The 67,902-nt window shown below is 46.4% G+C and overlaps 9 protein-coding genes and 1 pseudogene across 15 annotated transcripts; 3 read left to right on the top strand and 7 right to left on the bottom strand.

Moving 5' to 3' along the window:
* Positions 1–3,624: 3,624 nt before the first annotated feature.
* On the bottom strand, positions 3,625–9,338 carry LOC120666976 (disease resistance protein RGA5-like). 4 transcript variants are annotated; one of them, XM_039946991.1, is made up of 6 exons: positions 9,057–9,327; positions 8,822–8,937; positions 7,695–8,661; positions 4,444–6,067; positions 4,078–4,350; positions 3,625–3,875 (listed from the first exon to the last, which is right to left on the bottom strand). In XM_039946991.1, exons 3-5 carry the CDS (start codon positions 8,513–8,515, stop codon positions 4,090–4,092), a joined length of 2,706 nt encoding a protein of 901 aa, XP_039802925.1. In that variant the 5' UTR covers positions 8,516–8,661; positions 8,822–8,937; positions 9,057–9,327; the 3' UTR covers positions 3,625–3,875; positions 4,078–4,089. The 4 variants fall into 4 exon arrangements, with proteins under 4 accessions (XP_039802925.1, XP_039802918.1, XP_039802910.1 ...); XM_039946984.1 differs by having other exon boundaries at positions 4,078–6,067; positions 7,695–8,691; positions 9,057–9,338; XM_039946976.1 differs by having other exon boundaries at positions 4,078–6,067.
* Positions 9,339–12,296: 2,958 nt separating this feature from the next.
* On the bottom strand, positions 12,297–23,659 carry LOC120695100. Its single transcript, XM_039978414.1, has 4 exons — positions 23,561–23,659; positions 13,836–14,138; positions 13,525–13,658; positions 12,297–13,392 (listed from the first exon to the last, which is right to left on the bottom strand). The coding sequence occupies exons 1-4, from the start codon at positions 23,657–23,659 to the stop codon at positions 12,525–12,527; spliced, it is 1,404 nt and encodes a 467-aa protein (XP_039834348.1). The 3' UTR covers positions 12,297–12,524.
* A 2,712-nt stretch (positions 23,660–26,371) lies between these two features.
* LOC120666967 (probable receptor-like protein kinase At2g42960) lies at positions 26,372–31,213 on the top strand. Of its 2 annotated transcripts, none has more exons than XM_039946962.1 (8): positions 26,372–26,536; positions 26,765–27,449; positions 27,571–27,675; positions 29,526–29,648; positions 29,739–29,909; positions 30,102–30,231; positions 30,407–30,616; positions 30,696–31,213. In XM_039946962.1, the coding sequence occupies exons 2-8, from the start codon at positions 26,782–26,784 to the stop codon at positions 30,816–30,818; spliced, it is 1,530 nt and encodes a 509-aa protein (XP_039802896.1). In that variant the 5' UTR covers positions 26,372–26,536; positions 26,765–26,781; the 3' UTR covers positions 30,819–31,213. The 2 variants fall into 2 exon arrangements, with proteins under 2 accessions (XP_039802896.1, XP_039802901.1); XM_039946967.1 differs by having other exon boundaries at positions 26,374–26,536; positions 26,758–27,449.
* Positions 31,214–37,965: 6,752 nt separating this feature from the next.
* Positions 37,966–38,837, top strand: LOC120666958. The gene has a single exon (XM_039946953.1). It carries the CDS (start codon positions 38,129–38,131, stop codon positions 38,552–38,554), a length of 426 nt encoding a protein of 141 aa, XP_039802887.1. The 5' UTR covers positions 37,966–38,128; the 3' UTR covers positions 38,555–38,837.
* Positions 38,838–41,027: 2,190 nt separating this feature from the next.
* On the bottom strand, positions 41,028–41,791 carry LOC120695099 (protein LURP-one-related 15-like). Its single transcript, XM_039978413.1, has 3 exons — positions 41,574–41,791; positions 41,280–41,511; positions 41,028–41,168 (listed from the first exon to the last, which is right to left on the bottom strand). Exons 1-3 carry the CDS (start codon positions 41,789–41,791, stop codon positions 41,028–41,030), a joined length of 591 nt encoding a protein of 196 aa, XP_039834347.1.
* Positions 41,792–42,223: 432 nt separating this feature from the next.
* On the top strand, positions 42,224–43,849 carry LOC120666940. 3 transcript variants are annotated; one of them, XM_039946943.1, is made up of 3 exons: positions 42,224–42,943; positions 43,196–43,209; positions 43,529–43,849. In XM_039946943.1, exons 1-3 carry the CDS (start codon positions 42,672–42,674, stop codon positions 43,573–43,575), a joined length of 333 nt encoding a protein of 110 aa, XP_039802877.1. In that variant the 5' UTR covers positions 42,224–42,671; the 3' UTR covers positions 43,576–43,849. The 3 variants fall into 3 exon arrangements, 2 of the variants coding, with proteins under 2 accessions (XP_039802877.1, XP_039802871.1); XR_005671963.1 differs by lacking the exon at positions 43,196–43,209; XM_039946937.1 differs by having other exon boundaries at positions 42,225–42,943; positions 43,196–43,849.
* Positions 43,850–44,621: 772 nt separating this feature from the next.
* LOC120666933 (protein LURP-one-related 10-like) lies at positions 44,622–47,006 on the bottom strand. The gene is made up of 3 exons (XM_039946929.1): positions 46,396–47,006; positions 45,045–45,275; positions 44,622–44,952 (listed from the first exon to the last, which is right to left on the bottom strand). The coding sequence occupies exons 1-3, from the start codon at positions 46,666–46,668 to the stop codon at positions 44,812–44,814; spliced, it is 645 nt and encodes a 214-aa protein (XP_039802863.1). The 5' UTR covers positions 46,669–47,006; the 3' UTR covers positions 44,622–44,811.
* Positions 47,007–47,180: 174 nt separating this feature from the next.
* On the bottom strand, positions 47,181–49,356 carry LOC120666925 (protein LURP-one-related 10-like). The gene is made up of 3 exons (XM_039946918.1): positions 48,190–49,356; positions 47,699–47,935; positions 47,181–47,574 (listed from the first exon to the last, which is right to left on the bottom strand). The coding sequence occupies exons 1-3, from the start codon at positions 48,451–48,453 to the stop codon at positions 47,431–47,433; spliced, it is 645 nt and encodes a 214-aa protein (XP_039802852.1). The 5' UTR covers positions 48,454–49,356; the 3' UTR covers positions 47,181–47,430.
* Positions 49,357–60,688: 11,332 nt separating this feature from the next.
* Positions 60,689–62,751, bottom strand: LOC120666916 (protein LURP-one-related 15-like). The gene is made up of 3 exons (XM_039946910.1): positions 62,348–62,751; positions 61,171–61,398; positions 60,689–61,065 (listed from the first exon to the last, which is right to left on the bottom strand). Exons 1-3 carry the CDS (start codon positions 62,621–62,623, stop codon positions 60,925–60,927), a joined length of 645 nt encoding a protein of 214 aa, XP_039802844.1. The 5' UTR covers positions 62,624–62,751; the 3' UTR covers positions 60,689–60,924.
* A 271-nt stretch (positions 62,752–63,022) lies between these two features.
* Positions 63,023–64,554, bottom strand: LOC120695916 (annotated as a pseudogene).
* Between the last annotated feature and the right edge of the window lie 3,348 nt (positions 64,555–67,902).

Below are 67,902 nucleotides of genomic sequence, written 5' to 3'. Positions count from 1 at the left end.
GCCTAGTGTGTACTTATAGAAGATTAGATGGGGATAATAATGTTAATAATTATCTATGCTATTTGATTCCTCACATGACTAACTCCCTGATTTTTCCCATGCATCTATTTAGATTGAGCTAATAATAGTCACATTTATTTGTAGGTTTCGGTGTTTTACCCTTTATCCCAGTGATTATTACTTGTATGGAACTATTTATATGCCCATATAATCATAATTCTTTATTGACCACCATCAAATTAGTTTGTATAAATAAAGTTGGTCAAGAATATACAATATTTATGATGATAATTCTTGTTTGGAGAAAGCATTGGTTCTTTAACGGATATTTCTCTCACATTAATTCGTCTGCGTATTCATTGGCCCACACTTACAATCATAAGGTGCCAATGGTCTTGCAATAGATTGCAATATGTGAAACTATGCGCATCATCATTATTTTTTCGTCCCTATCTTGACGTTTGGTTGCTCAAGAAGAAATGGATTGATTGAGTTCGGCAATGATTTTGAGTAGAATCCAGTGTGCTTCATGCAGCTGCATGTACTGCAGGACGTTCTTGAGACTCAAAAAGTTGTGATTCGGAATCTCGGACAAAGACTATGGTCGCGTCGTAGTGCAGGGCGTTCCAAAGATTTTTCAAAGCAATTATCTCTTTCAATAGTACCAATACAATACAACTATGGTCGTGTTGTCACGCTTATGCTGCTGCCATTTTTTTTTTTTTTGCATCTTTAAGAAAGGTTAATGCGAGACATAGATGGTAACATGAGTTTTTATGTCATGCGGACCTTGTATTTAACTTTAATTGGATACAGACACTTTTTGGTAGTTTAAAATATTGCATCTCATTAAATTGGACATGGACTCTTTTGTCCAATTTAGATCGTTAGATCTTCATTAAATCGAATGGTGTAAATCCTATACACAAATACTATTTAGATCTTCGTTAATTTGGAGTATTTATTAACTTTATTTGCCATGAAACTCAAACTTGGATTTTTATTATTGCATTTGATACTATTTATTTAGCTATTTTTCTTCTTAATATGATTCATAATCACTACACACATCAACAATAATTTTTTATTCTAGTTCTTGCATTTATCTATTTATTAATCATATTTGATGCCAATTTTTTATACTTTTAATTTTTAATTTAGCTATTTGGCTAATAATAATTTTTTTGTCGTGTGCCAATGCTAATTTTTTTAATTTTATAATTCCGAATTTGCCTATTTAGTAATTGTATTCAACATGGACTCTTTGGTTAACTCCTAATTTTCTTATTTTTTTTAATTCCAAATTAAGCTATATTTACTAATCGTATTTGGTATGTACTCTTTGTCATGTCTTTTTTTTTAATTTTTTAAATTCGAAATTAGCTATTTATTAATCGTATTTGACATCTCATCGCGTTTCTGTACTCCATCATCATCACGAAATCGTCCGTACATCCATCTTCGACATCCCTTCACGTCGGGGCAGTGCCACGACACCGGGGGCACATCGCGTCGGAGGCTCCCTCTGCCAGCCTGTTGCCTGCGACCACCGTGCTGCTAGCTACCAGTAGTTGCTAGGAATTCAAGTCAACATTATCTCTTTGCAAAGAGGTATTAACAGTCCAGATTAATTCTAAAATATATGTTTTTCCATCAAGCTCACGTATTACCCATGCCCCCCTCTTCTTCAATCGTACAGAACGCATAATCCGTTTGCAAAACTTTTAACAGGTACTAACAATATGACATACTAAAAAAATAGTCAACTGACAACAGTTGGACAGTCATAGAATAACGTAGGAATTTCTAGACCCTCTCGACGAACGTGGTGGCTTGTTTTAACACTCCCTTAATAATATAATAGAATTTATACTTTTAATTTTAAATTTAGCTATTCAGCTAATATTAATTTTTATCTAGTGGTAATGCTATTTTTTTTAATTTGATAATTCAGAATTTTCCTATTTAGTAATTGTATTCAACATGGACTCTTTGATTAAGCCCTAATTTCCTTATTTTTTTAATTCCGAATTAAACTATTTACTAATAGTATTCAGCATGTACTCTTTGCCATGTCTTAATTTTCCTTAATTTTTTAAATCCGAAATTAGCTATTTATTAATTGTATTTGATATGAACTCTTGAGTTAGTTTGAACCGTTAGATCTTCATAAAATCCAACGGTGCAAATTCTTCTCTTTTTTAGATTAATGTGGGAATTTGTAGACCCTCTCGGTGAACGTGGTGGCTTCTTTTAACACTCCTTTAATAATATAATAGATACCGTAATAAGTTGGACCTAAGAGCAAATGGGTTACTAATGAATTGAAGAAAGGGGAACCAAACGCCGAATACATTTTCAGATTTTCCTACTTAACTGCTACATTCCCATAATATTCGAGGGTATTATATTTTCATAGCATAAGGATACTACTTTACATTTTAGCAAGTCAGGGAGTCTTCGAAAGCGGTGGCGATGCGGGCCGGGACGCCGGGCTGGACAGGCGAACTAGCAAGAGTGGGCCGTGTGTTCACGGAGGAAAGCCAGTGACCACAAAGCAAGGGGCACTGCGGATGGCGACTGTGTAGCCGACGACTCGCAGCGGCGCCGCCGCGGAGGTGACTGGCGGCAGAGCCAAGAGCACGAAGACCCTTCACAGCCCGTCATGAGCACTTCGACTTCGCAAGGTGCACAGCAGCTAGGGGTGCCGTGAGTGTCTCCGCTGGAGACTGGACTGGCCCTAGGGGCCTTCCTATATATATCTTGTGCAAGTTAGATAAGTCATCTATTTTTAAAGATTATTTGATCCAATTATTCTATATAAATTTATGCAAACATATTCAATATTTTGATATGCTTAATTCAGCATTTTATAAACTAGTTCAACATTTGACGATCAAAATGTTAAAATGAAATATTGAAATTAGAAACACGAAATTTTGAAATGTTGAATTCGAATTGTTGAACGGTGAGCAGGCAAGCTTCTTCTCCGGCAACGGCGCAGCGTGCAGCCACCGCTGGCGGAGAGCCGGAGATATCGCTTGCATATGCAGCTCTGCGCATCTACTAAGCCCGCGCTGGCAGTCGCAACCACGCGAGGCAGAAGCTAGCTGCGGGCAATGGCAAGGCTCAAAAGCAAGCTGCTGGCGCACGGACGATGGCGCAGCATGCGGCCACAACGGCGCGGCACAGGGTGGGCGGACGCGCGTAGGGGCTTGTAGCCGTGGGCGGCCGGCGGTGCGCCGCGGCAGGCGGCGGCGGGGAGAGAACAAAGGTAGGATTTGAGATGGATTTAAGGGTTATGGTTGTATACATGAATTTTAAACACTAAAAGATGGAGAAGAAAAAAATCTTGCAGAAGATGGATAGAATTGGCGGGCCCTAGGTGTAGGCGTAGCCCGGCATAGCAGGAAAGGCCCACCCCTCCCAGCCCAAGTCGTGGAATCTAGGAAATGCAAACTAGGATAAATTTTGTTCCTTGCATTATCCAAGCTATCTCAAAACGCGTTGGCCACGGGTATTGGATCACTTTGCCAAAAAAAAAAACGTGTATTGGATCACAATCGGTAGTCATGTATCGAACATTATTAATTCCTTACAAAAAAATGATTGACTCAGACTCCATCCTCCAAATTTGATAACTTAAGATACAGTATGTGGATGAAATGTTCAAAATAGGTCACACCCATAATCCATGCTCAATTACAAAAAAAAACGTACATGATGTAATTATTGGAAACATGTAATGAATAGTCATAAAAGTATTTGTGTTTGACATGAATGTGACAGTAGATTTAATGGAAAATGTAACACACTTAGCCTCTAACCCCGTAACAAGTACATTACGAACAACAAATCTCATAAGCTGTTCCATCCTACAAATAAAGAAACAAGAATTAGAATGAAACCTTAATAATGTAGTAATAGTTTCAAACTTCCACTATGTTAAACAATGGTAACACAAAGAAAAAGATCTGCAGTTGGCTCGACAGTATGCTTTCTTAGCGCAAAATTGAAGTGGCAAAGAACAGTTTTAATCAAAAACAAAATACCGCACAGAGATGATTCAGCTCTTACCTTTAATTCTTACTAATAGGAAAAATGGAGCGAAGGATGGTTGGGATGATTGTTAATTGTCTTCCTAATAGCATCTTGGGCTTCAGTGTGCTCCGCCCAATTTAATGCAAGGATGTTTAACACAATAACGACATGTCGGAGAGAAGGGAGGTTCTCGAATCCATAATCAAAGTTATTAGTCCGAAAATGCTCATTGGTCCTTCTAGCGTCAAAGCGAAGGCAGAGTCTTCCAAGCTTTGGCATAGCCCCAGGTTCAAACTTAAGGAACATCAACTGGCACAAAATCCGAAGATCCGTTAGACACGGGAATGCAGATGGACTGCTGTGAATAACGAGCTTTTCTTGCCGTGGTGATAAACCTAGTACCTGTATCCTAAGAAAGCGAAGGGATGGCAGCTCAGCAAGCTTATCAAGGTGCTCAGGCTGTACATGCACATTGAGTAGCCTGATGGACAAGACTGTGAGATAGGAGAACGACGGATCAATCCACCTTGGGAATTCATCAAAGTAGCCACTACACATGTAGGTCCGCAGACCAGTAGGAACATGTGCCATAAAATTCTGGAAATACAAATAACGTAGTGGAACTCTCAGCACCAATACTTGTAACGAACTGGAGCACATTTGAAGGCACGTGCCAATCAATTCCTTCCAATTGCCAGTACTGCTCTCGGGTTCTTCCTTGATGGCAATCTCAAGGGCCTTTAGCCCTCCTAGTTTACCAATCTCTGTCACGGCGTGCAAGGTAGGGCATATGCCTACAAGCTCTCGTAGAGATTTCATATTCTCCAGACTCACACCATCTGGCAGCTCCACTCTTTCGGCATGAAGCCGGACCAGTTTTCCTAGTTTACCAAAAGACAGCGGTAACATTATCACTGACTCATCATCGGCGCCTCTGATGTCTAATGTTTCTAGAGACTCCAGCTTGCCAATACTCTCGGGGAGCTCTGTGACTTTCAAACCCTGTAGCCGTAGAAACTTCAGGAGGTACAATTTGCAGATATCCTTAAGATGATTGTTATCAAGTCCAGAACAATTCTCTAGCTGCAGTACACGTAGAACGCAAAATTCTGACAGGGACGGCATCATCAAATCTGCATGGCCGAAGACATAAAGTGACCTCACTTTGGATAGCAGTTTTCTTTCATTTATTGAGGCATCGGTGTTACTACTATTGTGGAGGGACAGCCGCCGGATGATCTCCCTCTGATGCAATGAAGATGCACCTGCTTGGTCACCATCTGACAACGAAGCGGTAACAAAGCCTTCTTCAGCTGACAACTTGATAATAAGCTCAAGCACCATGTCATGTAATTGGCAAGCATACACCTCCATCTCTCCAAGCACATAAAACGGATCCTTGCGGTTGACGGGCTGTATCAAGCTTCTATTAATAAGCTCATTGAAGTAACCATCCCCTGTCTCCTGCAAGCTTGACCCTGAAGGTGTAATAAAACCCTCTGCTATCCAGCTCCATACCAAAACATCCTTTCTAATCATCTGGTCCTCGGGATATTTGCTCAGAGACAACAAGCAAGTTTTCAAATGGAAAGGCAGATCATTGTAACTGAATCTTAATATCGTGTTCATCGTTTCCATAGGGTGGCTATTTTCAGATCCAGAACGGATAGAACTATTCACCTTCTCCCATTCAACTGAACACCTTGGTTTATTAGCTAGTAAGCTTGCTGTAGTAATAATGGCTAATGGTACGCCACCACATTTCTTCAAGATTTTTCCAGTAACTTTGCTCAAATCAGGAGGACAATCATCCGCAGATTCAAATATCCGTTTGTAGAATAACTCTCTCGAGTTATCAGTAGAAAGAGGCTTTAGTTCATAAATACCACCACCAACATATTCTGCGACAGCCTTATTGCGAGTGGTTATGATTATCTTGCTTCCATGATTACCATCCTGCAAAGCAAGTTTGATTGTATCCCATGGCAATTCTTTCCATAAATCATCAATAACGCACAAGCACCTGCTAAAGTAATAGCATGCACATGCATGTTAGTGAACCAAGATGTAATTATGTGAAAGCCTAAACTAAAAAATTGACAAAATAAATCTTACACGTAAAGTACTGAAAAACTTGCGATGGAATAAATAGCAGGGGGCCGCAAGATGCATGAATAAATCCTAGACTCAGAAGGGTGGAAGATTTAATATTTAGTGCAAAATATGAATGAGAGAAAGTACATGTTTATTTGGTAATCAAGCGAAGGGAGTGAATATACACCTAGCCCAAAACACACAAACCCCTTCTCTCATAAGAGAATTAACATTTTTCTTTACTTTCGGAGACGATGGTTTGAGTCCTAGCACCTAAATTGAAGGAAATTATATTTAATTTTAAAAATGTAATGTAAATTTGCTACAAAACATGCAAAATGAGATCGTTTTCGAAGACACCGCTAGCTCTGTACTATATACTAGGAGATACTCTAGTTCCGAGGCGCACAACCAACGGGTCCACTTCCACGGGGGCGCACTAGCATGCATCTCCATTCCACGCAAGTCCCATCGATTCCAGTACCAAGCTGGGCCGGAATGGCAGAGCTCATCCTTGGCACCGTCACCATGTGTGCTGTGCAGGACGAGTAAGCATCGGCTGTCGGCGTGGGGAAAGCCGTGGTGTGACGAACGGCCATTGTAGTTGGATGCGAGTAGTGCGGCGACCTGCCCTAGTTAGAGCTCAACCACGGTGTCAACCGCACTGTGCCTGTTGGTGGCATGGGGCGCAGGGGCGAGCTTCCTCTGTTAGAACAACTTCAAATAGTTTTGGTTTACTTTTCTTATAAAGAAATATAAGCACTTACTCCATCCATTTCAAATTATAAATTATTTCAATGTTTCTAAATACATAATCATTACTATGTATGTTGGGGTTGGACCCCCGAACAGACGAGAGATGAGATAGAACGTGAGGGAGAGCAATTCAAACAAGCATGAGAGCAAATTGCCAAAAGTCCTCTCCCCCAAGCCCTGGGGCTCAATTTATAGGGAGAAGGAGAAGGTTGTTCATATTTATTCCATTGGTGGGGCCGAATATTAAACAAGGTCCTCATAATTTACAAAGGAGTCCCTAAAACTTACAAATAGGTCCCCAGACCCCTATTTTGGGCCTCTTTTGTACACAAAGGGGGTCCTTAGCCTTTGGAAACCTAAGGCGTGTTGGCTCAAATGGATCTAGTTTCATTCAACAAGGCCTAATGGGCAGTCTTGATACATATATACACTCCAAGACGGCATATTCTAGACAATATGCTACTAGACTCTTAAGACACAATAATAGACTGTTAACACCTTAGGACACCGATACAAGCATATTCTAGTGAATATGTTATAACATAACACCCAGACTTCTTCTATCAAGGCGCACCCCCAACAATGTATCTAAATAAACAAATTGTATATCTAAATACATAGCAAAATCTATGTATCTATAAATGCAAAAATGACATGTAGTTTGGAACGAAGGAAATATTACCGTAGGCTAGAGAAAACTACATCAAAGTTGAAAAAACTGTTAGTGCATAATTTGTCATTTAATCAAAAGGAAAAAAGAGTTACTTGTGACAATCAAAAGTCAGTATAACATAGAATTGTACCTTCTATTCTTGAGGAATTCTATAATTTTGTCAATGAGCAACTTTATTTCCCATGATTCATCTATGTGGCCATACTTATTCTCATCAAGTTGGACAAGAATATTCTTAAAAATCTTCTTTATATCAGGACTAAAGGATATGGAGACAAAAAAGTGACAATCAAATTGTTCCTTAAGGTCCTGCAACAATGAATTGGCAAGAGTTGTCTTTCCCAAGCCTCCAAATCCAACGATAGAAATTATATTTGATTGCTTTCTCGATAAGCCCTCCTGTTCCAACAGTCGCTTAGCCAGCTCATTCTTTGGACCGTCAATGCCAACCAGCTGTGCTGCCCTTGTGTACATACCTTCTAGGCGAGGATCAATTGTCTCCACAATTGGCCTATTAGATACCTCATCAATCTTGTACCTTTTACGACGCTCATTGACCATCTTGACCTGATCCATGATGTCCTTGGTAACATTGTGGATCTGATGGTTGGTCGCAGCCATCTGGAACAAATTGATGGTCCTATCAATGAATCCCTTGATGCTGAACGGCATGGTAGGTTCATGCCTGATTCCCTGCAACATGATGGTGTCGACAGCATCTTCAATGTCATAGGATAGTTCCCTCACATCACGGGCCCAGATCCTGACCAGCTCGTCAAGCTGGTCCACTGGCACCTCAGCCACCTTGCGGAGGGCAGCGGTCATGCTTCTCAGCTCCTTCTCAAGTTCCTGAATCTCTCCCTTGACACCCTTCTGCAACTTGTATTCGCCCACCACCAGCTCACCAAGCTTAGGGAGCAGGGTGTTCATCGCCCCAGTGGCGATGTCCATCTTGGCTGATCTTCTTTTGGAGGCAGCACTTGCTTGTGTGTCTTTTGCAGCAGGGAGGTATCGGTTCTGCTTAAGCAGACACCCAAGAATGGTCGACCATCTAATCAAGTATCCACTCGACAATACCCGACGCAGTCACAAGAGACCTGAATGAACCCTCGCCAAAAAAAAAGGACCTGAATGAAGGAAACAGAACCCACACACAAGACCTGAATGAAGTAGATGCTGAACAGGGGGAAGGGCAAGCGCTCTGAAATCTGAATTTCTCGTCGAGCATGTCACACTGAAGCTGGTACCGAGACTTACCTCACCCAATCGATTCAAGGAAGCCACGCCGTCGCCGTCGCCGTCGAGTTCAACGCTACTGTCGAAGACCTTCAACTTCGCATTGGGACGCCAGACACGGACGAAGGCACACGTGTCTGGAACGAAGGCACGTTCAGTAACAAAACAATTGTAAGGCACGGATCTCCACTTTTGAAGTAGTATGTGGAAAAAGAAAGCTCAGATCCAAAGGGAAAGCTGGTGGATTCGCGCATACCTGTCGGCACCTTCTACTTTGAACTTTGAAGCCTAGCTGCCGTCCTGTGGAGCCATCTCGCCGGTGGATCGCTGGCCGTGTTGCGAGCAGATGCCGGTGGCGTAGGATCTGAATTATCTGATGCCCTGGACTGGAATGGAGCAGCGGCGGCCGGCGGAGAGCGTCTAGATAAGGTGCTTTGGTTGACGTCGACGAAGACCTCGAGTCAAGAGGGCAGGGCCGCAGGGGTGAGCAGTTGGTGAGGAAAGGATGGATCTTTTGCGGATGACAGGATTCTAAAGCACGCTGCTGCCAAGGCGCCAGGCACACATTATTATCATGCCATATTTCAGTGCCTGCACATCTACGGTTCTAGACAAGACAAAATCTCCAATACCATCCAGTCATTGTCATGCCATATTTTTAATAAAAGTTTATGAAAAATGCTTAATATGTCAATTGATTTGAGATTCTACTCATAAGATGTACTACGAATTCAGAAATTCTTATCCACCACTTGGTTTTGTTGCAAAAAAAACAACCCGCCACACTTGGGTCAAATCGTTTTGTTATTTTTTATCCAACATGGAGCCACATATGCAACTTTAACTAATTAGGGATTGGTTGTCTTCTCCGGCGGGTGTGGCTCGCATCAGAGAGCGGCCTGGCTCGCATGAAAGAGCTAGGGCCCCAGTAGCTAGGTTGCTGCATGCAATAGGAGTTTATTCGGTTGCATGCTTCATCCCAAACAAGCCAACGAGAGATGATGTTTGTTTGCATGAATGCACAGCCAGCGGGCCTGTTTTGTTGCCCGTGTGTGCGCCGCCTCACCGAGCTCGCCTGGCTCCGGGGAAATGAGGATTTTTTACGCATCCCAAGAGCAAGGCTCGGGGTCCCGTTTTGCACACGACGGCCAGGCCCAGTACCTAGACCAGGCAACCAATCACCCTAAGACTGACTTCAACAATCATAGGCAAACGCATATATGCCTCCGACGCGGCACTGTGCATCACCGATTCGAACTCCAACAGACGAGGCATCGCGGGATGCAATTTGCATCGTGAGGAGAGAGGTGAGCTAAAAATGGATTCCCTCTCTCCTCCTACGCAAATCCTCCTGCTGCTCCCGCTCGCCGCCGCGTCGGAGGAAGCTGCGGCAGTGGCCGCTCCGCCGGTGGAGGCAGCTGCCGTGACCGAGGCCGCACTGCTGGACCGGCACGCGGCGCAGCTCGCGAGGCTGGAGGTCGCGACCGCGAGCTCCTGGCGCGGCGGGGCTCGCGGGCGGAGGGAACAGAGGAGGGGAGGAACGCGCTGCAGAGGCCCCGGCACCCGCCATGGCCGCCGCCGGGGAGGAACGCGTCGCAGAGGCCCCGGCGCGCGCGAGCGGGGAGGAGGAGGCACCGAAGCTTGGCCGCCCCTGCTCCTGCTTCGCCGCCGCGGCGCCGTGTCCTTGCACCACTCCGCGCGCGCGCGCCCTTGCTCCGTCGTTGACGCACGCCGCCGCCGCGCGCACGCCGCCTCGCTCCCGTCGCCCCAGATCAGCTCGAGGAGACGCGGATCCGCGCCGGGGAGGGAGGCCCGCTGCCGGCGCGCGTGGACGAAACAGAGGCCGCGGTGGCGCGGAGCTCGGCCACCCGCCCGCCCGTGGTGGCGCGGAGCTCGGCCAGCCCGCGGTGGCTGCGGAGGGAGGTGGCCGATGGCGGAGGACAGAGGAGGAGGCACGACGAGGAGGCCGAGGCCGGAAGCGAAGGTGGCCGGCGGCGCTGGAGCTTGAGCTGCCGTTCTTGGGTGGAGATGGGGTGGGGAGGAGGCGAAGAAGAGCGCAGCGGTGTCGAATCGACTCCTCCGCCGGTCAATCGAGCTCCGCCGGCGTCGAATCGAGCTTCCCGTCACCTCCTCCCCTTCCACAACTCCGGCGCCACCTCCGCGGTGGGCGGCGCGGGCGGGGCCAGCACCAGCGGGCGGCGAGCGGCGTGGAGCAGCACCGGCGGGCGAGGAGGTGCGCGGCAGGCCTCCCTCTGCTCCTGCGACGGCGGCGGAGCTCCCTCTCCTCTGGCGGAGGGGGCGAGGCGCACCGTCGGACCGTCGGCGCGGACGGTCCTCCACCGGAGGGCCAAGACCGCCGGCTTCCTTCTGCGTCAGCTGTTGGAGACGGTAAAAAATGCGTGGAGAGCGCATCTACTGTACACGATGCAAATGAAGGGAATGCATGTCCATTTTGCCTCCGCTTGTTGGAGTCAGCCTAAGGTTGCACCACGGAAGCCTGGATGGGGGGTCATACGACCAACCAATCATGTCGATATTCCAAACATATAGGGTAAAAATAATCACGGATGAAAAGCGGTCACACTGGAATTCTTCTTAACAACATACTGAATAAGCATAATCCAAACACCAGGGCAAACTTGATTCAGCTAGCATGGCTTGTAAGGGCTACAATCGGCTAAAATGGGTAGAATCAGCTAAAGCAAATGTGCAGTGGGGTAAACTTTGCAATGGAAGGGTGGACATTTGCAATTACAAACGTCGTATGAGTGTATTTTCAAAATCCAAGGGAGATCTGAGGCGGGCCTTTTTTAACCATTTTTTTTTCTAGAATTTGACTACAATCGCCAAATCATATACTTGTAGCTACATCTTCAGTAGTCTCAGAAGCCTCTGTTCAAAAGAACCATTCGAGGGAGGGATGGTTAGGATTATCCTTAAGTGACTCCTTGACAGCAGCCTCTGCTTCCTGATGGTACACAGGCCCAAAGTTGTAGCACCCACTGGCAACATGTCGTAGACAGTGGATGTTCTCCAAGCTAAAATCATATATGAAAAGAATGTTATAGAACAAAATGTTCTACTTGGGAAGGAATGTTCCACAAAGAAAGGGGGGCAAGTCCTTCAGAAGAACAAAGCTTTTTGGATCGCACCATGGGCTACGTCTGTAATGTATTCATACCAGCTGACCATAAAAGACTTCAATTTCAGGTTGAAGAGACCTGGTTCAAGTCCTATTCTTTCTTGTTTTATAGCTCTAATTTGATCGGGGTTTGTTTTGAGAAGTTCCTCCACTCTGCAGCGAGTGGTGAGCTTTTGTTGCAATTCTGTATGAGAACATGACATGAAAGTATGAGAGCATGATATGAAGAGTAAATTTCACGGCTGTTCCTTAAACTGGAGCATTCTCATCCACGTCTCCATACTACGAAATTGCACATGGATGTCCCTAATCTATTTATGTGGGTACATTTGGTACAATTCCTTTTCAAGAAAATTATACATATGTCCGATACTTCCATTCATATGTCTAGCTGAGTAAAACATTTTTGTAAGTGTCTCCGAAAAGAATGTCCTTTCCCCTTTGTTTATGTATCGTACACTCTTTAACTTATTCATCAGATGATGATACAAGAGTAACTATTACACAATAAATTCAGAACAATGGAATGCAGCACGGCGCTACAACTCAATGACATCAGGCACAATGGAATGCAACACGGCGCTACAACTGAATGACAACAGGCGATGATGTCAGATCAATGATCTTTGGGCAAATGCTGTCGACGCAACCTCTTCTCCGCAGCCTGCCTACTGGGGTTGGGGTAACCAGGTCTACCACATCACTTCCATCTATGATATGGCCATCACTATCATCTGAACCAGCAGCATTGGACATAAACAACGGGGATAAGTCTCCTGGCTCATCTTCCACGGCTGTTTTGCAATCATCACCGCTGAGGCTCAAGGAACATCGAGGCGATGTTCTTAGTCCATTGAATTCTCTTCTTGTGTCAGGGATTTTGCTCCATTCCATCGGAGCAAACTCATCAATGGAGTCCCCAGCATCATGTTCTACAATCCCGGCTTGCGCACCCATTGGCTGTGCTAGATCAAAGGATGGTTCCTGCCAACAGTGTCCAGAGTGTTCATCTTGATCAGAGAGCAGTTGCTGCCAACAATGTCCAGAGTGTCCATCTGGATCGGGGAATGGCTGCTGCCAACAGTGTTCATCTTGATCAGCAGTGGACATTCGCTGCCAATAATGTTCAGAGCGTTCGTCTTGGAGAGGCGAATCAGACAGTTCTTGCCGGTCTTGAGGCCAATCAGACAGTTTTAGCTGGTCTTGAGGGTCATGGCTGAAGCTGTCCTCCTCTTGCCTTTCCTGAGGATCAGGGCTGAAGCCATCCTCCTCCTCTTGCCGGTCATGAGGCTCCTGGCTTAAGTCGTCCTCCTCAGACGAGGGACCATCGGTGCTGCACTGCAGATCCTCCATCGCGCAGACGACCGTCTTCATCTGGGTCGGCAGCGACAGGCAGCCAGCGGTGAACTTGATGTTCTTCGAGGAGAAGAAATTCACCGTCAGGTTCAAGCTGATGGATCACACAGAAACACCGCACTCCACATCAGACTAGAACGAGCAGGAAATGTATAGGCAAGACGGATGTTCATTGTTCAAGTTCAAGGATGGGGAAATAATTAATAAAGGAAGTGTCTTTTCTTACTTCTCCCATGAGGGGAGGTTGAGCATGGTGTAGGCGAGCTTGACCTTGTTGCCGATGCCGCCGAGCGACTTGAACTCGGCGGCGGCCTTGCGCACGGCGAGGGATTCTATGGGATGTTGCCACGCCCACTCGAACTGCACAAGCGGGAAAGATCAGCAAGAACAGAGCACCTGCATCCACGAATCAGCAAAAAAAAAAAAGAGAAATCTTTCGAGCCCCCAATCGATCGGTTCAAGGCTGCGATGCAGGAGCAGGAGGAGGCGCAAGCGCGAGCAGGGACCGGAGCAGGGCGGAGGGCGGTCGCGCAGTACCTGGAGCGCGGCGACGTTGGAGGGGAAGCCGTGGATGCAGAGAACCATCTCCCAGGGCCGGCCGCGGCGGGTCCGCCACGCGCCGCTGGCGATCTCGCCGTTGTGCTGGCGGATCCGCCGCCGCGGGTTCACCGTGAACCCGATGTAGGTGCGGCTCCTGCTGCGCGGGCACAGGGACCGGAGCAGGTAGCAGCAGAAGAACCCGCCGCCGCCGCGGCCCGCGACCGGAGCAGGTAGCAGCAGAAGAACTCTTGGTACCCAGGAACAGGTGGTGAGAGGCGAAAATGCTGTCAAGCCCGGAAACTCCGGGTTTTGAAAACTCCGGGCGAAACTCCGGGCATAGGCCCGGATACTCCGGGTTTGGGACACTCCGGGCGAAACTCCGGGTATAGGCCCGGAAACTCCAGATTTCGGAAACCGGATACTCCGGGTATGAATCCGGATATTCCGGGTTTTAATAGAACTGTTGGGTGTAGAATTGGGTAAATTTGGGGTAGATTTGTAGTGTTTCTACTTGGGCATTTCAAGGGTTGTTGTTGCATATCGTATTTGCATGCATTCTCATGTCATTGCATACGTGTAGACGCTGCCGCCGAGGGAGCCGTATACGCAGTGGTTGCGGAGCCACAGGAGCCCCAGGGGCAAGCCCCGCGGCAGGAGGATCGTGGGGAGTCGGCCCAAGGCCCCACTCACCCTAGTGTTGAGCAGCAGGCGCAAGGCAAGCCCCGGTGCACATCCTTCTATTTTAAATTATGACGCCTATGTATATGTTCTATTACTTGTGCATTAGGTGTTGGTATTATTTGGAACCTTAGTTGCATGATCCCCTAGGATTCCCTGAGTTATACTAGTATGTATAGGACGATAGAAGTGTTATGCTTAATAGTCGCGATAGAAGTCGAGTGACTCTTGTCACTCGCGAGATATAGGAAAGCTTTAGAAGCCGAGTAATTGCCGGTTACTCGCGAGATACATTATTATCTTTGCACTTCAGTATTTGACTTGGAATGGAATGGATATGGAAATGTGAGACCGGGCGGGGATGATGATGTTAGATGGCAACAGGACAGGGTTCCTGGGTGTCTTAGCCCCGTCCGTGTCGATTAAGGACCGGTCGTTGTGGCAGTGCTGATCAGGGATTGAATTGTACTAACCGCATGCCGGGAGTAGGAGGTAGTCGAAACCGGTAAGCCTAGTACTGCCTCGCTTCGAAAGTACAGAACTGCATCACCACCCCGTAGGGCGAGTCGAGTAGTCGCGGAGAAATGGGATGCATATGTTTACTTTTGGTGGTCTCACGTTGAGCTCGGCTGACTATATGAAGGTGGGGTGGTTCTGTAGTTCGAGGCGGGGAGGGGAATGGTTGGCGTGTATAGTCCGACGGGGCAAATACGTGCCGTGTTGGTTAGGTCCACCTTGCAAGGTTAAATCGGATCGATTCGCCGTGTCTCGCGGTTATGAGGGCCTTGATCTCTTTGTCACACCGTAGCAAATGAGATAGAATATTAGAAACATAAAAATGGATACTATTATGAAATCTTAATTTTGTATGCCCCAACTTGGGTGTTTAGATAGGCAAACATTAGTAAGAGTCTATCTATCTAAAATCTGGGGCTAAAACATGGGAAGTAAGGATACACCTCTAGTTGCTTTTTCTGCAAAACAAACCACCAGCCAAAGGCCGTGCATGTCTAGATATGTGGGCTAAGTTATACCCACTGGTCGGGTAAGCCTTGCTGAGTATTAGAATACTCATGATTTGTTGCCACCATTATTATTTCAGGACCCCAGGATGTCGACTTCTGCCCCTGTTGCGTCAAGTTCATTCGCCGGGATGCAGAGGGGTGGCAGGTCGTGGAGCGAGACCTTTAGGATAGGGGTTGGTCGGGTTGCACACTTGAGGGCGGAGTGTTCAGCCTTTCTGTTGATGTGCGGGCCGGTCTGACCGGTCATGGTTAGTCAGGGCTTTTGAAGGCTAGAGTAGTTATAGGATCTAGACTATTTGAATTTCAGTACCTCGGATGTAAAGCTTGTAAATTATGCAACTTTTGTAAATTATGTGTATATTTGAACTCGGTTGTAAAACCTAACGTTTTGTCCCCCTATAGTGTTTGTAATTTCAAGTATTATGTTGTGCTTGTACCATCTGCGCCCACCTTCGCGTGGGACTACCGGTGTTGTTTCGATCGGGCCGCGGGTTGAGAAAGGATCGTCAAATTAAGCCGTTAAGCTAATGAGCCCGATGTGTTCAAATGACGGACATTACGCTTAATTAGAGTTTTAATTTGGCGGTTCCGTCACAGCTGGTATCAGAGCCGAAACGCACTGGGGGTGGTACGAGTACGACTATTTTGGTTAAAAAAAATTTTCTTAAGTTAAAAATGAGTTTCTGATTTAAAGTAAAATTTGGTGGGGTTATTCGTACTAAGCCCTATAGGGTTAGTATTAGGGTCGCGTGTAAATGGTGGGTTTGGGCTGAGAGGTTACCGTAGGACGATCATGCATTGTGCATCATGCCATTCATTGATTTAAAAGGATTCTTGCATTTGGTGGGTGGGAATAATGTAAACGTGACATGAATACCCGGATACTCCGGATATAGTTCCGGATAGTCCGGGTGGGGGTACCCGGATATTCTGGGTGAAGATCCGGATATTCCGGATTTGGTTGCAAAAGATTCCTGGCTTTTTTATTTACTTTACGCTTCCTGCGTTCTTCCATGGTGGATTGTTTTATAATTAAAGTTATGGTACTTATCCAACCATGGCTGGATGCAGAATGGGGGAACCACCGAACCCTCCGGATTTGGCTCAGGCCATTGCGGCCATGTTGACTGGGCGCGATGAGCAGACGGCACTCCTTCGTCGGCTCGTGGAGCAAGGGGCAGCGCCACGGCCAGGACACCACCCACCACCTGTTCCTGGGTACCAAGAGTTCCTGGGGACCCAGCCGCCGCTTTTTCACAAAGCGGACGAGCCATTGGAAGCCGACAGTTGGCTTAAGACCATCGAGTCCAAATTCACGCTATACCCATACAATGATGGGGACAAAGCCGCCTTTGCAGCACAGCAGCTCCGAGGTCCCGCACGTACGTGGTGGGACAACCACATGGCTATGTTTCCTGCTGGCACTCAATTCACGTGGGCAGAGTTCAAGGAGGCCTTCAGGGCACATCATGTTCCAGCAGGGGTAATTAGAAGAAAATGGACTGAGTTCTTGGCCCTAAAGCAGGGCAACAACAGTGTGATGCAGTATGCCCAGACGTTCAACACCCTATCCCAATATGCTGGTTATCTTGTAGACACTGATGAGAAGAAACAGGCGTGCTTCAGGCAGGGGCTTAGCAGCAAGCTCCAGGATCGCCTGTGAATGGGGCTATCATTCAAGAGGACGCCCACCTGGCTCACAAGGCAGAGAAGAAGAGAAAGGCACTGGCAGGGGGCTCTTCGAGCAGCGCCCCGTAGCGGTTTCGCCTTGTCCAGTCGGGCCCGCAGAGAGCCCCCTTTCAGCACCAGCCACAACAGCAGTGGGGGTATCGGCCACCCCAGTATACACAGCCTCAGGGGGCGGTCAGGCCTCCTGTTCCTCAGCAGAGCGAGCAGAAGGTCTGGGTGCAGCAGCCGGGGGTACGCCCCAATCTGTTTCCGTGTTACAACTGCGGGCAGCCGGGACACTTTGCACGGAACTGCCCGATGCCACCAAAGCAGGGCCAACAGTCCGGTCAGCAGAGCCAGAAGCAGAACGTGGCTCATTTCAAGCCGGGGCAAGTGCACTACACCACCCTCGAGGGCATTCCAGAGGGAGCTCCAGTGATGGCGGGTACGTTTTCCATAAACGATCAACCCGTTACGGTATTATTTGATTCTGGGGCATCTCACACGTTCATTAGCAAGTATTGTGCTACTAGACTTGGATTGGAAATAGGAAATATGTCGATTCCGTACAATATCCATTCACCTGGAGGGCAATTAATAACTAATCAAACTGTTAAGCAAGTGCCTCTGAAGATCCAAGGAAAAATCTTTGGCACTCATCTGATTGTGTTACCGACTCAGAAAGTGGACATTATACTGGGGATGAATTGGATGAAATTTCATGGGGTTCTCCTAGATACGACATCGTACGTGGTGCATGTAAACTCTCCTCTTCATAGTACCATGGCATTATCTCTGATGAACCATAAGTCAGTGACCCCTACTGTGCACCACACTGAGGGCAAAAGCCTAGCCGATATACCAGTGGTGTGTGAATATCCGGATGTTTTTCCGGATGATCTGCCAGGCATGCCACCTGACCGTGATGTGGAGTTTGCTATTGAGTTGCAACCAGGCACGGCACCCATCTCTAGAAGACCCTATCGGATGCCACCCAATGAGTTAGCCGAGCTAAAGAAACAATTGCAAGAGTTGTTTGATAAGGGTTACATTCGTCCTAGCACTTCACCGTGGGGCTGTCCTGCACTCTTCGTGAAAAATAAAGATGAAAGCCTCAGGTTGTGTGTGGACTATAGACTTCTGAATGCCGTCACAATCAAAAATAAATATCCCCTTCCCCGGATTGATATTCTGTTTGATCAGCTATTCGGGGCTAAAGTATTTTCAAAAATTGATCTCCGCTCGGGTTATTACCAGATAAAGATCAGAGCTGAGGATATTCCCAAGACCGCCTTCTCCACCAGATATGGACTTTTTGAATATCTGGTGATGTCTTTCGGGCTAACCAATGCCCCTGCGCATTTCATGTATCTCATGAACTCGGTGTTCATGCATGAGCTGGATAAATTCGTTGTGATTTTCATTGACGACATCCTGATATTTTCCAAGAATGAAGAAGAGCATGCAGAGCATCTCCACATCGTGCTTCAGCACCTGCGGGAGCACAAGCTGTATGTCAAATTCAGTAAATGTGATTTTTGGCTCAAAGAAGTCCAGTTCTTGGGCCACATCATCTCGGACAAGGGGATTTCTGTTGATCCTAGCAAAATTCAGGATGTCCTAAATTGGAAGACTCCAGAGACTGTTTCAGAGATCCGGAGTTTCCTTGGGCTAGCAGGCTATTATCGCCGGTTTGTACCGGAGTTCTCTAAAATTGCTAGGCCCATGACCGAGTTACTTAAGAAAGGGGTGAGATTTAGTTGGGATGACAAATGTGAGCAGGCCTTCCAGACTTTGAGGAAACTTCTGACATCTGCCCCTGTCCTTGCTCAGCCAGATATTACCCGGCCTTTTGATGTGTATTGTGATGCATCAGGTACGGGCCTAGGCTGCGTCCTTATGCAGGATCAACGTGTGATTGCTTATGCCTCCAGAGCCCTCAAGCGGCATGAAGAGAATTATGCCACACATGATCTGGAATTAGCAGCAGTGGTGCATGCATTGAAGATCTGGCGTCATTATCTTTTGGGCAATCCAGTGCATATATACTCAGACCACAAGAGTCTCAAGTATATTTTTACCTAGAGTGAATTGAACTTGCGCCAGAGACGGTGGTTAGAGCTGGTTAAAGATTATGATCTGGAGATCCATTACCATCCAGGCAAGGCAAATGTGGTGGCCGATGCATTGAGTCGCAAGGCAAGTTGCAGTTGCACCTCAGCCACAGCGGTGCATGACACTTTATGTCAAGAAATGGAGAAATTAAATCTGGCCATTGTATCTGAAGGCACACTTGCTAATATCACTCTCACACCTACACTCCGGGATCGAATTGTGGAGGCTCAAAAAAATAATGCTGGCATGGAGAAGATTAGGCAGAGGCTTATGGAAAATGATCCTAAGGCTGCATGTTTTCATCCGGATGGTGAGGGTGTGTTATGGTTTAATAGTCTCCTGGTGGTACCTAAAGACTTGGAGTTACGGAAGCAGATTCTTGATGAAGCCCATCTCTCTAGGTATTCCATCCATCCAGGCAGTAATAAAATGTACCAAGATTTGAAGCAGCGTTTCTGGTGGACCAGAATGAAGCGGGAAATTGCCAGATATGTGTCAGAATGTGACACTTGTCAGAGGGTTAAAGCGAGCCATTTGAGATCAGCCGGCCCTTTACATCCCTTAAGTATTCCATCCTGGAAGTGGGAAGACATCAGCATGGATTTCATTGTCGGCTTACCCAAAACTTCCAAGGGATATGATTCCATATGGGTTATTGTGGATCGCCTTACCAAGTCGGCTCATTTTCTGCCGGTAAAGACAACACATACGGCAAAACAATATGCGCAATTGTATATGGACCGTATTGTGAGTCTCCATGGAATTCCAAAGACAATCATTTCGGACCGGGGTTCTCAATTCATAGCCCGGTTTTGGGAACATTTCCATGCCGCTCTTGGTACACAACTGATCCGCAGTTCAGCCTATCATCCTCAGACAAATGGCTAGACAGAAAGGGTTAATCAGATTCTAGAGGATATGCTCAGAGCGTGTGCACTCGCCTATAGCCAGAAATGGGATGAATATCTACCCTTAGCCGAGTTTGCTTATAACAATAGCTATCAAGAGAGCATCAGAATGGCTCCTTTCGAGGCATTATATGGGCGAAGGTGTAGAACCCCATTGAACTGGTCTGAAGCCGGGGAAAGGAACTTTTTCGGACCCGATATTGTTTTTGAGGCTGAATTACAAGTTCGGGTTATTCAAGAAAATTTAAAGGTTGCGAAATCCCGACAGAAGAGTTACGCGGATAAGAAACACCGATCTGTCCTATTGCAAGTGGGAGATCATGTTTACTTACGGGTCTCTCCAATGAAAGGGGTTCAGCGATTCGGCGTAAAAGGAAAACTTGCACCTCGCTACGTTGGGCCTTTTCTTATCATTGAGCAATGTGAGCCGGTAGCGTATCGCCTGGAACTTCCTGCCCGATTATCCGCAGTTCATAATATTTTCCATGTCTCCCAGCTCCGGAAATGTCTCCGCGTTCCAGAAAAGGTGATTGACGTAGAGAAATTGCAACTGGAACCCGATCTTGTTTATCCGGAGCACCCGGTGAAAATTGTTGATTACAAGACCAGAGTCACTTGGAATCAAACTAGCAAATTCTATAAGGTGCAATGGAGTAATCACTCCGAGCGAGAAGCTACTTGGGAGACGGAGGACTTTGTTCGGTCTAAATATCCGGAATTACTACAAACATATCAAGGTACTCACCAATTTCCATTTTTCATAATTTAGCACCTCCATTAAATCTCGGGACGAGATTTCTTTTAGGGGGAAGGATTGTAACACCCGGATACTCCGGCCATTGGCCCGGAGACTCCGGGCGTGGAGTTTCTATTTCCATAATTTGGTCATCTGGACCCCACAACCATTTAAATAGAAAATATCACTCTCTCTCTCTCTCACTCACTCCCACTCTCTCCCGTGACCTCTCTCTCCCTCACCTCCCTCACGAACTCTCCCTCTCCCCAAGCTCTAGATTCCGAAATCTCTCATTTCAACTTGATTCCAAGGCCGAGGGAGCTTCACTCGACATGGGGGATCATCTTCTACAAGTATTCCACCTTGGGACGACATCGTTTCGAGTTTTCTTGCAAGAGAAACTAGCTCAAGGTACTAGAAGCTAGGGCTCGTCGATTTGGTTGTTTTAGGATGTTCTAGGTGATTTTCTTTGGTCAATCAACTCTATATGCATCCCTCAACTAGGATCTAAAAGGGTTTTGATTTTGGTGGGGGTGGTTTTGCCAAAAATCAAGATTTCAGATTTTGGGGCGAAAATGCTGTCAAGCCCGGAGACTCCGGGTTTTGAAAACTCCGGGCGAAACTCCGGGTATAGGCCCGGATACTCCGGGTTTGGGACACTCCGGGCGAAACTCCGGGTATAGGCCCGGAAACTCCGGATTTCGGAATCCGGATACTCCGGGTATGAATCCGGATATTCCGGGTTTTAATAGAACTGTTGGGTGTAGAATTGGGTAAATTTGGGGTAGATTTGTAGTGTTTCTACTTGGGCATTTCAAGGGTTGTTGTTGCATATCGTATTTGCATGCATTCTCATGTCATTGCATACGTGTAGACGCTGCCGCCGAGGGAGCCGTATATGCAGTGGTTGCGGAGCTACAGGAGCCCCAGGGGCAAGCCCCGCGGCAGGAGGATCGTGGGGAGTCGGCCCAAGGCCCCACTCACCCTAGTGTTGAGCAGCAGGCGCAAGGCAAGCCCCGGTGCACATCCTTCTATTTTAAATTATGACGCCTATGTATATGTTCTATTACTTGTGCATTAGGTGTTGGTATTATTTGGAACCTTAGTTGCATGATCCCCTAGGATTCCCTGAGTTATACTAGTATGTATAGGACGATAGAAGTGCTATGCTTAATAGTCGCGATAGAAGTCGAGTGACTCTTGTCACTCGCGAGATATAGGAAAGCTTTAGAAGCCGAGTAATTGCCGGTTACTCGCGAGATACATTATTATCTTTGCACTTCAGTATTTGACTTGGAATGGAATGGATATGGAAATGTGAGACCGGGCGGGGATGATGATGTTAGATGGCAACAGGACAGGGTTCATGGGTGTCTTAGCCCCGTCCGTGTCGATTAAGGACCGGTCGTTGTGGCAGTGCTGATCGGGGATTGAATTGTACTAACCGCATGCCGGGAGTAGGAGGTAGTCGAAACCGGTAAGCCTAGTACTGCCTCACTTCGAAAGTACAGAACTGCATCACCACCCCGTAGGGCGAGTCGAGTAGTCGCGGAGAAATGGGATGCATATGTTTACTTTTGGTGGTCTCACGTTGAGCTCGGCTGACTATATGAAGGTGGGGTGGTTCTGTAGTTCGAGGCGGGGAGGGGAATGGTTGGCGTGTATAGTCCGACGGGGCAAATACGTGCCGTGTTGGTTAGGTCCACCTTGCAAGGTTAAATCGGATCGATTCGCCGTGTCTCGCGGTTATGAGGGCCTTGATCTCTTTGTCACACTGTAGCAAATGAGATAGAATATTAGAAACATAAAAATGGATACTATTCTGAAATCTTAATTTTGTATGCCCCAACTTGGGTATTTAGATAGGCAAACATTAGTAAGAGTCTATCTATCTAAAATCTGGGGCTAAAACATGGGAAGTAAGGATACACCTCTAGTTTCTTTTTCTGCAAAACAAACCACCAGCCAAAGGCTGTGCATGTCTAGATATGTGGGCTAAGTTATACCCACTGTTCGGGTAAGCCTTGCTGAGTATTAGAATACTCAGAGTTTGTTGCCACCATTATTATTTCAGGACCCCAGGATGTCGACTTCTGCCCCTGTTGCGTCAAGTTCATTCGCCGGGATGCAGAGGGGTGGCAGGTCGTGGAGCGAGACCTTTAGGATAGGGGTTGGTCGGGTTGCACACTTGAGGGCGGAGTGTTCAGCCTTTCTGTTGATGTGCGGGCCGGTCTGACCGGTCATGGTTAGTAAGGCTTTTGAAGGCTAGAGTAGTTATAGGATCTAGACTATTTGAATTTCAGTACCTCGGATGTAAAGCTTGTAAATTATGCAACTTTTGTAAAATTATGTGTATATTTGAACTCGGTTGTAAAACCTAACGTTTCGTCCCCCTATAGTGTTTGTAATTTCAAGTATTATGTTGTGCTTGTACCATCTGCGCCCACTTTCGCGTGGGACTATCGGTGTTGTTTCGATCGGGCCGCGGGTTGAGAAAGGATCGCCAAATTAAGCCATTAAGCTAATGAGCCCGATGTGTTCAAATGACGGACATTACGCTTAATTAGAGTTTTAATTTGGCGGTTCCGTCACATTCCCGTTCTTGTTCTCCGCGCCGCACTTGCTGCCGCTGCCGGCCTCCGCTGCCTCACCGCCGCCGAGGCCGAAGCAGCCGAACAACATCGTCCTCATCTCCGTTCGCTACTGCTTGCTAAGCTGCTGCCGTTGTTCGTGTGCGCGAGTGCAACTGCTGATGATTTCTTCTTCCTTATTCTCTCAGGCTGTGTTCTTAGCTCAGAGGATTTGGTTGGATGCCTTTTTGATTTGGTTTGATACGAGGTGTGTGTGTGCAGAGGTGTATTTATACATCTATGCTTTAAACAAGAAATACCTAATCTGAAATATTTGTCTTCCCCACTGAAGCGCGTACCAATGGCTGTTCTTCATGCTGAATCCATCAGCTGCACTTATAGTGGGCAGGGGGAGTCAATAAACCAAGGTGTGGATTCGGTTCAATTTCTAGCTGAGGCTAATCTAGAGTTAAATACCTTTGTGTTCAGTTCATAAATGAACTAGAAGGGGAAAACGGGCGACCGCGGAGGTGCCGTCACTGTCGTGGCGACGGGCCGTAAGGTGGAGCAGCAGGGCTCGAGCTCCACCCTTTCTTCTCCAACAACAGTCGCCGTCGATTCGTCGCTGGTGAACTCTAATCTCCCAATTCAACCACACAGCTAGCTGCCCCTCACCAAGGCGAAACTTCCGGGCAACTTTCCGCAAAGAGCTCCGGCACTGGAGCCCCGCGCGCACCTGGCGCCGCCCCGCGCCGCCACGGGCCATCGTCGCCGGCCGCCACCGCGGAGAGCCTGGCCGGCAGACCATGCCGCCCAGCTTCTCTTCACTCGCGCCCAGCTCACGCACCCCTCCGACCGAGCTCTCGCCCGCTGCCGCGTGCTGCCCGCCCGCGCCCCCGTCGAGCTCAACGCTGTCGCGCATAGCCGCCGCCCTGGCCTCAGCCCGTCGCCGTCAACCGCCCAGTCGGCTTCCCGGCGTCGCGTCGCCCCCTCTGCGCTGCTCGCGCATCCCCGGACGATCTTCGGCGGGCCACCGGCTCGCCGCCGTCGCAAGCCCGCCGCCCCGGCCATCGCCCCGCGACCTGAGCCGCTGCCATATAGGCCCCACCCTGCTGACGTGGCAGTCTGACATGCGGGGCCCACTGGTTGACTAGGCTAAAACCACTAACAAAACCAGCGAGGGTGAAAAACAGACGGGTTGGATAATTGGGGGACCTTAGGTGTCTTGTTTTGGAGTTGGAGGGTGGAATTCGGACTTCGTGATGAGTTGGAGGGTCAAAAATATAAAAATTATATGTCACAAATAGAGACCAACACGTGCAATCAATGGGCTTTTGCGAATAGTCGCTAACTGATATGGCGATAAGAAATTTCTTCATAACTGTTTTGTTCCATTTCCACTCTCTATTCAGTGATATATCTTTGCCTATTTCTACATTATTTTCCTTTTCCTTCCGCCCGTCCATCCCCACACTACCTCTCTCTTTTGGATGGCTAACCTCTTCTTTCCATCTCATCCCTATTCATGTTGATGAAATAAAATAGAGGACTGATGAGCCAAAAACATCTCACACTTCATTTTGTTTTGTTCACAATAAATCATAAGGTGGAATATTATGACTTATTGGTAGATTTTTTTTAACCAAAATCGTTTCTTTTCCTTCAAGATAGGTTGGATTGGAGCTTTCTTTCTCTTATTGTCTTTTTGCTAGCGCGCACATACATTATTGCATTGCCATGCCCTCCTCAAATCCTCCCACCCGGCAATCTGTGGCTAGCGACGTATTGGCTGCCTCGCTGCCCTACCATAGTACCATTAAGCCGGCTTGGCACCTAATAACCTCTTCTAAACTTGGGGGAAAAAAATAATATCACTAAAGAAGAAAAACTATGCACAATCATATCTATCGACCTCAAAAACGTTCCAATTTCAATCACATATGGACTGTGCCTTATAGAAAAACCTGAAAAAAAAAGCTCAATTAAGTTTGATCATATGAGAAAGCATCTCATTTTCAGTCGCCTGGATTGCAGGAGGTTTGAAGAAAAAGCTCAATAAGTCTGGGGTCCTATCTGTAGCCATTGATTTAGGTTCAGAACACTGAAAAAGGTGGCATTTGCCGCAACATATTTAGAAAATATGTCTTTAGCCGAACACAGGAAATTTTCATAATAATTGGATGTTGGACACTGTAACACATGTTATAACATATCTTCACAAAAGAGGTATGCAAACATTTATAAAAGACAAGTATACCATGCCCCTTCAAATGAACATTTTAGATAGACAAAAGACCATGATAATAGCATGTTCTTCACCATTCAACAAGCTGTAAACAAATACAAATAGCACGTTCAGCTATATTTAACTACAATATAGACCCTAATGACATAGTTTAGCAACAAGAAATGATTCAGCAGATCCAGAATCATAGAGTTTCCTCCATCTCCTACCTGAGTGGACGCCGTCAGCCAGCCTCGAGCTCGCACCCCTGCGCATCCTACCCGAGCAGGCGGTGCCGACCTGCCCCGAGAGGCGGCCAAGACATATTTTTTAAGGAAACTGTCAAGTGCAAAACAATCTCTTTATGCAAATTATGCAAATTTCAATTTGGATCACTGGATCAACATCTAAAGGGTATGGGAGATTGTAGTTTGCACGATTTGTACGAAGAGATTGATTTGCACATGATATATTTTTTTAATGTGTTGTAGCAAATATAACTTTATTTTTTTGACTGTCTCGTCTCGTGGACCTAATTTTGCCTTTAGGGAGAACGTCACACCTGCTATCACCTGGTAACGGCAGAGGATAGTGGGCTTCTGTCTGTTCTGTCCTCGTTCACCCCTCCTCTCCCTTTTTTTTTTTCCTTTCTTCCGTTCACTCTCACTCTCTTCTCTAGTAGGCTTCCTTTCCTGGCGGCGGCGGACTGGGCGAGCGCGCCACCCTTCGTCCAGGTCTTCGTCGCGCCCTTCGCCGGCGACGAGCATCCACCAGGTATGCGGGCGACCTCCCTTCGCTTCGTTCTCTGCGAAATCGAGCGCCTCAAACCTTAATGCTGAGCTATTTGTATTCGGATCTGACCCGATTTCGGGTACCTGCAAGCTTCGATTTTTTTTGCTTCAGAAATTACCCTTGTCCTTACCATACTTGGAGCATTTTTCTTCAGTGCCTTATTTGGTGAAGTGGTAAGCTAATATCGCCATTACTGATGCTGGTGTGCAGGTTGCTGAGGAATAAAGATGTCCACTGGCGAAGTCCTGAGGGCAGAGCTATCTTCCAGGACGCCGCCTTTCGGCCTGAGGCTATGGATTGTGATTGGCATCTGTATCTGGGTGGTAATCTTATTTATCCTAGGTTTGATGTGCTTCTGGGCTGTATACCGGAGGAAGCCGAGCAAGTCAGTCGATAAGATTCCGGTGTCTCAGATTCCGGATGTCTCCAAGGAGATTGCGGTAGACGAAGTGCGTGAGCATGCTGTTGTTGAAAACTTCCAAGTGCAAGAAAGCCAAGCGCTGGCCGTGCAGGAGAAGCACTACGAAAAGGATTCGGGGAAAATGTTGGCGCACTTGGTTAGGAGCAAGTCAAGCGATGCTGATAATCTGAGCCAATGCAGCTCCGCATACCAGTGCGAAAGAGCTGGTAGTTCGTATTCTGGAGATGAGGCTAGCTCGGGCAATGCTAGGAGGCAGTACTCTCAGTATGCAACTGTCACTGCATCTCCGCTGGTTGGCCTCCCGGAGTTTTCACATCTGGGTTGGGGTCACTGGTTTACTTTGAGGGATTTGGAGCATGCAACAAATCGGTTTTCTAAGGAGAATGTCATTGGAGAAGGTGGATATGGAGTAGTTTACCGTGGCCGACTCATAAATGGATCAGACGTTGCAATAAAAAAGCTTCTTAATAACATGTATGAACCTCTGAATCTTATTTTTTCCTAAAAAGGACACCTTCCATATAGAACTTGAAATATTGCTCTGCCCTCTTTTCATGGTCTCGGCCTATTCATAGTGTTTGATGTGTCACTGCAGGGGTCAAGCAGAAAAGGAATTCAGGGTTGAAGTTGAGGCAATTGGACATGTCAGGCATAAGAATCTTGTCCGCCTTCTAGGATATTGCGTTGAGGGAATCCACAGGTGAAACTAATTTCTGATTAGTTGCACTGACTTATGGCTAGCTTTCGTCTCAGTTACTATATAATGTACTTGAATAGATGACTGCTGGTACATATATAACTGCGCATTATGTTCATGATAAAATCTTTTTAAACCTTTAGGAAATCTAACACTTCATCAATTTTCAGACTGCATGTGCTCTAGTAAATTCGTTAAACTCTTGAGACTTTTATCCATCAGATCATAATGATTAGGCGATATTGCCTCTATAGCACTACTGGCAAACTGTTTGCAAATATACGACTATGTGGGTCCTGATTAATAGTTTACACTGTCTACTTTCCCCCTTTTGCTCTGTCATACCTCCCTGTCAACAACTCAGTGCTTGTAATACTGTAGTGTTATGTGCCTCTTTCATACACTGTCCATATCCCATCGTTTATCGTACCCCAGGGCTCTAAGTATGACAGGGCTTTGCTCAGAAGATTAGCTCTAATTACACCATAGAAAAGCATGCACGTACATACAAAGCACCAACAGCTGTATCCTTCACTGAATTTGTTCGTGCCTGCTGATGCTTTTGTGCTATCCAAATATTTTGAAATGGAAGTATAAATTGAACCACATATGCTTCTATAGTAATGTGCTCTTGGACACAACAAAACTCGATGAATCTCAGAGCAAATCCATGAGAACTTGCTCCAAGGAAACTAATATGGTAGATAAGAAAAGTAGAAAATCTAAAGGAAAGGTGGAGTGATGCCCTATATAACTTGCTGTCAGTCATTTCAGATGATGTAAGATGGTAACCCACAACATCCTGTCTGTACTGCTTTATAGGCACTATCTACACAAGCTAGCCCAATTGATGCGTCCAGCACTGATGATTTTGTTCGCCGGCCAGTGTTGGTGTTACACAATTGAAGGCATTGAATCGATGAACTGAACTCTGCCTTGTGAGGGTGATAGGGGTTATGCATATTGGTAGTGTCAAATCCACACGACCCAGGCTGTCCAGTTAATCATACATATTGTTGCATTCTACAGTACTACTTGATGCACATGGATTTTTTTATAACTAAACATAATCCTGATTTCTGTTTTTCTAAAGAAATCCTTATTTGGCAACATTTTTACTCTTTTATCTTAGCGTCGCTAGCTGATATGTATTTGGTTGGACGATAGGATAGATCGGCTAACTCACCCTCATGCAGGAGGCTCTGAGTTCCTTTCTTTGATCCATTCCTGCTTAATCCAAATGATCTACTAGATTCCTCTTATAGAGCCAGTCCTAACAAATCAATTTGAGCAACCTGCTAACTGAATGGCTAAGCTAAATCCAGGCACCCAACTAACAAAGGGTAGCCAACAAACTAACAGACTGATCCTATCTCCTCTAAATGACATGCTCCTGCTGCTGCTGAACTAGTGATCCAGGGCCCAGGGCCAGGCCCACTACCATAACACATCTAACTAAATAAATGAATAAAGTTGCTGTGCATTCTAACAACACATGCTTTTTCCACCTCTCAAAAAAAAAAGAAAATGTATATTTGTGGCAGTGATCTGAGAACTGTTGTAAACAACAGTATTTTTTAAATCCAGTTTATGTGAATTGAAGACAGAAGAATCATGCTCCTGTCCTTGGATTTAGTTGCTAATGGTGGCATGTGATTCTTGGTAGTTAGACATTTTTTATGAGCTTGATTTTAGTCTGAGTACTGAAAAAAAAAAAACTTGATCATGCTAACTTTTGTTTTTGCATTCACCATCTAGATTCAGTTTTGTTGAACACTTCAAGTGTTGAATGTAAACCATGAAAATCCATCTGTTTCGTACGTCATTTCTGGTTTTGTATCCTCTTGTTCCAGGATGCTTGTGTATGAGTATGTGAATAATGGGAACTTAGAACAGTGGCTTCATGGTGCCATGCGGCAACATGGTGTTCTTACTTGGGAAGCCCGGATGAAAGTTGTTCTTGGAATTGCTAAGGCGTAAGAAATGAACAACTCATCATTTTGCTTCTTCTTTGATGCATATGCTTAGTTATGTAAGACATTTTTTTTATAATTAACGATATGCAGGCTTGCTTATTTACATGAAGCCATAGAACCAAAGGTTGTGCACCGTGATATCAAATCAAGTAATATCCTAATTGATGAAGAATTCAATGGCAAGCTTTCTGATTTTGGATTGGCCAAGCTCCTGGGTGCAGGGAAGAGCCATATCACAACTCGAGTTATGGGAACTTTCGGGTATGTTGTTTTTCTTTCATTTTATAGTACTTTGCTTTTCTATGTGGAACATATGGTATTCACTTTTACAGTAGGAAATTTTACATGTTGACTTGTTGAGAACTTTGTTTTTCATGTTTTAGGAGCAATTAGATTTGTGGAGCTTGACATGGAAACAACTACTCATCTTTTATTTTGTAATTATTGTTTCAGGTATGTGGCCCCTGAATATGCCAACACAGGTCTGTTAAATGAGAGGAGCGATGTCTATAGTTTCGGGGTGCTACTACTGGAAGCAGTAACTGGGAGGGATCCAGTTGACTATGGTCGCCCTGCTAATGAGGTGAGCATCTACTATCATATCATGCGTGGTAAAGTTGCCCATACTAGTAACCGTTTGTTCAGGTGTAACATTTATGCCTAGTAGCCCTTCTATGGTAAGTGTATTTTTTTTAAAAAATTTAAGCAACAAAGTCTTGTCACCTCTGAATCTTAATAAGCTATAACATGGATGACAGGTGCATCTGGTGGAGTGGCTCAAAATGATGGTTGGCACAAGAAGAGCTGAGGAAGTAGTGGATCCTGACATGGAGTTGAAACCAACCATTCGTGCTCTGAAGCGTGCTCTTCTAGTGGCATTGCGGTGTGTCGATCCAGATGCTGAGAAAAGGCCCACTATGGGTCAGGTTGTCCGGATGCTTGAGGCAGAAGGTGTCCCTTCACGGGAGGTTGTACTTCTCCTTTGACCCCCCTGATACAACCATTGTTGTGCAATAAGTCTGAATCTTGTGTTTTCATTCTGTGAAGGACCGTCGGTGCCGGAGGGGCCACAGCAGCAACGCGGACAGCGAGTCCAAGGCAAGCTCAAGCGAGTTCGAGATAAGCAGTGATCAAAGAGAGTCGGGACTGTCCGCGAGGTTTCAACCCTAACTCCTGATGAGAACACAGCGAATCGAGAATCGGAGGAACGGGGTGGGATGGATTTGGGGATTGGTTGTGGTAGAGTACTAGAGTTGGGTAGAAGGGCATTGCATTTTGTACTGTAGGTATTCCTTGGTGGTAGCCAGCTTAGAGTGCAGAGCCAGATCGATCCCCTGAGAGACTCAGACTTGCTGTGAATCCTGAATGGTATTCTGTTGGTCCAGTAGCAGCTTGTACAGAAATTTCCTTTCCTTTTGTTTTTCTTTTTGGTTAGGACAGGACTTGGCTGGTAGAAAAGAAGATGGTCTATTTCCTAATGTGATGAGCGACTTGAACCACCAACCTGTTCGTATTCATTTCAGTTAGTGACTTGGTTCTATTGATCAAGCTATAGTTCTATGCAACTTGATGGTAGTGTCCAGTTAAATTTTGGGTAAAATTATATGGTTGAACTGAATGAGTGCACCGCTTTTTTTTTTTAACTGTGTGCGATGGAAAAAAGGCCCTGGCCCCTGGCCTTGCAATAAGGGGAAGGAAACAAGAGCGGGACGGAAACACGGAGCGGGGTGTCCATCAGGAAATCGGCCCAGTACGTAGCTTCATCGTCTTTTGCTTCTTTTTTTTTTCCTATTTGTTTTGTCGTCGGCTAGCTAGACTCGAATAATTGTTTGCCGCTGGCTAGTCCCTCCGTCGTCCGTCCCCTCTTGTTGATTTTTTTTGCATTTTTAAAAACAATTAGAATCAGACACCTCCTCCAATTCAAATATATGAAATTTAGTACATATTCATGGTTTACAAACAATTTATCTGAAACTATGACAATTTCGAACAGAGATATTATAATTAAACATATGTAAGAAACACTTTTCTCCTGAGTATGTGGTCATTCCTATCATATATTGCCAACATATATAGTTACTTAGATTATTAATAGTCGAATTTAAAGATGCTCATGAGCGATAGACTCCCTTCGTTCCAAATTACATGTTTTTTGCTACTTATTTATGAGACATGTAGTATATTTAGGTGCATAGCAAAACTACGTAGAAAAGTAAAAAAAAATATAGTTTTGGATGGAGGGTGTTATTAACAAAAGTATCTGACAGGCGATCACTATTCTAGGCCGTTATTAATCTTTATTTGAGACACAACACAAGGATGAAGAGATGATTAGATGAAGACAGTCGACCAAGATTTGCACGTAAAAAGGTCTCAACGTTGAGCGGTTCTCCACGTGCCCCTTGCAACCGATTTCTTCTTGCACATTAAAGCTGCACAGCAATCTAGATTCCGGCAACAAATTAAAGCAGCGAGTGACTTGGCACGGCGAAGGCGACGAAATCAGATCCAACGTACCTACCACGGTTTGCCGAGAGGAATGGAGGCAAAAGACGCCCCCCCCCCCCCCCCCCCACCACACACACACACCACCAAAACTACACTAGTTGGACGATGCCGGAGACGCTGACGACTCGTACCCCCAAACAGTAGAATAGAAAAGGGAAAAAAGGCTACATGCTTCCCCAGTTTTTAGTCGTCTGAAGATTTATTTTGTCCAATGTAAGCTACAACTTCGACTAGATGGCTTTAAATTGAACCTCTCCATAAGTTATGTTGCCGTTGACATGAAGCTTTTTGAAAGTCCCTTTTTTAATTGTTTTTTTGGCAAGCTCACTGTTTTTAGATTGAAAACAGAGAAACTAAACAAGACGTTTTACCAGAACATTTCGGAGATGCAAGCATTTAACACATACCAAGCATGCATGTGTCTACTACGGACGTAGATTCAGTGACATAGTCACGGTGACATTCCCGTGACATTGAGTCGCTGATATGGGTCCCACACATCAGTGGCTCAATGGTTAGATCGAACCGATCGATTTTCGGTTCTTACATCATTCTCGGCATAAACACTGATCACATAAAAGAAGAAAAATAAGTATGCCAATGGTTAACAAGATGTAACTGAAAGTTAATAAAGTTTTTTTGTATCACTTCAAATATAAACCCTCCTAATGAAGGAAAATTTCCTTGATCGTAAAAAGAAAAAGAAAAAAAGAGACGAAGAGAAGAAGTGCGACCATGCCAAAATCTAGGGGACTCGGTCAGTGGCTCGTGTGTCAAGCTACATGCGTTGCTACGCATATCCACGTCTTTAGAATTGAAGAGGAAGGCATGTCATGCGTCGCGTCCACCACCGCGTACGTGTTTTACGGCACAGCGACGCCGCCGGTGGTGGCGGCCGGCCTGCTTTCTGCAGCTGCCCGTTGCCTGCACGTTGGCATCACGTTTGTTCCCGGCGACAGCCACGACGACGCGCTAACGACCCACACACTACTTGATTGAGTCTTTCGCTATATCGTCTCTGTACACTACTAGAAAATACGCCAAAAATCCACCCCAAAAGTACCGGTATGAAGATGAACCGGTACGTAAGAATCGCCAATTTACTAGCTGAACTGGTGGTCGATTTGAGGTTTATTTACACGCGGTGATCTTCTGAAACAATCGAAGTTTCAGAGTTGAGCAGGAGCGAAACTGAACAGAAGGGGAAAAGAAATCCATCCAAATCTCTGCAAAATCTTGCAGCTCTGAACATGTTTGTTATGTTGAAGTTTGGAAATGGAAGCTAAGTTTCGCCAAAAGAAAAAAAAAGTAAGTTACGGAAAGAGTTCCAGGGACGTTCTAACAGAAGCTGCATTGAGAGAGGAATTAGCATGGCTGAAGGAGGGCCATACCGATGTCAGTCTCATCCGTCGGCAAAGCTGATGACGCTCGACTTGGAGGCGTTCAGTGAGTGGATTTGCAGATTGGGGACACAACTGGAGATGACTTGGATGATTATAGGCGAAGCAATCTGACGATTGTTAGCTTGACGTCGTGTGATTAGCTTCGGTATATGAACAGTACACTAATCTCTTGTCTATCTCAACTGATCAACTCAGCTGTATGTATAAGGACTGATTGGGCTTTGTCATGTCTATGCAATCAATACCCTAGGTCTGTAGTGCATAATTGTCTAGAGTCCACACCACCTTTTGTTTTTAATAGATTTATTTTAGAGAATAATTGGAGTTGCATATATCTAATAAAAAATGAATATATTTGAGAACAAAGTATCAGCACCAGCCACAAGTAGTACTTTTCTCTCACAGTAAATCAGCACCAGCCACAGCCAGCCGAACAGAATAATTATTTTTTTACAACTAAAAAAGTTGCTTTGTTCACATCTAGGTGATGGACTGGACCTCTAGCTCTGGCACTGCCCTACAAGGCACGTGCACTTGAAGTATAGCCAGCTATTACCAACTGCAGTAGTAACTCGTACTAAGGCTGGTTCCAAACTTTTTTCAGAAATCCCTATCACATGAAAAGAAATCTTACTATTTTATATTATTAAATAAAATCTGTTTATAAATGTTTTTTGATAGCTGAGTGCTTTTTCGCGAGACGAATCTAATGAGCCTAACTAATTTATAATATGCTACAGTGATGCTACAGTAACCATAAGCTAATCATAGATTAAGATACATCATTAGATTCGTCTCGCAGTTTAGCCCCAGGGTTCTGCAGTTAGTTTTATAATTAACCTTTATTTAATACTTCTAAATACTAAAAAGTCCCTGGGACTTTTTTTAAGTCTCTGTTCCAAAACACCCTCTAAACTTATCCAGGGCCAGCAACTTGGAAGCAACAAGTTGTAAAGTTAGCTGAACTAATCCACGACAATTTCGGGCCGGTTGACCGATAACATGATCTGGTCAATCAAATGTGCCTACAATACTCTCGTTATCTTTGGTGCAACGACAGTGTCTCTTCCGATCCCTTGGTAAGATCTCGTAGAAGAGCTAAGTGTGCAATGCTGCCACAGCACGTAGAGACAAACCATGCTAGTCGTTAACGTGTATTCTTGTGTCATTAGTAGGTTGATCTGGACAAATTAGATCTAATCAATGACCTCACTGTCCGAAAGAGTCTCACGAAATGGCTCTGCACTTGCAGCTTACACAGGCCTGTCAGTGCAAGCTAGCATCCATCGCTTTTATGAACGGACCGGCCGGCTCCCAAAATTCTTGACAGATTTGGTGTGACCCGGCAGACTTATGAAAAGCTGGTCACTTGAAACCGTAAACTGTATATGAATTACAAGCTTGCAGTTGCAGCTCATCCCTTTCGTGCAAACTGTGTTTCCACGGTTCTGGTAGCGAGTGTTTTTCGCCACTGTTGTTCGAGGCAGCTTTCGGCACTGTTCTACTAGCTTGATTAGAACAACATGTGGGCGTCTACCGACCTCCAGTTAGTGGGCTATTTGTGTGCTCCACAACGTTTTTCTTGGATTATTTGTGTATTCCCCACCGTCGTCCACCTTAAGTTAACTATTTGCTGGCCAATTACCCACGCACACTTGGTCTAAAAGCAATTTCGCACACGCGTTTATAAAAAAACTATCTCTGTTCATATATAAACGGAAGATGTTCTATAAGTCGTGCTGGGCTGCTGGCTAAGCTCTCAAAATTGGCAATTATGTTCTTTTTGCGAAACGCAGTAAAGACGGTGACCCTCATAAACACACGCACGCTCACCCCTATGAATACACGCATGCAACTCCACCCCTATGAGCACCTCCGAGAGGCTAAGCTGGCATATCCTCGAGATTGATGAAGTCGTCACTGGCGCCTCGCTATCGACGTGCACGTCGCCTACCATTTTGAAAGAAAAATGCTAGTTAATTAAATCATGTAAGAAATCTAGGGAAAATGAGAGCACCGGTGCCGAGACAAAGACTTGAACCCTAGTGGTTAGGTTCCACCACAAGAAACTTTAATAGCTTAGCTACGCTCAGTTCGCAAAATTGGTGATTATGTTAAGAAAGAAAATCCACTAATTACATGAGCACTATATGATTGGATTAGCAAACATACTTCCATAATATAATGCTCTTTAGAAAATTATTATTATTATTATTATTATTATATATTAGTTGAAGTAGTGATTAAAGTTGCAAGAGAATATGTTATTAACCAAATAAGTGTAACAAAAATTCGAGTCAAGGACTTGAACCCTAGTGGGTAGGTTCACCACAAGGAACCACCTTAATAGCTGAGCTACGCTCAGTTCGCAAAATTGGCGATTAGTTAAGAAAGAAAATACATTAATTTCATGAGCACTATATGATTAGATTAGCAAAACATACTTCCATAATATAATGCTCTTTAGAAAGTTATTATTATTATTATTATATATTAGTTGAAGTAGTGATTAAAGTTGCAAGAGAATATGTTATTAACCAAATAAGTGTAACAAAAATAATAATTAGTAACACATACTGATTTTTTGCTTAGATGTAGAGGAACATGAACCGTAGTGAATTACTGAAAATCAATATTGTTTTCCCTTTTCACTTATTAATTCCGACAGACGCCAGCGTCAACATACACGGTATAATATCTGAAATTCATCATTGCAATTTGATGTGTGTACGAGGACAACTGATGAACTGATGAATTGATGGCTACAATACCGATGATCTTGTTTTGAAAGTCATCTCCTATTCGACTACTAAAGAATACGGTGAATTAATTAGAGTGGGGGAATAACTTTTGAAAGTTCGTAGGGCCTCTGTACCACAGGGAGACAATCATTGATAGACAGTGGACAATCACGTGGCCAGATCCTTTGGACCTAGCTACAACTCTTCCATCGTCTCTCAAACTACTTATCAATTCTACACTCTTCTGATTCTTCGCCAGTTCCAATGATGCTTAAATATGTGTGTAACATTTTTCCCATTTTTTTTTAGAAGATTTCAATCTGCTGGAAGATATCAAAAAGAAGTTGAACTTGTACCGACCATAGTACCTTACGGCATCACCAGTTCACAATTTTTTTTTTGCGAGGAACCAGTTCACAATCTTAGACCACCATTAGTTCAAAGTCTCCCGGTTATGGACAAGCCGCTAGGAGCCACTCGGTTGAACTACTCTCTCTCTCTCTCTCTCTCTCTCTCTCTCTCTCTCTCTCTCTCTCTCCATACTACTGTTTCTGGTGAAGCAGTACGTAGCAAAAATCATGGAATCAGACAACAAAGCAATAAAGCAAAACAAAGGTATCGTCTAATCTTGCTGCAAAAGACCTGCTTTTGTAAAAGGTCTTTAAGAACATAAATTAAAGTACCCTGTCCTAGTACTTAATGGGTGCATGTTGAGAGGGTAAGTAGTTGCAAGCTCAATTCGCGTATGTACCTTTCTGATCTTTGAAAGATTCGAAAATTCTTTTCTTCGCGGGGAAACATCGGTCGGATAAGTTTATATGAACATTGGACCTTTAGGTGGACATTTGTCACTAACCCTCCTGTTTTTTTTATCCTTTTGCGCGCTAATTCGCAGTATAGATAGGTAAGATGATACCATCACGTAGGGATTGGTTAAGGTAGCTGATGTAAGTACAGTCCTTTTGTTTGCTGCCTCGTACTTACTCTGTTTTTTTTTGTGGCTCGGTTTGGGTTTCTGAAAAAGGAGTTTCACCATATGATCTTTAATTTAATTACATTAATTCCTGGATTATAATGCATTTATATTATAATATAGTACCACTTTTCAATGGCAAATATACTGTTACTATTTTCCATTTGGAAAAAAATATTTATATGCTAATGGTATCAACAATTTTTAAAAGATTGGCATGCACTTTGGTATGTCAAGTAAATAAGAAGAGGGGTCACAAAATTATCTCAACAAAATGGTGGTCGAGGATGAACTATCTTTTTTTTTACCAATTCTCTGTGAATAAGATGTATCTCAATAGACAAGGTAGCACTTGTGAAGTTTTTTCTTCCCATCATGAGGTCACCTCTTCAACCTTTAATCTCTCCCCTAATTTCCTTTTGGATCCAACATGAGTCCACCATCTTCATTGCACAACCATAAACAACTATACACCATTTTTGGCCTAACAATAATGAACCATTAATCATGGTCATTATCACCTAATCTCAACATAATTGCCACCTCTGCCTCAACACATTTTCCTTTTGCTAGGCACCACAACAAATAACTTTTTGTCCCAGTACGTATTGTCTTCAGCACCAAGCCAACCAAAAAAGCCATCCCAATCGAAACCAACGGATTCTCATATATAACCAAACCCCACCCTCGCATTCACATCCCTCATTCAGTTGTGTACGAGTTGTGCCACACACCTTGTAAGCATCTTCGCAAAGAGCAAGCATCTCTCTCTCTCTCTCTCTCTCTCTCTCTCTCTCTCTCTCTCTCTCTCTCTCTCTCTCTCTCTCTCTCTCTCTCTCTCTCTCGTATGAGCAGATGATGAGCTCCGGTAAGCAAGAAGGGCCCAAGCTGTTCAGCTCGAGGATCCTCTCAAGGGATCGCTCAAACGTGGCCAACGCATCCTTCAGGGTGTACTACAGCCTCGGCACCGGGACCGTGCCTTTCTTGTGGGAGTCCAAGCCCGGCACGCCCAAGAGCTCCGTCACACCGGCCTCGGCCGCCACCGCCATGCCGCCGATCTCACCGCCACCGTCGTACCAATCCATGTCTCAATCCAAGGCCAGAAATTGCAGGAGGAGGTCAGCTTCTTGGCCTGCCGGAGGTTGGGTCAGCTGGCTGATCCTGAACATCAGGAGGCGGTCACCACCGTCATCGCCGACGGATCACCAGCAACGTTGGCTTGCCCAGGACCACGGCGCCGGCGACGAGCGGCGGTCATGGCGTTCCACCTTGTGCTTCTGATCAGCTGGTCTCAATTGATTGGTGAATTAGTTGTCTTGTCCTATGTGCGGTGTTAATGGAGTTCTGTTAGATATTACAGTGACATGATCTGGTTGGTGTTCGTACGTGCTGGATTTCTTTAAATTTTTAGGTTGGACTCTTTTCCCTTTTCCGGTGCTCAGCTTTGCATAGACATCTCTTACAGTGTTTGGTTGTTTGGAGTATGAATAATTGGGCCTGCATGATTGCTGTCCTGTGTTGTGTGCGTCTATATGCACATTGTATAGAAAATTAATAGTACATATTTGTGTTTTTTAAAGATCTACTTATATCCAAAAATGCACTAAGAAAATATTAAGTTAAATTTTAATGTCAACATGACTTAATTTCTGCAAAACACGTTTTACCTTCACTTGGAGAAATGATCTCGTGAATATGCTGATGTTGGCTTTTGTTAATGAAAAGAAAAAAAAAACAGAGCAGACCCACATAAATCGGCCGGGGTGCTTGACCTTTCTCTATGATAGGGGCGGAGCTAGGTGCAACCATTGTTATCAGCTGACATCGGCGACTTGCAGCAAAATCAAGAGCAAATTAGTGTTTCGCAATTTATTGGCAAGTTTGGTGGCTGAGATTTAAGAATACTTTTATCTTGCCTCTTGCCTGTAACCATACAGGGGCGGAGCCAGGATTGAAACATAGAGGGGGCTAATTTACTAATGCTGATAATTAGGAGGGGTCACACCTTATTAATGAACAACATTAGCAATGAAATTAGGGGGGTTTATGTGTAGTTACACCAACGTTAGGGGGGCATGGCCCCTGCCCGCCCCCCCTTGTCTCCGCCCCTGTAACCATAAGCATATATTTGGAACCTACTGGTATATGTGCATAACTATATCGAAGATGGATATATTTGGAAATTTTCAAGGAACTGTATATTTTTTGGGAAGCCCTGAAGATGGTTATATATATTAACTAGTTTGACTAGATATTAACTAATTTGAAAAGGTACTTTGGATATTAGAGTTTCAGGTTGAGGAGACTTTAGGCTCAAACAAGCGTTGTGTTTACCTGAAGAAAAAACAATTTATATGTGTTAGCACACGGGAAGAAACATTGTTATCAGTCATCTATATATATTCTACTTTTGTTTAGAGTAAATGTCGAAGACCACACTTTTTTTGTGTGTGTAGTTTTAGCATCGCAAGTGTACATTTTTAATGTTGTTAAAACGTTACAGTACCAGGTTTTGAGTGGCGTTTGTATGTGCTGGATTTTTAAAGTTTTAAAATGTTACAGTACCAGGGTGTTTTGTGTGTGCATGATTGCTCTATGATGGTTGTATTGAGCTTGCTGATGCACAATATAGAAAATCATAAGCACGATAAAAATCATGTCTTTTCTACGTGTCAAATTCATAAGCAAAGACGTGAATATCAATTAATTATTTGCAAATTCTCTTGTAGTCCCCTGAATATGATAATGATGGTTTCTGTTAATATGATAATTGTATTTTGGGAAGCCCTGAAGAAGGCTGAATTAGATGAGTTTGAGTCGGTACTTGCAGTTTAAGATTCCATCACGGCTTGGTCTAAAACTAGGCAGGTTGATGCGCGATGCGCGTCTATCCAAAAGATGTTAACTTTAAAAAAATGATAAAACATAAATTTATTATTTGGTTGTACTAAATCAAATATTAAATTTAGGTATTTTATGTTATCATAATGGTCGTCTAAGCATAGTATAACTTTTTTCTTATAAATCCGTTGACTTTTAGGTGTTAGTAAAAATAGTTGACAGATTGTTATGTTGTTTTTTTTGGGCTGTATAATAGGATGTTTGTTTGAAAATTGTTTGAGTTTAAAGTGTTTAGTGTATGTATTTTGTTTGTTAGGGAAAATGGATTTGTATATGTTACGTTAAAATGGTTCATTGGAAATATTAGAAGGAAAATAAAAGAAAGATTTGTTACGTTAAAAAAAAGAAAGAGGCGGAGGTTAGCATAGGAAGGAAAAAGGAGAAAAAAAATAGACCCACTTGTGAACAGCCTTGTGGGCCCACCTGTGAAACAGCCTTTGTGGCCCACCTGTGAACAGTCTTTGTGGGCCCACCTTGAACAGTATGAGCCTTGTGGGCCCCACCTACAAACAGTCTTTTGTGGCCCCAGCTTGAACAGTTACGGGCCCGCTTCGAATAGTATGCAGGCCCCACTTTGAACAGAATTGTGGACCCCCCATGCTACAGTATCCCGGGACCCACGTCGGGCCCGCAAACAGTTTGCACCGCCCCTAAGAGCTCGCCAATTCTTGGCACTTTAGTATAGGTACTCAATGAGTGTCATGTATGTTTCTGAAAAAAAGGTGTTTGGAATACCATCTAGAGGAAACATTGCTATCACTCATTTAATCTTCCAATTTTCAAAGTAATTAAATACCACTCATTCCATCAGCCTTGATTATCGCTGTGTACTTGCTCATGCTATGGTCGTCGATCAGCCTCTTTCACGCCTGTGAATCTCGTGTAGCATCACAACAAGAGCCGCGACGAACACGTAGTCGACGTTCGGGGACACGGTGACACTGTAGCTGTACTTCCCGAGCAGTACGCCCGCGGCAGAAATCTGACGGCGCATCTGCACACGACACGCATCACCAGACGATGCATTCATCGTCATCGACAAAAAAAAATCTTCACAAAACCATGATCATAAACTGGAGAAATTAGAAGGCACTGTCGTCTTCACCTGAGCAATTTTGGTGTTGGAGTCGCCAAGATAAACGTCGCAAGATCTGTTGTTGTAGCTGCACTTCATCTTGAGATCACAGGCCATCCCTGCCGTGTTTGGGGCCAGGAACACGCCCACCTGCGTCCACACCAGGAAGCCCGGAGACCTCCTGGCGGTGAAGAGCAGGTCCCTCGCGTCCGTGCTGTCCCCTCTGAACGCTTCCCATCCGTTCAGCAAGCTGAATGCCTGCCTGACAAGTACCTGAATCAGCTAAAGAATTCGAGGCTGATTGTTTGAGTGGCGATGCGATACCTTGCCTTTCTCTGGACGGTGAGGAGGGGCCGGCCGGCGGCGTCGGCGAGGACGAAGCGGCGGAGGAGCCGGAGGAGGGGGGCGTCCACTCGCAGCACGACGGCGCCGCCGGCGTCGGTGACGGTGCCGCCGCGCGTGAGGTTCATGGCAAGGGTCAGCGGCAGCGCGCGCGGCGCGCAGAACCGTGGGTCCACCACCGCCAATGGCGCCGCTGCCATTGTTGGGATCAGCCGAGATCGTCCGGCGATGTTGGGCGTCCTGGGAGAGGTTTTTTCTTGGGAGACACGTAGAGGAAATTGTTAGATTGCCCGCAACAACAAAAAATGTAGGTGAATAAGGTTTCAGAGTTTGAAGTTCTAATTTTTGTACCTCATGCGGCAAAGTTTCTGACTTCTTCTTGTTAAAAATAGCCGACTTTTCATTTTGGACTATACGTGTCAGTTTTATTATTATAATGACAATGTTAGGGCACTTCCAATCCAAAACATGAGGTAGTTTCTATAGTATTTAATGATGTGCCATGTCATCAAAAATCTGATGTGGCAGCCAAATTAATGAGAAAAGAGGAGAAAAAAAAAGAAACGGTTTCTCATATGAGAAATGACGTCGACTCGTACTCCAATACCCGTAGAAACGGCTGAAACCCCGTTGCGCCAGCACCATTGTTTCTTCCCTGTTTCTCTCCCTTCCCTTCTGCATCTGCTGCGCCGTCGCCTCCTCCGCTTCGCCCCACCGCCGCGCGCGCCCTGCAGCCTCCTCCCGCGCGCGCCTCCTCCACTTCGCGCGCCGCCGCCGCCTCCGCTTCGCCGCACCGCCGCGCGCGCCCTGCAGCCTCCTCTCGCACGGTCCCTGCGCCAAACCGCGCGCGCCCTGCGGCCCCCTCCCGCGCGCGCCCTGCGGCAGCCCGCAGCCTTCCCGCGCGCCCCTGCTGACCCTCCCGCGCACCGCCGCGCGCGCCCTGCAGCCAATATCCTGGCCGGATTGATGCTCTCCTCTACAAATCCATCTTCCCCCCATCTCATAGCGCTGCCAAGTTCCAGTCTGGCCTAGTTTAGCCAAATCAATCCCGAATCCATCTCCAAGAGAGCCAGGTCGAGGATGGATCAATCTGAGAAGCAAGGCAGGCTCCAAAAGAAATTGAGGAAGAGCTCATCGAATTTGACTTCTAGGAGAGGCACTGGTGTTTCTGCTTCTCTTGGCATGGCGATTCCCGTTGATGGATCAGGCAGTGCTTCTGCAAGCACTGGGGCTCCTGCCGGCAGCCTAGGCATTGGTGGTGGAACCAGCCCGCATCCAGGTCCTTCTCTTGGGCCTGCAACATCTCTTGGCGGCTCTTTCATGATTGATGCATCTCCCATCAGCTCTGAATGGTATGATTCGCTATGATTTTGTATCTGCTTGTGCTCATCAACTACTATACTAGAAGTAATGAATGTTTATGTGATCTTGACCATATGTTTGCAATATGAGATCTGCTAGTATACTAGCTTACTGTTATAATTCAGGAAATTAGAACAAGCTGCCAGTACAAGTAACAAGCGTTTATTTGCTATTTTGAAAACATTAAAAGTAGCAATCAAGAAAATTCTGAACCTTGGTTGGTGAACATATGTTTTTTTCAGGCTATATCCAAAAGGTGGATTTGTCAATTCTTTACAAAACGCATTACAGATGCCGCAAACTAGTCATATGTTTCCCCATACATATTCAGCTAGTTATCCCAATGCAAGTAATCTTCCAGAGAATCTCCATTTTATTGGAGCTTCAAGTAGAGGGACCCCATCACCAAACGCAAGTGGCTTAGCAATGGGGGCTGCAGATGCACAAAATGGGTCACAAGAAGAAACAATTGACATTGATGACGATGACACCCTCGAGCCTACCAGATTCATTTTGTGTACATGAATGACCTTTACGTATTTCTGATAATTGTATATATTTTTTCACTGCAACAGCATGCGGAATTGATGTGAGGTTGTCGTGCACTGGAGGCTCCAAATGATGGCGAGATGTTGTGCACCTAGACACTGGAGTGTTGTTCTTGCAAATGGATGCTTACCTGGAGGCTGGAGTTGTCCATATAAATATTATCTATATGTCGCTATGCATTCTTATTGTATTGCTACCTGAATATTGCTTACAATTTTATCGTACTGCTGCCTAAATATTGCCTGTTGGGATTGTATTGCTGTGGTTGCACCTTGTCAGTCTCATGCTGGTTACGGAGGTGAAATCTTTGTTTGAATTATTATTTAAATATCTATGCTTTGTTTGAACATTTGTTTGGGTGCATTGTGGAGGATGTAGTGTGGCAGCAACAAGGCCACATGGATACTTGCCACAATCAACCAACCTGTGTTTATAATTAATGGATGCAGTCATTAAATTTCTCTCCTCATAGAAACTAGCATAGAAACTATGCATTGGAGCTCATAGTTTCCAAGAGTGGTTTCTTGATGAGGTGGCATCTATAGAAACTACCATATGGTTTCTGGGTTGGGAGTGCCCTTAGGGAACCAATTTTCTTCAAGAGTTCCGAGTCCTCCCTAATTACTCTCTCTGCCTTAAAATATATAAGATAAGATGTGGCCTCCTGAGTCCTGACTCGGTATTACGCTCTTAAAAACCAAGCCTTTTTTGGCTCTTGATTCCTCTTAGACTTCAATGTTTGTAGGAACAAAATCGTAACCAATTTGGTCAAAGGTCGAGCTCTGTGATGCCACTGTATCTTATTTAGTGGATTATTATGGTAACATCAATCTCGAACGCTAGGGTTGAGACAAAAAAAAATGTTTTGAGTTTATTTTCCTTTTTCCTTTTGGGAAAAAGTCCAGTTTACCTTTAACGGTAAAAAAACTAATTTTTCATCCTTCAATTACAAAACCAGATAACAGCCACACAAATTTGGTCCCATATTAGCTGGTTTCAAAGCTGTTTTCAATTTTATGAAAATTAAAAAAAAATCAAGTTTGATCACATAGGCAGCAAATCATCTGCCTATGCGGCTATGCCTATTCAAGCGGTAAGCAAATCTGCATTGGAGCGAGCAATTACTGAATATGACCAACAAAATCTAAAATATGCATCCAGATAAATCAGCAATTCTAAGCAAATAGTCTAGTTCATTAAGTAGATTTCAATTCCTCCAAAATGAGAGGATAGTAAAAAAAAACAGCAAGATCATATATATGACACGCCCACGCAACTCATTGCATGGAAGCTTAGATCCCTGTGCTCATCAATCATTTTTATCCGTGTGAAGCTCCTGTAGAATCACAACAAGAGCTGAGATGAACACGTAGTCAACATTTGGAAATACGGTAAGACTGTAGTGGTCTGTTCCCAACACCACGCTTGTGGCAGAATGCTGACGGTGCATCTGCAGAACCAGATGGTACACTTTAATAAACAAACTTAGCTTTTTTAATAAGTCTTCTTGAAGCATGATATCAGAAGTATTTCTGTACTCACTTGAGCAATCAAGGTGTTGGTATTACCAAGGTAGAAAGAACAAGCTCTCTCATTGAAGCTACCATTCATCTTGAAGTCGCAGACGTCATGTGAAGTGTTCGAAGCCAAGTAGATGTACATCTCTGTTTTAAACAGTTGAATGATTGAAGATTTCTTGACGGTGAAGAGCAAATCACTTGATTTTGTGCCGTCCCCTCTGTACGCTTCCCATCTGTTGTGCATACTAATTACCTGTTAATTAATGCACCATAATTTAGTGGAATAACATAATTGGTATTATCTATCATCAAAAGCTTAACTTATCGCTACTACAAAACGATTCATAGAAATGCTCCATTTTTTTCTTCCAGGGCGGGTCAAAACGTAACCCGCTCGGAGCTATCGTAGCTCGGAGCTATCGTAGCAATTGACCCTCCCTTGAAAATGTATTTTTAGGAGCAGGGGATGGGGTCATCTGTCCCTGCAAATGGATTTCATAGTAAATATAACAGAATGTGATTGCGTAGTGTGGTGGAGATGAGGGTATCCTAGAGGCTTGAGGTAAGCGATTCAAACCCTGATTTATGCAAGTGTGCATGTTTTGTCAAAAACATAGTTCCTCGATAGTAGAAGGGCATACGGTGGTGGTCCGTTACCTAGAATATTTTTTCCTTTTTTGTTTTAAATTTTTTATTATTTTCTCACATGTCCCTACAAATTGATTTATAAGGGTGTGTGACACCATGAACCGTCCCTATAAATTAATTTTTAGCTGCGAGAACTAGGGACGGGTACCACACCCGTTCCTAAAAATATGCTTTTACTTCCCCTAAAATCTGTTTTGTAGTAGTGTATTGTTTGTCTTAGTGGCAATTAAATATGAACAATTGAAATATAGTGTTGTGCTGACAAATTAATTCAGAATTTGAAATATTTTGAAATGGAAAAACGAATAAGATCTATCTGAAATGATCGAGCTAGGACCTCAGCAATGGTTTTTTACTTTCCTACGCTGTATTTTTGCATATATTTGTCAACAAGATGCCACGTGACATGCCACGTCAACGCTGGTAGCTCACATGGTGCGTTTGGAATGCGTGATAAATCTCTTCAAACAGTTTGGGGAGCCAAATGTGCATGGTGCGTTTAGAACGCGTGATTGATCTGTTCAAATAGTTAGGGGATCCAAATGTGCATTGTAAGAATTTGATGATCTAACTGACACAACGGTACAAATTTGGAGACCTAAGGCGCATTTTACTCTTATTTTCTATCTGATCCATCTCCACGGATCTACTCCCATCAAGTGAATCTACGAAGTGATCGGAAGAGTAGAGACACATGGATGGCCTTCTGATTAATTGATGTTTACCTTCTCGCGCAAGCAGAGGAGGGGATTGCCACCGGCGTCGAAGAGGATGCGGCGGTTGTGGATGCTGATGAAGGCGCCCTTGACCGTGATCACGACGGCGCCGTTGGTGTCGGTGATGAGGAAGCTCCCCTCTCGGAGGCCGAACTGTTCTTGCACGTTCAGCTGCACCACGTAGGGCGCGCAGAAATGCGGCGCCACCACCGGCAATGGTTCGACGATGCCTCCGCTGGGCTGCGGCGGCGGGGGCGCCGGGAGCGGCGGCGGTGCCGCCATCAAGATCTCTCCGGCCGGTGCAAAGCAGGCAGGCCTCGGTTGGTCGCTGGCTCGTTCTCGCCGTACGTGAACGGCGAGCTTTGTGCGACAGCAATCGCTGGGGTCTTCTCTTATATTCGTTATCCAAATATAGGGCCTTTTGCATTGGTGGCTCACCGCCAAGTGAGCTGATCCACAGTTTTAACTTTTTCTGATGCATACATTAATCTAACGTGATGTGTGTGCACTGTGCTTAGTTTTTTTTTCGCACTTTTCATGCTGGCTTGAATTAACCGATTTCGAAACTAATTGGTCGGTTTGGTAAAAGGCATCTGGAACTAATTTGATAGCTTGGGGGGGGGGGGGGGATTGAAAGTGCTCTTTTTCACAAGATCTACTAGCTCAATCTCAGGCATTTGTAGCAGAGGCGAGCGTCTACGTTTCCATTGTGTTTCGAGAAAAAAAAAATCTATAATGTACTAAAGGGATGCCGCAAATACATCAAAGACTGATTTGTTGGCACTTCATTTTGGTTAGTAATATTCATCTTTATTTAAAGCATTAATTAAAGCAAACAGACAAGCACTGTAGAAAGCAATCACAAAACAGTGCTCTATTGAAAAGCAAATCCTTATACAATACTGTGCATCAGCGTAAACGAAGCGAACTTCAGTAGCTGATGATCTCGCTAGCATGATTTGACACCGTTGATCATAAATTCATAACAGCTTGTGATAACATGACAGGCGTTGAACTCGATGGAAAGCTTGCTGGTATAGGCAATCAGTAGTTTCGATCCCTGCTGTGGACCTCATCCAGAACCACCACAAGCGCCGTGACGAACACATGGTCAACGCCCGGGAACACGGTGACATTGAACGTGTCCTTTCCCAGCAGCACATTGGAGGCAGTGTACTTCCGGCTTATCTGCAGCAGCACCAAACGCCCAACACGTTAGCTTACAATACAATATTACTATGCTAATTGCTGTCTGAATATTCTGCAAACTCCCAAATCAAAGCATGGTTGTCTTGTTAGAAGTAGAACTCACCTGAGCGATCATGGTGTCAGAGTCGCCGAGGTAGAAGGCGCAGTTCCTGTCGAAGTAGCTGCCCTTCATCTTGAAGTCGCAGGCCTGCTTCTGCTTCGCGGTGTTCCCAGCAGCCAAGAAGACATCCATCTCCGTCCTCAGCTGCAGGAGCGTCGACCTTTTCACGGTGAAGAGCAGGTCGCTCGCGCTCGAGCTCTCACCTCTGAACACCTCCCATGTGTTGTGCATACTAAGTATCTGGTAATGATGATGATCTGTAGTCAGGTGATGTTGGATTTGTTGAGAAATTCTACTTCGTAAGCATCCGAGAATGCCCCAAGTACAAACTTCGATTTTTTTTTCAATTAATGGGCAAATTTTGACAAAAAAATCAACATAAAGAACAGAGAACAGCAGATCAAGACTGACGTCTGTATTTTGTATTCCGGTTTCTTGGATCATTGCTGCTGAAATGGATGGCCGATCGATCTCGGTCGCGTCGGTGTGCTTACCTTCTCGTGCATGGTGAGGATGGGCTGCCGGGCGGCGTCGAGGAGCACGCGGCGGTTGCGGACGCTCCAGACGCTGCCCTTGAACTGCAGCACGACGGCGCCGCTGGGGTCGGTGACGGTGAAGTCGCCGCCGCTGAGGCTCGCGACCTTCTTGGTCACCGTCAGCGGCACCACGTCCGGCGCGCAGAACTGCGGCGACACCACCACCACCGGCGGCGGCGCCTGCGGCAGGAGGGGTTCGTAGCCGGAGGGTGACGCCGCCATGGATCGCCTGAGAGCTGATCACTTGCTCGATGGATCGGACTTGATGATCGGGGGCACTGGTTGTTGCTGTGCTTGCAGTTGCAGTTCCTTTTGCTGCTGACCGACCTGCTGTCGTTGGAGTTTATATAACAGTAGAGAGGCAGTAGGCGCGTACTGGTAGTGGACCGCGTTGACTGGAAAGATCACCTGTGGCGGGGCCCAAGAAACTCAAATAATTGGGGTGCAGAATAGGTCAAGGCATTTTTGTTCAAAAAAAAGAATAGGTCAAGGCATAATCTATCTACCACCACAAATGAGTATTTTGGAGATTTTTTTTCTCTTGATAAATTAATGCTTATAATTTAATATGGGCAACATCAACTGTTGAATGATGGATAAGAATTTTGAACAAAGCCATTTTCTTAGGCAACACTGTGCATTCTTAGTGTCCTTGATATTTCCTTGTGTTGTGTGTCGTTGGAGTACAGAAATCTGTATTTATTTAGGGGGATTTTTTCTGTAAAATTAACAATTTTGATTAAATATGAGTGGCATTGGAAGTTGAATGACGAATGGGAATTTTGAAGTTTTTTTCTGTTTGTATTATGAATATTGTGTAATGGACTTGTAAACTCTCATAAAAAAACAATAATTTAAGTAGTCATATTTAAACCAAGAAAAGTAGCCCGGTTTTGATCTTATCGATTTTCCTATTGAATGTTTCAAATAGTTGGTGGCGGATTGGAAGCGCTTTGATAGGGTGGCCACCATCATCAATGCTGAGGCCTCCTAGAATATAAAATGTGGAACAAGAAACTAACTCCATAATATAAAATAAACGTCTCGTTTGGATTCCAAGCATTTTTTTGCGAGGAAAATATTTCAAGCATATGAATAGCAGAGAGAAGATGCATGAATGGTCCATAGGAAAATAACCAGGAATTGAGTAAGAATTGAGAGACTAGAGATAGATAGATAGATAGATAGATAGATAGATAGATAGATAGATAGATAGATAGATAGATAGATAGATAGATAGATAGATAGATAGATAGATAGATAGAGAGAGAGAGAGAGAGAGAGAGACGATATTTCTCCAACTTGGGTTGGTCTCTATCATCTTTTAGCTAGTTAGAATGTGAAAGCATTTTGGCAATGGCTTCTCAGAACAGGTAATTTACAAGCAAGTGGTAAATTATTAGACTATTGTAGTTATAGATGTAATGTGAGTCTTTCTAGTTTGAGCCTACTATAAAAGTATAAAACGAACACCCAAATGTTATTTTATAGGCTATAATATTCAGAACGATCAACTATGTTAATGTTACTGGCGATCGATGGGCTGTCCGCAGTGGTAACTGTAAAAGGAACGCAACCCCTTTTACAGTTGGTTTTTAGCGCAAAAACCCCCGCAGCGGGGATCTGTAAAAGGGACGGTATTGTTCAGTATCAACATCTCCGCGCCAAATCTGCAGCGGGTCAAGGAGCAACGCCACACATCGACGTGGCACGAGGCCCACGCACCGGCGCACCATCCCAACGACCCGCGCGGCGGAGGAGCTCGAGGGAGAGAGGCCTCGCTGCCTCTGCTCCGCCGCGAGGAGCCGCCGCGAGGGAGGGACAGGAGGGAGGGATGGGAGGGAGGAGCCGGAGTCCACCACCGGCCGGCGGAGGGAGGAGGACGAGGGTGGATGCGCCCGCCCGCCGCCCGCCGCCGAGCCCACTACCTCCGCCCCGTCGAGCCGCCGCGGCACCTCCGCGCTCCCGCCGTGGCCGCAGCTCGCGCTCCCGCCGTGGCACCTCCGTCTCCCTCCAGTGCTCCCTCCTCGAGCTCGGAGCAGCGCCCCTCGACACCACGATCGGAGAGGAGGGAGGGACAGAGGAGGCCGTCGTGCTTGACAAGTCGAACGAGCAGGGGAGCAGGGATGCCGGCAGAGCCTGGATCCGCGCCGCCCTCCCTGGATCCGCGCCGCCCTCCCTGGATCTGCGCCGCCGTCGAGGGAGCCCGGAGGAGGGGCGCGCTGGCGAGGAAGCTCGAGCTCGAGCCTGGCCGCCGCGGAGGGAGGCTGCCGGGGAGATGGGAGAGAGAGCAGGGGAGGGGAGGCGCGGGAGTGAGATGGGTGTTGCCGCCGGCTGCCGGTGATGCAGCTCGGTGGCGATCGGCAACGAACACGACGCGCTCAGGAACGCACGACGTTGCACTCGGTCTCTCACGCGCGAACTTTGTGGATCTCAACAGAACACGAGAGAGTGGCGCTGCCAAACGTTGCAGCCTTTTCGGTTATGCTCTTTACTATTTATTCTCGGTGCTTACACGGTCTGTGACCCACGATCACCCCGCCACGCGCGCTCGCGCTGCGACGCGCCCGCCTAACGCGCGGGAACGCTCTTCATGCACGACGTGGCGGTGACCACTCTCGCCGCACCGTGAACGCAGCACGGTTCTGGCGGAACACCACACATGCAGCTATCTAATTGTGGAACACAAATATGCATCACTAAAACAGGTAACTAAACAATGCAATGCATGATCGTGCACGGGATTAGTTCAACATTTCACCCCCTTAATCCCGCTGCACCGCCACCACTCCCAGCTGCTGCCTCAGCTCAATGAACCTGACCTTCCCGAGCGCCTTCGTCAGGATATCAGCAAGTTGGTTCTGCGTGCTCACATGATCAATGTCGATGCTCCCTTCTTCAACACAGTCTCTAACAAAGTGATACCTTGTGTCTATATGTTTGCTTCGTTCATGGTGAACCGGATTCTTACTCAAGGCTATAGCAGACTTGTTATCAACTAGGAGATTCACCTTTGGAGCTTTGATCCCTAGCAGTTCTCCAAGCAACCGGCTGAGCCATACACCCTGACAGGCAGCCCCTGCACTTGCAATGTACTCGGCCTCACAAGAGGAGAGTGCCACGACCCTTTGTTTCTGTGAAGTCCAGGTCACTAAATTCATGCCAACAAAGAAAGCTGACCCACTGGTGCTCTTCCTATCATCAACATCACCAGCTAGATCACTATCACTGAAGCCAATCAGTAATGGTTCTGAATTGCCCGACCTTGTGTACTTGCAGCCATAATTCAGTGTCCCTGCAACATACCTCAAGATCTGCTTTACTGCTGCCCAATGAGTTGCTCTTGGCATTTCCATGTACCTGCTCACAATACCCACAGAATATGCAAGATCTGGCCTTGTATTTACTAGGTACCTCAAGCTCCCAATAATGCTCCTGTACTTTGTAGCATCAGCAGGTGGTGACTTGTCTTCTTTGCTCAACTTCAGCTTATTCTCCATGGGAACCTGACAGGGGTTGCACCCTTTCATTCCAGCTTGCTCGAGAATTTTGAGTGCATAAGCACTTTGGCACAAAGTTGTGAACCCTTCCTTCTGAACCACCTGAATGCCCAGATAATATGTAAGTAACCCAAGGTCACTCATACTGAAACTCTCCATCATTTGCCTTTTGAATGCATCAATGCTCTCTTGCCTTGGCCCTGTTATCACAAGATCATCCACATAAACTCCCACAATCAGAAAGTTGCCACTGCTATCACCTCTTCTGTATACAGCATGCTCATGAGGATTCTTCTCAAAGCCAAGCCTCAGTAACTCTTTATCAAGCCGTGCATTCCATGCCCTGGGTGCCTGACGCAACCCATACAAGGCCTTTCTCAGTTTTAGGACCTTGCCACTTCCATTCTCAACTACAAAGCCTGGAGGTTGCTGTACATATACTTCTTCAATCAAATCTCCATTTAAAAAGGCTAATTTAACATCCATGTGATGCACTTTCCATCCACTCTTAGCTGCCAGTGCTATGATCAACCTTACTGTCTCAATTCTAGCCACTGGAGCAAAAACTTCCTCAAAGTCCACCCCCTCACGTTGGGCGTATCCCTTGGCCACCAGCCTTGCTTTGTGCTTGACAATGTTGCCTTCAGGGTCCTTCTTCACCTTGAAAACCCATTTAAGACCAATAGCACGGTGACCTGCTGGCAAAGTTGCTAGTTCCCAAGTTCGGTTGGACTGTATCGACTCCATTTCTGCAGTCATGGCTTTTCTCCAACACTCCTCTGTCAGTGCCTCATCAACACTCCCTGGCTCTTCTGCAGCTACAAAACACACTCCACTGTATTCAAACCCATGAACTTCTTCTGTTGAATCATTGAGATCTTGCAATGTGCGATATCTCAAGGCATTTCCCTCAGAGTCCGCTGCTCCTTCAGTTGGAGGTGTTGCAAACTGCACATTCGGTGCATTCAGAGTTACAGGTGGTGTCGACGGCTCTGGTGACTGCGTGTTCTGCTCATTAAATGTCCATGGACTGCCTGAGCCATTGTTCTGAGTGGGAGACCCTGGATCCATCACTGAAAATCCCGGTGCTTCTGCTGACTGCCCAGCTGTATCCACTGAATCAGCTTGCACACTGTCAGACACTATTGTTCGTCCGGCAATAGAGTAGAACTCCACTTCCACTCCTATTTCAGTGCTTCTGTCTTGGTTTTTCTCACCCCAGCTCCATCCACGATGTTCTTCAAACACCACATCGCGTGACACTTGCAGTTTCTTAGTCACCGGATCATAAACCCGATAACCCTTTGTACCTGTTTCATAACCAACAAATACCATTGGTGTGGATCTGTCAGACAGCTTAGTCACTCCTGGTCCTGTTTTCTTGACATGGGCCACGCAACCAAATGTTCTCAAATGACCTACACTCGGTTTCTTCTTGTTCCAAGCTTCATAAGGTGTCTTCCCTTCGAGACTTCTGGTAGGAGCTCTATTCAATAGGTACACTGCTGTGTGAACTGCTTCTCCCCAGAACTCACTCGGCATTTTCTTGCTCTTGAGCATACATCTGGCCATCTCAACTATGGTTTGGTTACGCCGTTCCACAACACCATTTTGCTGTGGTGAGTAGGGAGCGGTGGTAAAGTGCTTCAGGCCTTGCTCATTGCAGAACTCAGTAAACTGAATTGAGTTGAACTCACCACCTCTGTCAGAACGAAACGCCCGAAGTCTGCACCCACTCTCTACTTCTGCCAATGTCTTCACTCGCTTGAAACACTTGAATGCCTCAGCTTTTGTCACCAGGAGCTCCAGCCACATGTACCGACTGAAATCATCCACCACAAGCAGAAAATAATTCTTGCCTCCAGGTGTGCTTGGCCGGATCTGACCACACAGATCAGTATGCACCAAGTCGAGTGGCTTCTCACCTCGATAGTTTGCTACCTTTGGAAATGCATGACGATGCTGTTTTCCCAATGCACAACCATCACAGAATTCCTCAACTCGGTCAATTACTGGCATGCCCTCCACCATATTCTTGGACCCAAGGTCACGCAATGCTCTGAAATTCAGATGGCCATACCTCCCATGCCATAGCCATGCCTTGTCTTCCTTCATTGCCACCAGACAAACAGGAGTGGCAAGCTGCATCTTCAACAAATAGAGACGGTTCTTGGCCCTAGGTGCTCTAGCTAGTAGACACCGATCAACATCATACAGATTGCAGAAACCATTCTCTATCACAATTTTACAGCCTCCCTCCTCTAATTGACCAAGGCTAACTATATTACTTTTCAACTTGGGTATGAAATAGACAGATGTGAGTACCTTGTGACCCTTGTTCCTGGTCTGGAGCAGCACCGATCCCATGCCCTTGATCTCGACCAATGATCCATCACCAAAACGGACTGTACCTCCCACAGATGTGTCCAGTGACGCGAGCACCGCACGGCACCCCGTCATGTGATTGCTCGCACCCGTGTCGAGCACCCACGTGTCGTCATCGCGATCCGCTGGAAACACCTCCTCCTCGTTGAGATGCACCACATGATGTGGAACGTGCACCCCAACTGGTTCAGCCTCGCGCAATGGCGCGACAGTGCGCACCGTGTCGACCGTGGCGAGCATGAGCGCCGGCTGTTCCTCGTCAGCCCGCACATGATGTGCCTCCACACGCCGCTCCTTCCTGGGACGCTTGCAGTCCTGCTTCTAGTGCCCGTAGATTCCACAGTTACGGCACCTTCCCTTGCGTCGCGGTGTGCCCTCCGATGTCAGTTTGACGACGGGCTCCTTCTTGTCACCTTGCGACGTGTTCTTCGGCTTGGCCGGGGAGAACCCGCCTTGTCGATCTCCTCCACTCCCGGATGAGGATCCCTCCGGAGTGAGGCGGTGGCGGTACTTGGCGAGCCACTGATCCTCGGACAGGTACAGCTTCTCTATCTTCTCGGCGACAGTGTCGACGTCGAGACGATCTTCAGCGGCGCGCAGACGCCCCACCAATTCTTCCACCGTCAGAGTGTTGATGTTCAGCAACGTCTCGATCGACACGGCGATTTGGTTGTACTGCTTCGGGAGGACACGGAGGATTTTCTTGACGACGCGCGTTTCGCCCACGACCTCGCCGAGACCACGCAGCTTCTCAGCCAGCGAGTTGATTCGCAGGCCGAACTCGTCAATGAGCTCGCCATTCTTGAACGGAATGTTCTCGAATTCTTGCAGCAGCTTCTGTGCATGTGATTCTTTGACACGATCTGCACCCTGCCGCATGCTCTTGACTGCATCCCACGCCTCCTTCACCGTCTTCTTCGCCCCCAACGTCGTCCACATCTCCTTCGGCACCGAACGCAGGAGTGCGCTCATAGCCAGACGATCATGGGCGCGCTTCACTCCCTTGCCGCCCTGCTCGACGACGTCCCAAACCTCCATCGCCTCGAGATTGCACTGCATCAACATAGCCCACTCGGAGTAATTAGACCGATCGAGCATCGGCCACATGAGCGACCCAACCGGGACGGCGGTCTTCCCAGCACTTGACGATGCGTCGTCGTCGCCCATCTTCTTCTCCGGCTGCCTTCTCTTGGGGATGATGTACTTCTTCTTAGCTGGCTCCCTCGGTGGACTGACGGAACCGCTATAGAACATACACTAACGGCTCTGATGCCAATTGTTGCCGCCGGCTGCCGGTGATGCAGCTCGGTGGCGATCGGCAACGAACACGACGCGCTCAGGAACGCACGACGTTGCACTCGGTCTCTCACGCGCGAACTTTGTGGATCTCAACAGAACACGAGAGAGTGGCGCTGCCAAACGTTGCAGCCTTTTCGGTTATGCTCTTTACTATTTATTCTCGGTGCTTACACGGTCTGTGACCCACGATCACCCCGCCACGCGCGCTCGCGCTGCGACGCGCCCGCCTAACGCGCGGGAACGCTCTTCATGCACGACATGGCGGTGACCACTCTCGCCGCACCGTGAACGCAGCACGGTTCTGGCGGAACACCACACATGCAGCTATCTAATTGTGGAACACAAATATGCATCACTAAAACAGGTAACTAAACAATGCAATGCATGATCGTGCACGGGATTAGTTCAACAATGGGATGGAGCAGGGGAGAGCGCACCATGGCCGCGTGGCTCGCCGCCGCCGGAGGAGAATGGAGAAGGAGGGAGGAGGAGCTTGATGGGGTGCCAGCAGCCCGTCCGCCGCCGCCGCAAGCCCGCGTCGTCCGCCGGCCACCTCCGCCCCAGCGAGCTCGCCCCTGCTCCTCCAACCGGCCGCGGCGGAGCCAGCCGAGGAGCCAGAGCCGCTAGCCGCATGGACGCCGTGCGGCGCCCTCCCCGCCAGCTAGGAAGGGGGAGGAAGGAGGGGCGCGGCAGGGAAGAGGGGGCCAACGGTGCCGCCGCCGCTGTGGACTCGCCCGGGCATGCCGTAGCCGGAGGAGGACCGCGCTGCCACGCCGCCGTCCCACGAGGCCGCCGCGGCCGGCGCGAGCCGAGGGAGCCGAGGCCGCGGCCGCCGCGCGCACCCCCACCCTGCTTGTAGCTTGTGTCGCGCCCGCCCCGCCCCGTCTCCGTGCACGCCCACTGCCCCGGGCGCCGCTTCGCCCCCCCCCCCCCCCCACGCCGTGCCGCCAGCTCCCCGTGGAGGTGCGGGGCGGGCGCACTGGAGCCGAGCCAAGCTCGCCGCCCGCCGGGGCTCGAGGAAGGAGGAGGGGGAGGGAGGCGAGGCAGGCCGCGGCGGCACGGAGCTCGGCCGCCCATGGCGGTGCGGAGCTCGCCCGCCCAAGCTGCCGCCGGATCCAAGCTGGGGCGCTGCTGGGGACGGATAGCCGCCGGGGAGGGGGATGGCCGCCGGCTGGAGTGCTGCCGCCGACCGCCGTCGCGCGCGTTCGCCGAATTGCTGCGACACGCGCTCGGCGCGGCCGCGCCACTCGCTTGCCGCCGCCCCACGAGCAGGCCGCCGTCCCGCGCGCTTGCCCTGGCCGGCGAGTGAAGGGGCGGCCCGGAGGAACACGGCGGGGCGGGAGGAGCCGGGAGGGCATGGCCGCCGCCGGCGCTGGAAACAGGAAGGGGGCGGCGCGAGAGGAGAGAGGAGTGCGCCGCTGGTGGGAGCACGGAAGGGCGGCGCGGCGGGTGGCTCGCCGGCGGGGGTAGCGAGGAGGCCGGGGCTCGAGGGAGCAGGAAGGGGCCGCCGCGGGGAAGAAGCAGCTGGAGGGGGAGAGAAGGTGTCGGTTGGGGGTAAAAATTCTGATAGGTGGGTCTGTGACTGGTAGTTGGTACAGAGATGAGATATAGAGAATAGATGGGTGCGAAAAAAGTATAGAATCTCGATGATCAAAATAGAATATTTTTTTAAAAAAGTAAATTTGGATTATGACGAGTGCGGACAGCCTTAATATTCACCACCATATGTCCAACGTCGGAAAAGATGTTCCCACGTGCACTTGTGATCAATGGCGGATCACACTACTCCTTCCTTCATCCCTCATTTTCTTCTTTGGTCTTCCTTCTTTCCTCTTCTTCTCCCTCCTCCTTTTCTCTTCTTTTCATGGAGTTCCTGGGTTAGGGGGGGCGCGTAAGCCCCCAGCCTCCACGCTGGTTCTGTTTCTCCTTTTCTATGCTCGTAAGTCAACAATTGAGCGTGTGTGTGGGGGCAGTAGCGGATCTAGAATCTCAATCTAGGGGGCTAATTTTCCCTTCTTTTTCTTTCCTCCTCATTTTTTCTTCTTCCTCCTCCTTTTTCTTCTTCCTCCTCTTCATTCATGGTTGAAAATTCTTGGCTTCATTCATGGTTGAAAATTCTTGGGGGAGCTTTGGGGGGCTCCATTGGATCCATGGGGGTAGGGGGCTCTAGCCCCCCTGCCCCCACGTTGGATCCGCCCCTGGGGGGAATCATGAGTATGTGAGAAAATCATATAATGTGAGCGAGATGAACAGCCTAGAGTCACTATGGACAGTGCGGTCACGCAATCTCTATATATGATTCACGCACCAAAAGGAGCCAACCAGTGTGATCACGTCGCGGGCAATTTTCAGTCGTCAGATTGGCCAGGCGGATGGTCTGGATTGTGCGTTTTCTCGGCCATTTTGCAAAAACATCCTCGGACTTTGAGAAATAATCAAACTGCAGCCCGGCCACCTCTCTCAGGAAATTTTGCGAAAAAGCCCCAACTTTTCTCAAAATCAATCCAAAGTCCAACAGTCCAGGTTCAAGGAAATTTGCAAAAAAAAAACCTTAAGTTCGTAAAATCAACCCTCCGTCCTGATCCTCTCTTAGAATTTTTGAAAAAATTCTCAAATTTTAATTAAATCAAACCACAACCTGTTCCATCCGTTCTCCTACACGAGCAACATTATGCATGCAATTTGAACACCAAAACACGTTAGAATCAAAAGTTGCTCAGCATAGAATTTAATCGAGAGTAAAAACTACAACTTTATTATAGAGTAAATTTCAAAATTCAAAATGCTTTCTCAATTCATTTGCACAAACGCTTACATACGACTCGTTTTGTACCTACAATTTGGACACTAAAACATCTTCAAATCAAAAAATGATCAATAGAAAAGTTGCCTAGGATTTCAACTTTACTATATAACAAGGTTTTGTAAATTCAAATCATTTTCGTAATTCATTCAACATAACATCTTGTTTTGCTAAAAATAATAATATTGTACCATCATTCTTCTGTGATCTCTCATGCTATCTACACAATAACGCGTCATATTTTAATATAACCAATATTTTTTTAAAAAAAATAACACATATTAATTGCCAAATACATTAAATTTCCGACTAATTGTGCTCCGCCTTCCCTAATAAATTATTTTACCCTTCTTTCACCACAATAAATACGGCAGGAAAAGCCATAGCTCCATTTCAATACCCAAATTAATATACTACTAAAAAAATAGTGTTATGATAATAGAATGCCCAAAATATATACCAATTATCAAGTGCAACAGAGGGCTGCAGACCGCGGCACCTATGCGGAAATAATGAAGCGACAGATTTATCTTAACAACGTTGTTTAAAAAACCACTAAATGCCTCAACTAAAATTCGCAACTATAATCCTACGACGCGGGATACGGCCCCGCCCGGCAAAGCGGAGAAATCTATATAGTCAAGACTCGTACGCACACGCGGAGACAGTGGCAAATAATGTGCGAACCACAGAAGAAGTTGAAACATCACCACACGGATGACGGTACGTCTTTCCACAATCAACGATCCAATAATCTCGATCGCATACAACCTTTCCTTCCTCAAACATCAGGTGTGGTGGACGCTAGCTGGTCACTAAGCCGTCGGACGTCGGCAACAGTGAAGTCGCCGGCTGGCCTTCTCTCTGCCCGGGCAGCACTCGATTATTTTCTCTGGGCACTCTTGCTCGCCGCGTTTGCTATATGAGTTGTTGCTTTCCATATGGCTCTAAACATAAATAAACTCTTTTAGAAAAATCTCAAAAGAAAAATGAAGGGAAAATATCAGTGCCAAAGTGAGAATCATTTTTTGAAAAAACGGGTTTATATTTCATTCATATTTTGATGGTTACAGCTGAAAACTTACAAAGTCATCCCTGAAATAAAATGAAATAAAATCTCATCCTTGAAAGCACCTCCCGGTCGTCCATGCTGCCGGCAGCCGGAGCCCGCAACTTGAAGCCGACTTCCTCTCTGGCGAAGGAACGTAGTTTTTTGACGCCGTTTTGAGCAGCATATCGAAACTGACATGCTTTGTTGACGTTGAACGATTCGGTCGGAAAAGATGGCCATTGACCATCACATCGCTAGGCAACAGGAACTCCGATCCGACGCCTCAAGGACTGTCAGAGGCTCCATCTTGTCGGAACAATGAAGAACCTCAAAGGGGAACTGAACCACCCAAACAGGCGGGCGCTGATAACCAACCCGATTTCACCTCTTGTTGGTACACAAACCTCGCAAGATCGACGCTGAGAAGACGAGCTTCGCCGACGAAGATAGAGGAGGGACAAAAGAACCCCTGCCAGGCACCACAGGCTACGCATAGGGAGCAACTGGACCAGTAGCGCGCGACACGGCCATGGCATAGCAGGAAGATGCACAGACGCTCACGACCAGACCGATGGTGGCCGGAGACGATAGCAAGCAGGGTACTAGATTATTTTGACTCACCTTAGCTCCCAAGTCTATAGATGGCAATGGGTAAAATCCATGCAGATATCAACTTCGTAAACCCGTACCCGCATGCCCAAATCTGCGCCCGCAACCCGCAACGGGTAGGAAACAGTACCTGTACGCGCTATCTGCGGATACCCGCAAACCCGCGGGCATGCCCGTATACCCGCAAGTTTTAGAAAATCAAGCACACAAGCACATTTTAATAGCATGTAAATATTAATATATACCAATAAATGCACCTCTATATCTCAACACTAATAAACTATATATAATCCAACAAGCAACATATCAAAACTATTTATTTAAGGAAACAAATAAATCTTAGCAAATAAATGAACTAGTCTCATATATAATACATCACAAGAGTCATTATTTGCGGGTTTGTGAATTCGGATATCAATTTTTCAAACATGTTAGAAGATATCCGTTGGGTTTAGAGTTGTACCCGCGCCCGTGCCCGCGGGCACAAACTCAAACCCGTATCCGCGCCTGTCGGGTTTGCTATCCGCGGATACGCGGATATTTCGTACCCGTTGCCATCCCTACCCAAGTCGCCGGCAATGAGCATGGCGGAGACGACGGCGACGATAACGACAACAGCGCCACGGCCAGCCGGAGCAAGAGAAGACACTAATCCTAACCTATCTAGAAATACTCTAGTAGAAGAGGAGAATACACCAGCCACCGGATTTGCGACTCTCAAAGCCGAACGGCGCCTGTAGCGAGGATAGGCGGCGAATCCGACAGTGGGAGCGAGAATCGTCTCGAAGTCGCAGGGAACGAGAGGCTTCGAGCGAGAGCCACACAAGTCATCAATAATATTAATATTAATAGTACACATAATAATAATTGTTCTAAAAAAGTATTACACATAATCGAACGTCGGCATAATAATTCAGTACGAAATAAATATGAACAAACCATCAAACAGTAGTTGATCCTTGCTGGAATATATATAATTTCTAAACCCTGTACCGGTCGCAACAGCAACTTTTGTGTCCAACTCGATGGAGTTGGCCTGCTCATCATCAGTCGGATCGCTCCCTGTGAATCTCATCCAGGATCACCACGAGCGCCGCGACGAACACGTAGTCGACGTGCGGGAACACGGTGACGCCGAACGTGTCCTTCCCCAGCAGCACATTCGAGACGGTGAACTTCCGGTTCATCTGCATCGATCGATCGCCAAACGGCAAGCACATCATCATCAGCTAGACATTTGGTAGACTCCAAAACATGATCAGAGCACAGAACAGATCTTCTTTTGTACTCACCTGAGCAATCATGGTGTTGGAGCTGCCGAGGTAGAAGGCGCAGGACCTCTCGAAGTAGCTGCCCTTGATCTTGAAGTCGCAGGCCTGCTCTGCGCTGTTCGAGGCCAGGAAGACGTCCAGCTCCGTCCTCAGCTGGATGATGGAGGATTTCTTGGCCGTGAAGAGCAGGTCGCTCGAGCTCGTGCTGTCCCCTCTGAACACTTCCCATCTGTGGTGCATGCTAAATACCTGATGATGCACAAGGGTGAGAAGAGGATGGAATGGTACGATCGGCCTGCTGAAATAGCGCCTCCTAAATAAAAATTACTGCAATGGAAGGAGAATCTATTTGGAAGAAGAAAAAAATGCATGGAAGTTTGATGTGTTTGTAACAGAGTGAAGTCCTGCAAATCTTTGGACGAGACCCCGTTTGTTACAGTACAAGTTAGTACAAACGGTTAAAATAGGTTGCTTTTACAGTAAAGTTCAGAAATTGATGAGATCTTTTTATCACGAAACATAAATTGAGCTGTCTAACTTTCATCATTCCACTTTTGCTATGTGAAGGAAGGACGTCTCAAAGGACGTCAGAAAGCTCAGTTGTGGAAGCATCCCAAGCCTGAAGTCCAACGAATCGTAAAATTTTCTTTTCAATCAGAAAGGTTGTGGCAGAGATTGCAAGTTATTGCCATCGTTACGGAATACCCTGTGGTCAACCTGAGGCAGGGTAGACGATGCAGAACGCGTTTTCATACCAGGAATTGACGCTCAGATTATAGTAAAACTGATTCCGTTAAAAAATTGCAGGTCACCTTAATTTGACTCCCTCATTCCAGACTGAAACCTCACAGTGCATTTTTTTAATACTTCTATACTAATCAAACAGTGGAATATACTATTTCTCTATCAGGGTTCGAAGCACAACCTTTTTTTCTTTTGCTCAAATCGATCCTATCTGCTCATATCCTCTCTCTCCAAATCGACCCTCGAGTCATAGCGAGAAGCTTTGAAGAACAAACAAGGGGAAAAAACAGAGAATGTATCGAGTGATGTTTCCTTTTTCTTTGTTATGGTTTCTTGGATCTTTGATTCTTTATAGCAGTCAAAAATCGATCCTTCTGAACTCAGATCAAGCCAATCGAAAGAAAGAGACAAAGAAACGGATGGCCGATCCGCGTATACAATTAATATTCATTACCTTCTCCTGCATGGAGAGGATGGGCTGGCCGGCGGCGTCGAGCAGCACGCGGCGGTGGCGCACGCTGAAGATGGCGCCCTTGACCCGCAGCACGACGGCGCCGTTGGCGTCGGTGACGGTGAAGTCGCCGTCGGAGAGGCTGATGGCCTTCTTGGTCACCGTCAGCGGCACCACGTACGGCGCGCAGAACTGCGGGGACACCACCGCCACCGGGGCCGTCACCGCCGCGGCCGCCGGGGCCGAAGGAGGAGGAGGGGCTCCGTAGGGCGCCGCCATCGGATCGAGGTCGCCGCGCGCGCGCTCCTCTCCTGCGGCGGTGGATTCGCTCGGCGCCGGTGAGCAGAGCAGCTGGCTTGCGCGTGTTGACTTGTCGGAGTCCGCGGGCTATCTTGCCTACGCCGCCGACAAAAGGTGGTGGAGATAGCAAAGGAAGCGCGGCGGCGTCTGTGGGGCCCATCGAATTGATGCTCAGATATTTTTGGGTTTAGCATTACAATTTAATTTGTATTAAAATGGTGATATTTATTTGTTTTCTAAAAAGTAAAAGAACAATTCTGTATGAAAATGGTAGTACGCCGTCGTTTTTTTTTTGAAAAAAAAAACAATTTGATTAAAATGGTAAGAGTATTTTGGAGGAAAATAATTAAGAACATTAATTGCATGGCACCCCACAAGAATCACACACCCATTGTTAACACAGTTCAAGTGTTCGACAATTGATCTCCGTGACACAATCGTACATGCAACAATGAAACACGAAACACTGGTAACAAGAGAACGTTGTGACGAACTGACAATATCAGCATCAAGGCCATTGGTTGCTTGATCGAACTCGATGAAAGCTTGCGATCGGTGCGGTCGACCGTCAGTCGAATCGCTCCCTATGAATCTCATCAAGGATCACAACAAGAGCCGCGATGAACACGTAGTCGACATGGGGGAACACGGTGACAACGAAGGTGTCCTTCCCGAGCACCACGTTCGAGGCCGTGTACTTGCGGTTGATCTGCATCACGGCCAAACGCCAAACAAAATCGCTGAATATTTGCAAAGTTCCATATGTACAGAGAAGATTACAAGTCAACCGAGCAAAAATTTAATTTTTGCACTCACTTGAGCGATCATGGTGTCGGAGTTGCCGAGGTAGAAGCCGCATGATCTCTCGAAGTAGCTGCCCCTGATCTTGAAGTCGGAGGCTTGCTGCGCGGTGTTCCCGGCCAGGAAGACATCCACTTCTGTCTTCAGCTGGAACACTGAAGCTTTCTTCACTGTGAAGAGCAGATCGCTTGCGTTGGTGCTGTCCCCCCCTGAAAACTTCCCATCTGTTGTGCATGCTAAATACCTGGCATAACAAAATGCAAAACGTTGCTGATTAATTAGGTGATGCTGCTGAACTTGGCATGTACCGTATCCACACTCTGCTTACTGAAGAAATTGAATGCTGACAGTCTTCCTTATGTGTACTGGAATTCAGAAGTTTTTGTTTTGATACACCCGCTAAAAAGTAGTGTTTGAGATGTAAAATGGGTGGAAACTGGATGGGTTGACAATAGAATTTAAATAACCTTTTCAAGCTGTCCACATTCAACAACTAACATCTTATTGACTTGTTTTGTATTCCAAATTAATTCAAACTACCATTTGTAATATTAGTATTGCACCATGTTATGTCTGACAGTATTTTTTGTCAGAGAATTCAGACTAGAAGATGACGAAGTCAACGATCGATCCTATACTGATGAACACGAGCTGATAGACGAGCCCACAAATGAGAGAAAGAAAACCATCAACGGCGGCGAGCCGGCGACCGATCCGTGTGCTTGTCATTACCTTCTCCCGCATGGAGACGAGGGGCTGGCCGGCGGCGTCGCGGAGGACGCGGCGGTCGTGGATGCTGAAGACGGCGCCCTTGACCCGGAGCATCTCGGCGCCGTTGGCGTCGGTGACGACGAAGTCCCCGCCGGAGAGGCTGATGGCCTTCTTCACCACCGTCAGCGGCACCGCGTACGGCGCGCAGAACTGCGGGGACACCACCGCCACCGGGGCCGCCGCCGGCGCCTGGGGCGGCGGAGCTCCGTCGTAGGGCGCCGCCATTGGGATCGATCGCTGCTAGCTCGATCGAATGCTCAATCGCCTTGGTGCCCTGCCCTGTGCAGCAGCTTGCAGTGCACACACTCTCGCTGTGACCTAGCAGTAGCAGCAGAGGTGGCAGCTTCAGCTGGCCGTTGCGCGGTTGGTGTCTGGAGGATCTCAATTTATAGACAAGATAGAACTACACGCTCGAGCACGCGGTACGGAACTTTCGTGTGGCCTGCGGTATAAAAAGGAACCATGTTCATGTTCTGTTGCTGGATCAACCAAATAGGTTAACTCTTAGTCAAATCCGTGTTTCTAATAATCAATGGGGGTGTTTTCACCTATGCTTAGTTTATAACCGTGAGACGACTTGCCGGCTCATGACAGCATAGGCAGCAGCAGCACTACTACTAACTTTGCGAATAGGTGCCAAGGTGGTGGTGCCCAGATGTCGGTGTAGCTATGTTATTTTTATGAGAGGTCAATTTATTAGATTGTATTAGTGGAACTTTGTTCAGTAATGCCAAGGAATATCGTGTATCACTGTTACTATCTAGCTGCAACTTTTCTACGTAAATCTCCTTTACCAGCTATGAGGACTTACGGTAGTGGATTTGGTGTAGTTCGTTCGCTTCTTAATCATATCCTCACGCGTAATAAATAAATACACGTGTGATTAACCTTTATGTTTTTTTATGTACTGGAACGGAATTAATGAAGTTATCCAACATCCATCAACTTTGACACGTAGCAACTGAGTACATTTCGATAGGATCTGCCCGGGCAGCAGCTACCAAAATTATTGCGTACAATTGAGAATTGACTACTATTGTTGTTGTTGCAATAATGGGGATATCGCTAAGTTCCCTGTTGACTGCTCCATTCCGTCTTTGACCAACTCTACCATCAGAGACCAGCATGTTTGTTTTCATAAAAAACATGACATGATGAGGAACCACCTAATAATCTAATAAGTTTAGTTTTTGATTGATCATCATGACATGTGATGATGAACCACCTAATAAATAATTTGAAATAAGCTACCTTTGGCCCAACTTATTAGATTATTTTATGATCCATGATGTGTTTTTACCATGTTAGTTCTTGAACCATATATAAGTATGATTGTAACCCTATAATCTATTAGGCAAACAAATACGGGATGATGGCAAGCAATTCAAGCAAGCAGCGAGCCACTCATTTGGATCGGATCCACGCTACATGAGCTCAACTGGGCCTGCTTCTTCCGTAGGCTAAAGCACGGTATATATAAGCCCAAGCCCAAGCCCAAGCCCAAGTAGATGAGCAAGTTTTCTTCCGCGCTTCATAAGCAATGCAAACGCAAATGCTTCACAGATAACGTTTATCTCTAAAGCGGAAATGCAAATGCTTGAGCTACGAGCAATTTGCGTTCAGGACAGGATACTGCTAAATCTATACCTGTTACTAAAGCGAGGCTCTGTTTAGTCCCATCCCGTAAACGCAAAAACGCAAAATTTTGCTAAGGAATCTTGCTAATTTGAAGTACTAAATGAAGTCTATTTACAAAATTTTTTGTATAGATGGGCTGTAAATCGCGAGACGAATCTAACGAGCCTACTTAATCCATGATTTGCAACAGTGATGCTACAGTAACGAGCCTACTTAACGAGCATAGATTAATTAGCATCATTAGATTCGTCTCGCGGTTTACAACACACATGTGCAAAAAGTTTTATAAATAGACTTCATTTAGTACTTCAAATTAGGAAGATTCCTTCGAAAAAAATTTGCGTTTACACTCCCGGGAACTAAACACGGCCCGAGTAAAATGTTCACTTAAATATTTTGTTTGATCTGTCTCATATTATTAATAGTGGACTTTAGTTCATCCCATATACGAGTCGGACCAACCTTTTCTATCCACGATTTAATCACATGGATCCTTATAAATTAACGCACGTGTACCAATACATATCTGATATTTTCTCCGTGGCAACGCATGGACATAATTATACCTAGTAAATAAATAAATCTATTATCTGTCACTAAGGTACTAAGTTACCGTTCAATTCCTTTGGGTAAATTTTTTTTTAGTCTCCTACACGCAATTTTTTCCCCAAACGTGTCCAGGCATGTATTTCATTAAGAAACAAATTCAAAATCATGAAAGTGTATTGTGCGCTACATAATTATATTTCTAGAAAATAAATAGTATTTAGATCGATGCTACTCCAGCTCGTGGGGATCGCTAGCTATCTTGGCTGCTACTTGCCTGCCGAGGGTCCAGGCAGCCCACGAAGATGCGCGCGCGGCCTGGACCCTTCGTGGGCTGAAACCAGACGGAGGCCCGTTTCTCCAATCGTGTGTTCCGCTCGTTGTTCATTCCGATTTTTTTTTTTGGACTCCTGAAATTTCTTGTGAAACACAATGCGAAGTTCTGGGTACATTTGTGTAACAAGAGAAGAAGTTTTGGAATATTTTTTCTTAATTTGAAATGACAGAAGTTTTCATCCAGTTTGGAACATTTTAATCTTTTCATACTTTTTAAAAGTTCCAGCTATGTAACAAAAAATACTTTGTGCATCATTTTCCTAAATTTGGAATGACAGGACTTTTCTCACAATTTGGAACATTTTAAAACTTTTTTTCATACTTTTTCAAAATTTCTAGCTACGTAGAAAAAAATATTTTGTGGAACAAATTCCTGAGTTTGAGAATGCCAGAACTTTTTGAAAAGTTTACAAAACTGTGAAATGTTTTTGTGACTTTTTACGGAACAAGAGAAGAAGTTTTGAAAGCCTTTCAAAAGTTTACAAAAAAAAGTTTTCATTATGTTCGCTTTAATCAACCGACAGTATTCTTCTCTCACATCAAATCAGCACCAGTCAGCTAGTAGTGTTTTTCTCTCACAACAAATCAGCACAAAATACAATTCTTCAATAGTACATCAATATCAAGGCTCGGTCGCCCCCGCGCGGGCAACTCGGGCGATTCAAGCTCCCTCGTCGCCGCCCCCACCGTCGAGTCGTCCCATCGCGCCGCCGCCAGAGCAGGCCGCGCGGAAGCCCGTGCGGCCTGTGAGGAGGGTGGCGGCGGGCCCTTTCCTCTTCCTTCGGCAGATCCGGGCGGGCGCGGCCGTCGGGGCCTTCCGAGGTGGCTCGCCGGCAGGGGCTGCTCTCCGCAGCGATGGAGCCCGTGGGACCACAGATCCGGCATGGCGGCGGCCGGATCCGGTGGCTGTGCGCGGGCGGAAGAGGCGTCTCTTTGTGGCTCGTCGGCGGAAGCTGCGGGCTGTGGCGGCGCCGGTGGCCGGAGCCTGCGGATCCCGGGCCGCGCTGGATTCATCGGCGCGGCGCGGCGGGGACCTGCGGCGCTCGGGGCCGGCCATGGCGTGTGGCGGCAATGCTGGTCAGCATGGAGGTCGCTGCGAGGGCTGCGCGTGGGCGGCCAGCGCGGGTGCGGCGCTTGCGCGTGCGGCGGCCAGTGTTGGCGCGTGG

The sequence above is a fragment of the Panicum virgatum genome, chromosome 2K, assembly GCF_016808335.1.
Source record: "Panicum virgatum strain AP13 chromosome 2K, P.virgatum_v5, whole genome shotgun sequence".
NCBI classification, from domain to species: Eukaryota; Viridiplantae; Streptophyta; class Magnoliopsida; order Poales; family Poaceae; genus Panicum; species Panicum virgatum.
This window is presented reverse-complemented; position numbering and strand designations above follow the sequence as displayed.

Coding starts and splice junctions, on each gene's coding strand:
- LOC120666916 (XM_039946910.1), bottom strand. CDS start 62,623: ATGGCGGCGCCCTACGGAGCCCCTCCTCCTCCTTCGGCCCCGGCGGCC. Junction 61,399..62,347: donor TCCTCTCCATGCAGGAGAAG/GTAATGAATATT, acceptor GTGCATCATCAG/GTATTTAGCATGCACCACAG. Junction 61,066..61,170: donor CCAACACCATGATTGCTCAG/GTGAGTACAAAA, acceptor CGATCGATGCAG/ATGAACCGGAAGTTCACCGT.
- LOC120695100 (XM_039978414.1), bottom strand. CDS start 23,659: ATGAGGACGATGTTGTTCGGCTGCTTCGGCCTCGGCGGCGGTGAGGCA. Junction 14,139..23,560: donor CGGAGAACAAGAACGGGAAT/GTGACGGAACCG, acceptor CAAAACCCGGAG/TTTCCGGGCTTGACAGCATT. Junction 13,393..13,524: donor AACCTCCCCTCATGGGAGAA/GTAAGAAAAGAC, acceptor GTGATCCATCAG/CTTGAACCTGACGGTGAATT.
- LOC120666925 (XM_039946918.1), bottom strand. CDS start 48,453: ATGGCGGCGTCACCCTCCGGCTACGAACCCCTCCTGCCGCAGGCGCCG. Junction 47,936..48,189: donor TCCTCACCATGCACGAGAAG/GTAAGCACACCG, acceptor CATCATTACCAG/ATACTTAGTATGCACAACAC. Junction 47,575..47,698: donor CTGACACCATGATCGCTCAG/GTGAGTTCTACT, acceptor GTGCTGCTGCAG/ATAAGCCGGAAGTACACTGC.
- LOC120666967 (XM_039946962.1), top strand. CDS start 26,782: ATGTCCACTGGCGAAGTCCTGAGGGCAGAGCTATCTTCCAGGACGCCG. Junction 29,910..30,101: donor CGAGTTATGGGAACTTTCGG/GTATGTTGTTTT, acceptor TTATTGTTTCAG/GTATGTGGCCCCTGAATATG. Junction 30,617..30,695: donor AAGGTGTCCCTTCACGGGAG/GTTGTACTTCTC, acceptor CATTCTGTGAAG/GACCGTCGGTGCCGGAGGGG.
- LOC120666976 (XM_039946984.1), bottom strand. CDS start 8,515: ATGGACATCGCCACTGGGGCGATGAACACCCTGCTCCCTAAGCTTGGT. Junction 6,068..7,694: donor GAATTCCTCAAGAATAGAAG/GTACAATTCTAT, acceptor CTATTACTTTAG/CAGGTGCTTGTGCGTTATTG.
- LOC120695099 (XM_039978413.1), bottom strand. CDS start 41,791: ATGGCAGCGGCGCCATTGGCGGTGGTGGACCCACGGTTCTGCGCGCCG. Junction 41,512..41,573: donor ACCGTCCAGAGAAAGGCAAG/GTATCGCATCGC, acceptor GGTACTTGTCAG/GCAGGCATTCAGCTTGCTGA. Junction 41,169..41,279: donor CCAACACCAAAATTGCTCAG/GTGAAGACGACA, acceptor TGTCGTGTGCAG/ATGCGCCGTCAGATTTCTGC.
- LOC120666933 (XM_039946929.1), bottom strand. CDS start 46,668: ATGGCGGCACCGCCGCCGCTCCCGGCGCCCCCGCCGCCGCAGCCCAGC. Junction 45,276..46,395: donor TCCTCTGCTTGCGCGAGAAG/GTAAACATCAAT, acceptor ATTAATTAACAG/GTAATTAGTATGCACAACAG. Junction 44,953..45,044: donor CCAACACCTTGATTGCTCAA/GTGAGTACAGAA, acceptor CTGGTTCTGCAG/ATGCACCGTCAGCATTCTGC.
- LOC120666958 (XM_039946953.1), top strand. CDS start 38,129: ATGATGAGCTCCGGTAAGCAAGAAGGGCCCAAGCTGTTCAGCTCGAGG.
- LOC120666940 (XM_039946937.1), top strand. CDS start 42,672: ATGGATCAATCTGAGAAGCAAGGCAGGCTCCAAAAGAAATTGAGGAAG. Junction 42,944..43,195: donor TCTCCCATCAGCTCTGAATG/GTATGATTCGCT, acceptor TGTTTTTTTCAG/GCTATATCCAAAAGGTGGAT.